The 72,089-nt window shown below is 44.2% G+C and overlaps 3 protein-coding genes across 5 annotated transcripts in view; all 3 read right to left on the bottom strand.

The window, feature by feature from the left end:
- The window catches only part of LOC136699280 (asparagine synthetase [glutamine-hydrolyzing]-like), a 15,839-nt gene extending 13,953 nt beyond the window's left edge, over positions 1-1,886 (bottom strand). Inside the window, exon 1 of one of the 2 annotated variants that reach the window (XM_066673863.1) lies at positions 1,542-1,886. In XM_066673863.1, the coding sequence (XP_066529960.1) occupies positions 1,542-1,645 (104 nt within the window). In that variant the 5' untranslated portion in view covers positions 1,646-1,886. The remainder of the gene's footprint in view (positions 1-1,541) is intronic. The other variant, XM_066673865.1, reaches the window with a different exon arrangement.
- Positions 1,887-3,704: 1,818 nt separating this feature from the next.
- bloc1s4 (biogenesis of lysosomal organelles complex-1, subunit 4, cappuccino) lies at positions 3,705-8,461 on the bottom strand. Its single transcript, XM_066675163.1, has 5 exons — positions 7,889-8,461; positions 6,842-6,913; positions 5,747-5,848; positions 5,480-5,608; positions 3,705-4,516 (listed from the first exon to the last, which is right to left on the bottom strand). The coding sequence occupies exons 1-5, from the start codon at positions 8,333-8,335 to the stop codon at positions 4,421-4,423; spliced, it is 846 nt and encodes a 281-aa protein (XP_066531260.1). The 5' UTR covers positions 8,336-8,461; the 3' UTR covers positions 3,705-4,420.
- Positions 8,462-11,811: 3,350 nt separating this feature from the next.
- pard6gb (par-6 family cell polarity regulator gamma b) lies at positions 11,812-62,594 on the bottom strand. 2 transcript variants are annotated; one of them, XM_066675240.1, is made up of 3 exons: positions 62,273-62,594; positions 48,668-48,890; positions 11,812-16,160 (listed from the first exon to the last, which is right to left on the bottom strand). In XM_066675240.1, exons 1-3 carry the CDS (start codon positions 62,342-62,344, stop codon positions 15,175-15,177), a joined length of 1,281 nt encoding a protein of 426 aa, XP_066531337.1. In that variant the 5' UTR covers positions 62,345-62,594; the 3' UTR covers positions 11,812-15,174. The 2 variants fall into 2 exon arrangements, with proteins under 2 accessions (XP_066531337.1, XP_066531338.1); XM_066675241.1 differs by having other exon boundaries at positions 11,812-16,157.
- Between the last annotated feature and the right edge of the window lie 9,495 nt (positions 62,595-72,089).

Below are 72,089 nucleotides of genomic sequence, written 5' to 3'. Positions count from 1 at the left end.
AATGTTTCCAGAGTCTGAAAAAGCTGAACCTGATATGGCGCTTCTTCTAAATAGCAAAGAAATATGAAACTGCCCTAACACTTGCACAACACACACTCTTCTCTTATTCAATGACTCTTTTCACTTTTTCTCTTTGATTTCGTATATGAAATAGAATCTATACTGTGGCTTTTAGTTTTGAATTCAAAGATCTCTCTCCATTCAACAGGTCTGGACTTGCCCTTTCCCAGAAGGGCTACCAAGAATGTGAGCCAGGAGACCTGGTTACAAAATGGAAAAAATGCTCCTAAGGCAGGTTAACACATTTTGAATGGTTTAAACGCATGGCGTCTTAACCGAAATAATAATATTAAAACATTAAGTTAAACTTGCTATTATTATCATTATTATCTTTTAGCTGCAAAGTTGTATCATTTGATATAACTTTCACACAAAATCCACAATTCCATTCTAGTGGCCATTTTTAACCGTTAGCTCTTTCAGTGCCGTTTCCCTGGCAACAGTACACATAGGCGCTAAAGAAAAATCGAGAATTTCGACGGTTTAACAGACATTTTTTGCCGGGGTTTTTTTTTTTTTTTTGTATCTGTAATGTCGAAAAAGTTTGTTTAACGTTATAAACGTGTATTTTAAAAGTTATTTACGCTAATCCACAAACATTTAGCTGCAAACTTGTTAGGCGGTAACACTACTGAAACTCATGTTTGATTTCCATAAAATATTCCCACATAATGCTTTAATAAACCGAGTACCGTTAGCCTTTATCATCTAAACAGGTCACTTAGTGTCACTCCCTAGATTCTAGTGCACTACTATGTCGGTTTGGAACGCGACCACTCTCTCCTGCTGCGCGAGTAATGACGCAACCCAACGGAAACACTGGACATAATGATTAGTGCACATATGGTACACAGTGGACATATAAACACACACTAAATGCATTAAATATATCTATATATACACCAAATTGAAACAGGACACATGCAGACTCCCTGGCACTGAATATGAAAAAAAGAAATATATCACGGAAATACACTAGAAATCATATATTTTAATCTAAGGTTAATTTAATACAAAACCCAAGTCTTCAGAAATGTAAACACTCCAGTAAGAGTTTAAGAAGAGGCCGTAGTTGTGGTGGTATTTAAAGCCTGTTCCAGTAAGGAGCATATGGCCTAACCACATTCTGGGTTCATGAGGACAGCAGTCAGGAATTTAACTGTTAATTTAAGAGTAAACCCTCCTCACAGCCGAAGAGAGAAAAAAAACAAAAACAAAGGACGGGTCTGTGGTGTAATCCCGGCCCAAAGGATGTGCATTTATTGTGTTATTAGAGGTAAATAAAATAAGCAAGCAAGCAATTCGATACAAGTTTAAGCATTAAGCTCTAGTCTGACATTAAATTAAACATTGCCCCATGTCTCAGCTCCAGCAGAACAGTGCGCTAAAGAACAGAGAGCGACAGACAGGTCTAACACATCACAACAGCACAAGCTCAGTCACCGCTGGAAAACCGCAGTGCAAAGGAAGTCCAGTTTTACCTACAGTTTCGGAGGAAACCCGAGTTTGAGCTGATTTTTGAGCTGGGAGGAACTGAAACTGCGGCTCTCCGATTTGCGCGACGAGCCCGATGTGGACTGCGCATGCGCAAACCTTCGCTTACAGTAGCAGAGACTTTTCCAAATCAGAAGAGCTTTATCTCCCAAGAGTGAGCAACTTTAAACACAGATAAACGTGATTTAGCCTTTCCTCATTGTCTACTGCAGATTTACACAACCTGCAATGTGTGTTTAGTTACCAATCAAAATGTCCGTACAGATATTCTGAGGTATACAAAAAAGGCTTTGTCTATTTGCTATTATTCTGGATGAAGAAATTAATAAAATGTCAGCTATCAGCAGCGTACACAAGCATGATGTTCTGCGCAAGCGCAGTCCTAATCGGGCAGCAGTATAAATGCTGATGAAATAATCACACACATTTCCACACTGTCCTACAGCCGCTATCAAAAATAAAAGTCCCCCAATGTATAAACCATTGTATCAAATATAAAACAGTGGGTCCCAAATTGGGGGGCGCGCCCCCTGTGGTGTGGGGAGTCGTAGCAAGGCAAATGACTGAGATGCAGTACAAGATGCATCTCACTTGTAATAATTTCACTTCTAAGGGAAGTTTAATTACACTCAATATGAATTAGCAGTTTTATATGAATCACAATGTTTAGAACAGATGTTGTGGAGTTTGGAAGTAAAACGTGCACTTCAGAAAACATGTGTCCTTTGTCCATCTTATCAGCTCCACTGACCATGCAGGAGCACGTATGCTTTTATACCTCTGTAATTTCAAACTGTAGTCCATCTGTTCTCTGCATAACCTATTATCCCAATTTCACCCTTACGTTCCTTACACAGGGGCAACTAAATTCAGTCTCAGGGATAAAATCACATCTCACCTTTAATTAGTTTCCCATACACCTTGAAGATTACATACTGATTCATTCTGAGTCACCAATCCACCTACCAACCTGTGTTTTTGGACCGTGGGAGGAAATTGGAGCACTCGGAGGAAACCCACGCAGACACAGGGAGAACACACCACACTCCTCACAGACAGTCACCCGGAGGAAACCCACACAAACACAGGGAGAACACACCACACTCCTCACAGACAGTCACCCGGAGGAAACCCACACAGACACAGGGAGAACACACCACACTCCACACAGACAGTCACCCGGAGGAAACCCACACAGACACAGGGAGAACACACCACACTCCTCACAGACAGTCACCCGGAGGAAACCCACGCAGACACAGGGAGAACACACCATACTCCTCACAGACAGTCACCCGGAGGAAACCCACACAGACACAGGGAGAACACACCACACTCCTCACAGACAGTCACCCGGAGGAAACCCACACAGACACAGGGAGAACACACCACACTCCTCACAGACAGTCACCCGGAGGAAACCCACGCAGACACAGGGAGAACACACCACACTGCTCAGTCACCCGGAGGAAACCCACACAGACACAAAGAGAACACACCACACTCCTCACAGACAGTCACCCGGAGGAAACCCACAAAGACACAGGGAGAACACACCACACTCCTCACAGACAGTCACCCGGAGGAAACCCACGCAGACACAGGGAGAACACACCACACTCCTCACAGACAGTCACCTGGAGGAAACCCACGCAGACACAGGGAGAACACACCACACTCCTCACAGACAGTCACCTGGAGGAAACCCACAAAGACACAGGGAGAACACTCCACACTCCTCACAGACAGTCACCCGGAGGAAACCCACACAGACACAGGGAGAACACTCCACACTCCTCACAGACAGTCACCCGGAGGAAACCCACACAGACACAGGGAGAACACTCCACACTCCTCACAGACAGTCACCCGGAGGAAACCCACACAGACACAGGGAGAACACTCCACACTCCTCACAGACAGTCACCCGGAGGAAACCTACACAGACACAGGGAGAACACTCCACACTCCTCACAGACAGTCATCCGGAGCGGGACTCGACCCCTCCCACCCACCTCCAGGTCCCTGGAGCCGTGTGACAGCATCACAACCTACTGCGCCATCGTGAGACATAGTTCTCCACTGTAATTATTTCAACAATGATTCAGTAACTGAAAACAAACTGAGCTTCTTTCTTCTTACAGATAAATTTCTATTTTATTATAAATAAATGAACATGAGTCTCAAATCACATTAATTAAATACAGTTCCGTTAACTGATTAGTGACACTGACATATAAAAGGAGATCAGTTCTGTGGCTTGGAGAGCATAAAAGTGTACATTTACATCATGATGAAGAACCAGAATCAACAGTGGCTCCACATCGAATTACAGCATGTGACAAAGTGTTAAATCAGAAGAGAAAGAGAAAACATCATTAAGGATGTTAATCGTGCAAAAAACATCTTCAGTGCAGAGAAAAGAAGGGCCGAGTTCGTAATACGATGACACTATAAAACTATGTACAATAAGCCTAGGTGTAAAAAAAAAAAAAAAAAAAATTTTAAAAACTCCAGAAACTCCACTCATATTCTGAAGACTGCTGCGTGATTTCAGGTGGAGGACCAACAGAACGAACAGTTTCTGAGTTTCCAGGAGAGGCACTTTAAACAAAAAGTCCTTTAAAATAAAAGCATATTTTTTTTGGTTATAAAACTAGCTGCCGTCAAACAGGCTACTAAAATAGCACTTGGCTGTGATCTGATGCCGTAAGATTAAGCTCTGTGTTAAGCTCAGAGTACCGAGGGTATATTGCTGTTGAAGGTGAGTGTGCGTCTGACAGAGCTCCAACTGTGACTGGTTCTAATCTGCAGCAGTTCTGACGCCTGGCTGAACCTCCCGTGGTCAAAGCTACGGTGCTTCCCGTCACTGCTCTGGGTGAGACGTGAAGTAATCATCAGTCCTGAATACAGCGGGTATCTCCTGGTGCGGCTGTGCTCTTCTTTTGGGACTGGCAGGTTTCTGAAAAGACAGAAGCATGAAGACATTAATAGCCATCAAATCTCCAATCTGTTAATAGATCAACTAATCAAAGCCATAATCAGCCTCACACGCTACTTTTCCACCAAAAAAGTGCTGGGGCTCATGTTGGAGCTGGTTACAGTGAACCTTTTAAGAATGGACTCATGTTTCTAGAGGTTTGAGAGCTCAGTGATTACACACATCATCCAGAAGCTCTCATGAGGACCATATCACACTCCTCAGTGGACCACAGACTCCACCTCTTGTGTTTAGCTGTAATTATCATTAAGGCAGGTAAATAAATACACAAGCACAAGTGGATGCCAGGACCCCACCCTTTGGCCTGTTGCATCACAGGTTTGTTGGTTCCAGACCAGTGAGTTTATAGTACTTCCCCAGCACCAATTTTTCTGGCCTTGGAGCCGTGACGCTACCTTCGCAGTGGTTTGAACAGAAGCTTCACATGTCTTTAACCTCCAAGTCCAGGAGATGGAACTGGCCTCAAACAAATACTAATCTAGCTTTAATATGTCATCAGTCTGACAGGATTCACCCCCTTTTTTTAATTGAATCTACATCTTTTTCAGCAGAAAAAACACAATGAGGGTGGGGCTAGATATGTTAAGCACAATTAGGTCAAAAACTGAATATCGCTTCAAGGAAACCCTTGCTCCTTAGAGACAATCCTGAATTTCCAGTTCTCAAATAGCCTTCACGATTGAAAGAGTCCCAGCTCACAGCAGATACATGAACCTGAACAGATGGGGGTAATGTATTAACTAAGCACTTTCTGTGAAATGAAAGAAAACATTACATATTGAGGATTACACTGCCATGTAGCAGCTGTGTGAGGACAAAATAATATTAACCAGTACCATCTCCCCACAGCACCATCCTCTTTCATCAGTGTGAGAGAACGTGTGATTTCCAAAAGTGGTTTCATGGTGGTATGATGTTACATACGTTCAAAAACCCAGGGACACTCCTGAAAATCTTCTTGAAAGCTCCTGGCAGGGTCTTGACTTCTCCTTCTGCCAGAGTCACCTGCTCCTCCATGGCACTCACATTGGCTGCTACCATCTTCACAAACGCCTTGAGACGTCGAGGCACACAGATATGACAATGTAGTTATACCATCAGTACAGGACAACGCGGGAATACAATGATGTAACGCCAACAATATTCCTTTTACAAGCTGATCATGCGGCACATTTTTACATTTTGTAATACCTCCAGCTTATCGATTTTTCTGTAAAGCTCCCTCATGTCCTCAGACTTCTGGTGAATCTGTGGCAGGCTGACGTTCACTATCTGAGAGGTGTCATTTCGAATCTGTGGAGAGAAGAAGAAATACAGTATCAGTCAAAAGATTGGACACATCTTCTCGAGTCCCTGTACAGAACTGTGTACCAGCCCCTACCTCTGCACAACCCCAGGGTTGGTCTCACACACATTAAGAAGGGAGCGGTTCTACAGATTAACTCTCGACGAGGCCACAGCAGTTCACTGAAAACCGTTCCAGGTGATGACCTCATGAAGCCGACTGAGAGAACAGTGAGTGTGTGTAAAGGGGGGCTATACTTTGGAGAATCTAATGTATAAAACATTCTGCTTTGTTTTTGTTTACTACATAATTCCACATGTGTTCCTTCATGGTTTTAATGTCTTCCACATTCATTTACAGTGTAGAAAATAATAAAAAACAAAGACAAATCATGGAATGAGAAGATGTGGCCAACTTTTGACTGGTACTGGACATTCACACGATGTGGAAAATGGCCCGAAACAAAGGAAGCCCTCCCTGAGGGGGCGTGTCCAAACATTTGACTGGTAGTGTATGTTTTTGCATGAACCTGAGCCCCCTCATGGTCAGGAGAGCATCTGAAGAAGGAAATATTTCACAACTAATCAGCCACAACCTGCTGATGAACTGTCCCATAACACACAGTGGTAGAGATAGATGCACACAAACCCTTCTGTGTACAGAATGTGTGCAGCAGCTCCCCCCACAGTTTAGTTCCACTGTGTTCTGTCTCTCGTTGCTATAGAAATGTGTGGGGCATCAAACACCAAGTCCATCTGCCATGGCTCTGGGAACTTTGTGCATGTTTTTGGATCAGTATATACATTTCTTGTAGAACCACCCCCGTCCTGAGACCATTTCAGGACCCCAGTGTAAGACCTCTTAATTTAGATCATCGTGGACTGGTAGAAGCTACATCGTATGTAATAACAATTGCTTTAACTACTACAGGTGCCTTTGAGAAGCCCAGCCCTGAAAGTGTTTATCAGTAAACAACATCCGAGTGCATCCAACTTGTTTACCATGTCCAGCATCCCCACAAACTCGTCCACTCGGGTCAGCATCTCTTCTAGGCTCTTCTCCAGGCACAGGATCTGCAGGGTTAAAGACATCATTAGAGACAAGGGTGATGGACAGAGATAAACGGTCTCATCCGAACAAGGACCATATAAAGCAGTGACAGGACTTTGGGAGCTTTCTTTTGTTCCCCTCTCTTCTTAACTGGCTTCTCATTCCAATTGTCCATTCCACCTTAAAGGGTACAGCAATTACATTATGGTGGCTCAGAAAATTTGCTGCATACAGAAAAGGGAAGTTTTCCTAATATCGACTGTGAGAATTCAACTGAAGCTTTGTCTTTACTGTACATTACATTACTCAAGTTTTTCATTTCCCTCTTAATAAGAAGATGACGACGAATATGAAACCAGATGCAGCTTTGTCTTTATTGTCTGAACACTCCTGGAATCTTTCATTCCACCTTAAATGAACTGAGGATTAGGAAGCTAAATTCAGCTCTGGATTTACTGTCTGATATACAATAATAATACATACGTTACACTTTTGTCTGAATCATTATTGAAATCTTCCGTTCCACCTTAAATAAGTAGTTAATGAATAGGAATTTAATTTCAACTTTGTCTGAATCATTATTGAAATCTTCCATTCCACCTTAAATAAGAAGCTGACGAATAGAGAAACAACTTTAGCTTCGCCTCAGATATACTACTGGAATTTGTCATTCCACCTTAAATAAGAAGCCGACGAATAGGATGCCGGCATTCAATAAATACGAGGCTGCATAATGCATAATTTAAGGTGGAATGGGACACCCAAATCATACCCTGACAAAAACAGCCGAGCTAACTGTGTATTGTAGAGAAAGTTACTGCTGCACCTTTAAGGTGGAATAGTCAATACGGCAAAACAATATACTAGAAAATAGTGAGCTAAAATCAATTTCAGCAACTGGTAGCTACGTAACTTCTGAATGTTTAAGGTGGAACGGGGAGTTACACTAAGTTAACTTCTCTTAACACAAGAGCCTTGCCAGCAGTTAAGTTCCTCACCTCTTCACCAACATTTGCGCGGATGTAAGAGGAATAGATCGTCGCTGTGTGCCTCAGTATCTCCTCCGTCTGATCCTCCGACTTTAGGGCCTCGCTACTGCGGCTCTGCGGGACATTCTCCCCGCTCAAGCTACGGCTGAGGGAAGGGGCTCCTCCACTCAGGGCTCCGAGGCTTGGGCTGAGGGACGGCGCTCCCCCGCTCAGGGCCCCGAGGCTGGGGCTGAGGGACGGTGCTCCTCCGCTCAGGGCCCCGAGGCTGGGGCTGAGGGACGGTGCTCCTCCGCTCAGGGCCCCGAGGCTGGGGCTGAGGGACGGCGCTTCGCTGCTGAGAGCTCCGCTGCTGGAGCTCCGCGACTCGACGCCGCTGTCCCGACTGACCTCGGCGCTGTGTTCCTGCAGAGGGGACAGCGCCGCTCCCACCGCCGCCCTCCCGAACTGCGCCTCCATGGATGACTGGATGAAATGTACGAGTTATTTATCCGAGTTTAACGCCGTAATTCCTCACAGACCCGCAGCCACAGATATTTACCCCCTTCATCATATGACTCTCTACGGGTCTCCACGAGGCTCAAGCTCAGAGAAGCGCGTTTTGTCCTCAGTCACCTTTTCATCAGATAATTTCCTGCAACCGCTTCGTTCAGGGGTCGAACACGTTATTACCAAACATCTTTTTTTAAAATGAAAAATTCACACAGCCCTGCTGTTTAATCATTTGTAGGAGCAACTTAATAATAAGTTGGAAATATACAGCTCGTTTTAATACGTGGGATTAAAGTGTGAGAACAAGATAATATGGCCTATCTAATTCCCATGACTTACTGAGTCTTTGCCGTGCATTGTTGACACCACACATGGTTAAGTCTTTCGAGGAAACTTTTATAGTGTTCTCGCAAGTTGCTAAGTTGTTCCCACAAATTCAGACAAATGAGGTTTGCTCATTTGCATATTTTTTTCACTATTAATTTTACTGATTTTCTGTATTGTGCTTACATTGTTATTATATCGTGTTTCTTAAAAGCATAACTGTATTTCATCACTGTCCATTTAAAACCATGTATCTCCATTTTTGTCGAACTGTATCAAACACAACAGCTGTCCTTCACCCTGTGTGAACATGTCATGGTGAATGGGCCAATAAAAATGCTGAAAAGTTACTTGCATTAAAGTATTTTTTTCATTTACTTCTGTTGAAAGTTTAGAAGGTTTTTCTTTCTCTGTAAAGTTAGTATTTTGGGAGATACATGTTTTTAATTGGACAGCTACAATTTGCCAGTACACAGTTTACTTTTTTAAAGCACTTTGATTTAGCATCCTGTAATAATAATGTGATGGTGCTGCAGCTAGTGTCACTGTCTCACAGCTCCAGGATTCTGGGGTCGTGGGTGTAATCCATGCCTCCAGTCACTGTGTGTGTGTGTGGGTTTCCTCCAGGTGCAGGGCTTTCCTCCCACAGTCCAAACACACATTAAAGGAGGTGGATTCGCTGTGTGAAATGGTCCACAGATTTGTGTGAGAGAGTGAATGTGTGAAATGGTCCACAGATTTGTGTGAGAGGGTGAGTGTGTGAAATTGTACACAGGTGAGTGTGCAAGAGAGTGTGTGAAATGGTCCACAGGTGAGAGAGTGAGTGTGTGAACTTGTCCACAAATGTGAGAGTGAGTGTGTGAACTTGTCCACAAGTGAATGTGAGAGAGAGTGAGTGTGTGAACTTGTCCACAGGGGTGAGTGAGAGGGTGAGTGTGTGAAATTGTCCACAGATGTGATTGAGAGGGTGAGTGTGTGAACTTTTCAACAAGTGTGAGAGGGTGAGTGTGTGAATTTGTCCACAGGTGAGTGGGTGAGAGAGTGAGTGTGTGCAATTGTCCACAGGTGTGTGTGTGAGAGAGTGAGTGTGTGAACTTGTCCACAGGTGAGTGGGTGAGAGTGTGAGTGTGTGAAATTGTCCACAGGTGAGTGGGTGAGAGTGTGAGTGTGTGAAATTGTCCACAGATGTGAGTGAGAGGTTGAGAGTGTGAAATGGTCCACAGGTGTGCGTGTGTGTGAATGTGTGAAATGGTCCACAGGTGTGCGTGTGTGTGAATGTGTGAAATTGTCCACAGGTGAGTGTGCGACAGAAATGGTCCACAGATGAGAGAGTGAGTGTTTGAACTTGTCCACAAGTGTGAGTGAGTGTGTGAAATTGTCCACAAGTGTGAGTGAGAGAGTGAGTGTGTGAAATTGTCCACAGATGTGAGAGGGTGAGTGTGTGAAAATGGTCCACAGGTGTGTGTGTGAATGTGTGAAATTGTCCACAGGTGAGAGAGTGAGTGTTTGAACTTGTCCACAGGTGAGTGGGTGAGTGTGTGAAATTGTCCACAGGTGAGTGGGTGAGTGTGTGAAATTGTCCACAGGTGTGAGAGTGAGTGTGTGAAATTGTCCACAGGTGTGAGTGTGTGAAATTGTCCACAGGTGAGAGAGTGAGTGTGTGAAATTGTCCACAGGTGAGAGAGTGAGTGTGTGAAATTGTCCACAGGTGAGTGGGTGAGTGTGTGAAATTGTCCACAGGTGAGTGGGTGAGAAAGTGAGTGTGTGAACTTGTCCACAGGTGTGAGTGAGAGGGTGAGTGTGTGAAATTGTCCACAGGTGTGTGTGTGAACTTGTCTACAGGTGAGTCGGTGAGAGAGTGAGTGTGTGAACTTGTCCACAGGTGAGTGGGTGAGAGTGTGAGTGTGTGAAATTGTCCACAGATGTGAGTGAGAGGGTGAGAGTGTGAAATGGTCCACAGGTGTGCGTGTGTGTGAATGTGTGAAATTGTCCACAGGTGTGAATGTGTGAAATTGTTCACATGTGTGAGTGAGAGGGTGAGTGTGTGAACTTGTCCACAGGTGAGTGTGCGAGAGAAATGGTCCACAGATGAGAGAGTGAGTGTTTGAACTTGTCCACAAGTGTGAGTGAGAGGGTGAATGTGTGAAATTTTCCACAGGCGAGTGGGTGAGAGTGAGTGTGTGAAATTGTCCACAAGTGTGAGTGAGAGGGTGAGTGTGTGAAATTGTCCACAGGTGAGTGGGTGAGTGAGTGTGTGAAATTGTCCACAGATGTGAGAGGGTGAGTGTGTGAAAATGGTCCACAGGTGTGCGTGTGTGTGTGTGAATGTGTGAAATTGTCCACATACGTGAGTGAGAGGGTGAGTGTGTGAAATTGTCCACAGGTGAGAGAGTGAGTGTTTGAACTTGTCCACAGGTGAGTGGGTGGGTGTGTGAAATTGTCCACAGGTGAGTGGGTGAGTGTGTGAAATTGTCCACAGGTGAGTGGGTGAGTGTGTGAAATTGTCCACAGGTGAGTGGGTGAGTGTGTGAAATTGTCCACAGGTGAGTGGGTGAGAAAGTGAGTGTGTGAAATTGTCCACAGGTGTGAGTGTGTGAATTTGTCCACAGGTGAGTGAGAGAGTGAGTGTGTGAAATTGTCCAAAGGCGTGAGAGAATGTGAGTGTGTGAAATTGTCCACAGATGTGAGTGAGAGGGTGAGTGTGTGAACTTTTCAACAAGTGTGTGAATTTGTCCACAGGTGGGTGAGAGAGTGAGTGTGTGAAATTGTCCAAAGGCGTGAGAGGGTGAGAGAGTGAATGTGTGAAATTGTCCACAGGATTGTGTGTGTGTGCGTGCCTTTGATCAGACCAATCATAGCCCTGAACAGGATGAAGCAGTTACACTAACGAATGAATGAATGAATGTCATATAATAAATCACTGCTTTATAATAGAAATAAAGACGCCAGAGTTCTGAGGATTTTAAAATGAATCAGTAAGTAAACAGACATTATAAAGTTTAGAAAGTCTCAGTGTGTTAAAGTGGATCTGTGAAATATATTGAAATGGCTGGTGCTTGTCAAATCAATCGTCTGTCATACGTCATGAGGAGAACCCATTCCTGTTTTCTTAAAATCTCCTTATTTATTCAGATTTAAAACTGGTGTACAGAGAAACTGAACAGAGCAGTGGAAACAAACCGAGACAAAGTTAAAAATTCTGAACAATAAATATAAACACATTGGCTTGGCTCTGAGGAGAACCCCAGTAAAACTTGTTGGTTCCAGAGTGGACCAGCAGAGGGCGACTCTCAGACACTAATCTGTCCTGAAGCCCACAGTGAGGCCTCAGTGATTTGACTGTAGCTAGAGCTAAAACATGGGGTGAATATGGCTGATTGATGCATTTGTGCATGTACGCTGTCCGTCCTGTGGCCAGAAAATAAGGGCCTGACCTTTTGGGTGAAGGGAGGAAGGGCTATAAGGCACAAGAGAATCGAGGCTGGACAGAAACAACATGCAGGTACGAATAGCGCTCTCCAAACCAATAGTAATCCACTAAAAAGGCTTAACGGGAGGATGATGACCCACAGTGCACAGATCTGAGCAGATCTTTCTCTCTCTCTCTCGTTCACACACACACACACACACACACTTAAGGTCAACCAAACACGGATCTTGTGCTCCCAAAACACAATTTGTTCCCAGTTGTGAAACACCAACCCAAGGCCCAGTGAAGAAAGTGACCATTAAATGCTCTAAAGTGGAACTCCAGCCATATTTTTAAAATTCTACTGACTATTTTTGACGTAAACAAAGCCATTCAGAGTGTTTAAATATTGAACTGTCAATTGGAGAACAACATATAAACCAGGGGTCATGATGTCTACACCCAAGACCACCAGTGAACTCTTCTGAGGAACCCTGCTAACACCCGTCTGCAACTGAAGCTTTACAACCTTTATGTAAAACCCAAAGTATGTCCAGCATTACTTTTAGAAGCAGAGAATGTTCTGGACATCTGTAGTGACTTGAATAAAACATCTTAAATGAGTCGTGTGTCTGTGGGGGTCAGTGAGCAGCAGAAGGCTCTTCAGGGAAAGTTTAACATGGAAAAGGAACAAAATCCATATTCACACTTCAGAATTAAACGATTCAACCCATCGACACTTCAGTGATTGACAGGTATCTGGCTGAAATTTAAACTAATGCTTTTAAATAGACGTTTAATGCCCCAACCTGTGGTTAGTACTCAGTGTTTCATGAAAGCAGTCTCTGGTTCCTTTGAGGAACTCTGTAAAGAAAGCTGCAGGTTTATGATGCTCTACAATCAGACATTACAAATCAATCCACTCTGAAAGACTGTATTCACGCCGGACCCATGGAAACACACAGAGATGTAGAGCAACGGGAATCGTGTAGAGATCCTGTTTAAATAATGGGGGATACTTCACTGTAGGGCATCATTAACGAGGCTATGTGACACCTAAATAAAACTACATCAACATCTACAAAGGTTTATTCCTTCTTCAGCAGCTTTTGTAATACTGATAATCATTGGAATAAATCTGTGTAGATGTTGATGTATGTTTTGTGTCTGTTTTCATGAGAGGTTTTTAGACTTATGTAGTCTTATGGACAATAACCTACTGCAAAAGTGTGATTAACCTTGAGGGAGTGTTAGCACCAGCATGTAAAAGATAAATTAGCTTAGCATAGTCCTCAGTGAGCTAACGGCTATTAGCCGAATGCTAAGTAAGTGTCTGTGCGCAGCTGTGTGGGCCAGAGTCGCTAGGTCATTAGCAGTTAACTGACAGAATGTGTGTGTGTGTGTGTGTGTGTGTGTGTACACTGAAAACAAAGCTATTGGTTGTGTGTTGGAAAATCTCAAGCAAATCATGTGCTGCACTGCCATTTTAAAAAGTACCTGATGTAAGCCTCAAAATAAGAGGAGGAAAACGTTCTTAAGACTACATCATTGTTTTAAAGAAAAAAAAAAATCACCTTAAAAAAACTAATATATCTTTGATCCTCGGAATTACAGTGTAATCTCCTCCATGTCCTGAAACACTCAAAAACGTCCTGTGAATAACAGATTTGGTTGTGGAATGAGATAAAGCCTTGACACACATACAGCAGACATTTCTGTCATTTCAAATCAATTATAACAAACACTGAAACAGCCCGAGCCTTTGGCGAAGTCCACGTTAGACTGTACACAATAAAAAGCTTACAGAAGAACATCAGCCTTTAATTTCAATTCCCCAAGAATTCCAGTGATCACTAAGAAAGGTTCATGATAGTGGCAGATATTTCAGTTATATACTGTATTTATGAATCGTAAAAAAACAAAAAACAAAAAGGACAATGACACAGGCCTAAACCACATCGCTGGTCCAAAGAGACATTTAGAAAACATGATTAAAAGTGATCTCTAAATGGGAAACTTGATTTAAAAAAAAAGAAAAACACATTCATGTTAAATTAGTGGCTCTGCCTAAAGGAAACAAAAACATGTACCACACTATTCCCCATGCATCCCCAACAGATTAGACAGATATAAAGACATGGCCGCAACGTAAAGCACAACATTATCTTAAGGACGAGTAAAAGACGAGAATGTTAAATTAGTCTTTGTACAAAAAAAATAAAACAAAACAAAACAAAAAAAAAAAAGACAAAAAAAAAAATCTTTGTTAAGAAAGAATGAGGTTCAGCGTTGAGTCCGTCGTCCCGGGCTGTGCAGGGAGTCTCTGGGTGGTCAGATCACATGACCCGAATGTGTCTGTGTGTACGAAAGATACACTTAAAGGGAAAGTTAGGCCAAAACTAAGCTAATTTCCATCATTTTTGCCCCTCGTCCCAAATCAGCGGAGGCATGTACGGTGTCTGTAGTTTACAGCAGGAGGAGAAATGATGACTATGACTATGCTGTGTTTACATTAGACTATAGACGATTAGAGACATTCATACGAAGCCACAGTGGTGAAAGGTTCAATCCTGTAGAGTTACGTTTCTCTAACCTGTGCCATTGAGAGCGGCAGTGGAATAAACAGGCTGTTAAGTTTTAGGGGGTACGCGTGGACGCTGGAACCCGTGCAGACCCAGAGAGAACACGCCACACTCCTCACAGACAGTGGTCTGAGGAGTGAACCCAGGATGCCACGTCTAAGTGCACCCAGTTATTCACCAACACTTTACAAGAGTACAGAGAGCCCTCCTCTTTTACCCTCTAAATACATACGTTTCTTTGAGGCACAGGACGCTTTATTTTTAATAGCGACATTTAAACGTAGTGTTCACATTCATCCAGGTTTAGTTTGGTACACATCGTCAGAATCAGTCTGAGGTTATTTAACTCGGTCTGTGGCTGGTGATGATCCTGTACAATACTAACTGTGCCCTCCAGTGCAAAACTACAGAAGCCTTGGCTGACACTCCCAGACCCGGGTTTTGGCCCAACCATCGCTTTAAGAGTGAGTCTTATAAGTTGAGATTGTGTATTATAAAGTGATGACCATGCCATCCTCCTCCACTCCTCCAGGGGGCAGCGCCAGGCTGTTTCGTGGGTCCGTCCTCAGGCTGCTGAGGATTTTGTGGAGGCTGCCGTTGCTCTCTCTGGTGCTGGAGCTGTTGTAGAGCGGCTGCTGGATGTTCAGGTCTCTGTGGAGCCTGTAGCTCAGGCTGTTGTGAGCTGTGCCGTTGAGGCTGGGCTGGGAGTGGAAGGAGGCTGTGGATATGACTGAAGGTGGTCTGCTCTGGGGTCTTGTGGGGGGGCTGGGAGGGGACGGCGCGTTTGAGGAGGTCTGCTGGGTTTGGGAGACGTTTGAACGGCGCGAGGGGCGGCTGACGCTGCTCTCGATGACGATGTCGGAGTCTTCGTCGCTGTCCAGGTCGTCGTGACCGTAACCGGCGACGGTAGCGTTGGATGGGGAATGCGTGATGACCGGGAAGCTCCCTGAGCCGCTGCTGTCGGATGACTGGCCGGAGCTGCCAGAAATCCGGCTGCTCCGGACCACGTTGTTGCGCTGGTTCACCGGCTTCACCGTCACGATCAGGTTGTGGCTGTTGGCGATCATCATGTCCGTCACCTGGTCCAGGGTTTTGCCTGAAACCTCGATGCCGTTGACCTCCAGCACCTCGTCGTTGACGGCCAGGAGCCCGGTGCTCTCGGCCAGTCCTCCTGGCACCATGCGGGAGATGAAGATCCCGGGAACCTTCTCCAGGCCTTGAGGCGTGACCCGGACGCTGGTGCCATCGCGGATGTAGAAGCCCAGTGGTTTATCCGAGCCGTGGCGGTACAGTCGGACTCTGCGGTGAGACTCTGGCAGAATGTCCACGTCGATGATGGACGACACCGGACGGAAGTCCTGAGGCATGCCGATGCGAATGTGTGGCCGCTTCCTGTTCAGGTCGTTACGGAGCGTGACGACGGCCTTCTTCTTTCGGGTGAGAGTGTTGGAGCCGAAGCTGCTGTAGTCAACCTCTTCTGAAACAGAGAAAACAAAGAGATGAAACATGAGGCCACACGCTCAATAGAAAACCTAATACTACTACTTCACCAAAGTGTGCACTACATAGGGTGGAGCCCTTGTGGTGCGACGGTGTAATTGCAGCGCGAGACAGACACCAAAGCACAAGAAGGAACGCTCACAACGGCGTAGGGCTCTTGTCAACTCAGACTCATAAATCAGCCTTTATCCCCCTCCCACAGCGAGGGTGTGAAGGTGTGATGTCACAGCTCCGTGGCATTTCAAAACACGAGATTAACTAGAATTTCAATACAAACAAGTTCAGCTGAGGTTACAGTTCGCTGCTATGAGACAGAGAGAGAGAGACAGAGACACAGAGACTTAGAGAGAGAGAGGGAGAGAAAGAGACAGAGAGAGAGAGACAGAGTCACTAACCAAACTTTCCTCTGAAATGTAGGGTATTAAAAGGTAATTTGTTTCTGATTACTTTAGTAAACACTGAAGTCTTTCCACTGGATGTTGGAACATTTCTGTGTTGATCTGATGGCATTCGGCCACAAAAATATTAGTGAGGTTAGATACTGATGTTAAATGATTAGTTTTGGCTCCCAATTCAATCCCCACCGCTCAACAGTCTAAGGACGGTGGGCTTTATATCCCTCGTTAAAAGGGGGCACTGAGCACGGTGACACAGGATCATGAGCAGCTGTGGATTGACTTGTTTAATAAGAAACCTTAGTGCTATGGTTCTTTGCAGCTCACCAGGCCCTGATCTACTGTAAACCACAGTGTGTGTGTGTGTGTGTGCTTATTGTCTCCGGTCATCATCCTCCCTCAGTGAAATCCTCTCTGTCAGCGGAGGAGAGAAGCCTCGCTGTGTGAAGTGTGGGAGCGGAATGAAGTAAATGATAAACAGTTTACTGCTCTAACAACCTGCTGACGGACAGCATTCTGCTAATGATGGAGGCTCACTGGAGGAGCGCACAGGCTTTTAATGAGACTCCACACAGAGAGTAGGAGGAATACTGCAGCAGAGAGCTGTTTTAATACCACTTTTATAGAACTGCTTTCGGTTTAGTGACACTGCTAGAAATAAACATTTGCATGTTACTTACAGGGTTCAGACTGTTTGGAAAGAGCAGCTTAATGAGCGCACGTTAAACGCTGGTTAATATCTGCAATAGTATGGAGGCTTCATTTTCACGTTATAAAATAGTCACTTTTCCACTGCGTGTGCAATTTCCCTTAGGACCTGAAGCCCACCAAAGCACACACTGTGAAACAAGATCACCCCCTGCTGCATCTGACGTCAACTGCTGAGGCTTTTCCAATTGCCCCGCCCCCTCGACTGAGTCTCTCCAGTGACCTGTGTTTATGAGAGAGCACAAAGGCGGGGTTAAACTGACACAACAAGAGTGAACACACATGAGGAACAAGCTAAAACCGAGCCTCAGTGCCGGCTCATTCTCATTTAAAGGAACAGGAGCTGCAACCCGTCGTTCTGGGGTTTGATCCTTGTGGGATTTTGACCAGAGCAGGTCACAAATGCTTTTCCCAGACTGTGTTCACTTGTGGAGAAAATGTCCCCTGTAAAAAGTGGTCTCTAATTAAGAGAAGTACTCAGTATTAAGTATTTCAGTGTAGAGGAGCAGCCTTCAAGGGGCATGGGTTGATTAACTATTATTAACGCTGTATTCATTACCTTCTGATGCAGCTGCATATTTGGAAATGACTGCGATCCTGAAAGACCGGCACTACTGTAAAAGCAGCAGCCGCAGCAGCAGTTCTAACCTGCCAAATACTGCCACAGCTATTGACGGTACAGTTCCTCGAGCCCCGGCCGGCCCCAGACTGCTCAGTTTGCCAGAGCGCTTCTAAAGCAGTGCCCAGCGAGATCTTTCAGGGGAAAAGCAGTTCTGGACTTTAGCCGCCATCCTCCTCAAACACTCCTGGAAATATAAGTGAACAATGCTTGTATGCAGCCTCTGAATCTCATCAAAGTGCTGCGCTGCAGTTATTCTTAGTCTGGGGCCATGGCGGCATGCTTATTTTGATTGAGTCCAGACAGGCTTTTATTATGCACTGGAATTTCAGCCGCAAGTGCAAGTCTCTCCTGATAGGAAACACATTGGAGTCTCTCTCTCTCTGGCCTTCATTAGGAGTGTACAGCACTCGCCCAGCCTCCACCCTGAGTCTGGTGCACCTCAGCAGGACCCCGTCAAAGGGTGGAAACTCCAGGGTCTTCATTTTTAACAGATCTGATCTTACAAGAATCATAAGTGAAAATGATGTATAAAATTCCCATTCAGAACTTTAACACAAGAGAGGGAGCGAGTCATTAGTCAGCACCCCCTGACCGTCCCACAGTGTTGTTAAAGTCTCAGCCTCCGCAGTCACCCGACTCTCGGCCAGTGGAGGGGCTGGGGTCAAAGGTCACGGATCGCTGGGGTGAGAGCACAAAGCAGGGAGGACCCAGGCCCTGCATTCCAACGTGCTGAGGCTTAAATATTCAGCACAGAGCCACTGAAACACTGCAGGAATGTGGCACAGAGAGGAATGTAGTGAATATCAAACACTGTGGTCTTTGACTTAAATAGCACCCATCAGGGAAAGCAAATATCATACGTACTGTTCGTGTATGGAAACTTAGACTGAGGTCATTTACATGTATTACAGTCTTAAAGGGCACTGTAACAGAAACACCTGGCTTTGAAGAGATGATAGAGGTTAAGAAAATTAATACTGTAGAAGGGCAGTGTATAAATGTTATAAAACAAGCACATTGTTCTGATTTGGTCCGTTTTATCGCGAAGAGCCAGTGGGTCAGTGTTGTAGCCCTCTCTGAATCTGTGTTAACGGGGCTGCACTGTGGGAACCGGGGAGGGGGGGAGTGAAGACTGGCTTTTGTTGCGGCCCTCCCACCTCTCCTTAACTTTCATGGTGGAGAGAAGAAAAAAAAAAGAAAGAAAAAAAAAAAAACAGCCCCTTTTAAGTTATGCACAATTTTGACTGAGGCTAATAAAAGCAGGGAAAATCAAAAGCCCTCAACAGCCTGTCATTAGGGCTCCTAATGCAGTTTACTTCGCCATTTTCCCTGCGTTTTCCCTCAGTGTGTGATGAAAAGTTCAAAAGCAGATAGGGAATCAATTAGTCCACACCACCATCTCACTGCCTTTCCACCTCACTGTGGCCAAAGCCTTCTCTGAGGGATATTAGAGTTAATTAGTAAAGCTGGTGTGCAGTTTTAAAACCTGGCAAACTCTCAGCTGAATATCTGCCGGAAGAGTTGCAGTAAATGAGCAGAAACAGCACCGAGAACCAGACGGGTGCCAGGATTTGTTTGGACCCCAATAGCAACTGTCCCGGCAGCAAAATATCACCAGTGAATAATTCTGTGGAGCGTCTCCTCCCACCGACCTGACAAGCCAAATGTTAGACTGGCCTCGTATAACTTCACTGAGCAATATTACAGGCCTGGCAGGAGAAGAGAGATACTGCATTCCTCTATGTCTCACCATTTATTACAAACCACTGAGCATGACCGAGCTGCGGAAGGCTGGAGACAACGAAACGGGGCGAATCGACACAGGACAGGGGTGAAGATATCGGCTCTATCAACACTGCCTCTTCATATGCTACAAGAGCCAAACGATTTAGAGTCGTGATATAAACAACTCCATGATTCAGTCTAGTGACAGAACAATTCACAACAGTTAATAATAAAACACTGAAGACGGATGAAAAGAAAAATTACAGCTTCAGAATCATTGTGATGCTTCACTGATTGCAAAAGGGGGAAAAATAAATAAATAAATCAAGCCTCTGTCGTTGCGATTCCGGGTTCAGCACAACAGAAACTGCACTATGTACTTCTGGAGGCAATGACCGGTGTAATGACTCCATCAGTTGAACTGATTAGCATTGGGATATGGATGAAGAGTGACACTGTTTTTCTCATCACACTACAGTCCCCATTTTCAGCTAATTCAGCTGGACTTCAACAGAAATCCTCCCCTCCCCCAGCGTGGAGCACAGCTTGGAGCTTTTCAGCCCTGTGTGCCATCTCCTCTCCACACGCCGTCCAATTTAAAGGTGAGGTGATCAGACTGGAGCTAAATCCCAAATGCTACAACAAACGCTGCAGTGGATTGTCTTCTTAATTCTGTCCAGAAATCAGCCAGGTCTCATGATGGAAGGGCATTATGCAAAGGAACCTTTGACTAGAAATATTATTGTCTCCTAAATGTAGTTAATTTTCAAGTCCTGAACCGCTGCTATGAAGCTAAAGTAGCTAACAAGTAACGTAAGGTTATTCTCCAGCAGGTTCCACTGGGCTGAACGCCATAGTTCTGTCCATGTTTGTAGATACACAGTCAAACAGTGTCAGAAAACACAGAATCAAATCTATAACTACCTCTGTTTTTCCCAGTTTTTAAAAGAAATGTCCCAGAATCACAGCATAATTAAAAAGCTATGGTGTGGAAAATAGAGACTGGGAGTGGTCTGATGTGAAATGCTCCGTTCTAGATTGTTCAAAGTGGTGAAACTATGGATGGTTATGAGTAATCTGCCTGATGCATGAGACATTGTTTTATGATAGAATTGTGCAATACGTTTGAATGTTTTTGTGTAAGTTGTTATTGTAATTAAAAACTCAAACAGTCTTGTGTTTATTTGTTATTTAATGGTACCTTCTGTAGTATTAAAAATACCAGCAACAAAACCTAACCTAAAAATGATGTATTAATACGCTACTCTCACAATCACCAACATTGAAACCTCCATCTTTAAAATCGTCTAAACCAAAACTCACACGCACTTTTGGTAGTTTCCTCTACAACAAACCACACGTCAAACCTGAAGGAATTCTGCCCTGAATAATCTCAGAGAGGTTTGATTTTATCTGACAGTGTGAGACACTGTTCTCTGAAGGACAGAACTATTCTGAGACAGAATCGAGATTTCCACACTGCACTCTTCTCTTCTCATAGACCACTGTAGAAAAGGGAAATGTGTAATGGCTTTAATAGCAGTTTGAGACCTAAGGGACCACAGAAGTTGCTGACAGCTGAAGTGAGCAAAGGGAGAGTGGTGTTACGTCATGTCCCACCCGTGCTTCTCACGGACAAATAAAGGGAAAAAAATCCCACTAATGAAAACAAACAGAGTGGCTTGACCTCTGACCCCGTCCATTTAAATGTGACTGCTCTCAAGATGATGGAGTGACGTCTTCTTACTCGTCTCTCTCTGAAGCCTGGAGTAAAGCAAGAAGAGTGAGACCCTCTCGGTTATAAAGTTAGTGCACACTCAGCACCACACACACACACTTTCCCTCTTTAACTTGCCTTAGCAGCAGAAATCTCTCACACATCTGGGATAAGTTAAGAGTGGCAGTAGAGGGCGGAGAATCCAGTGCTGGATTAGCCTCCCTTTCCATCTCCTTTCTACTTTACACTTCACTTTCTGGCCATGGGTCAACGTATCTGTGTGCGTGTGTGTGTGTGTGTGTGGCGGCGGCAAGGCTTTGAACATCCCTCCACAGGGACAGCAGGGAAGTCCATAAAGCCTGTAGAGTCTGGAAATAAAAGCTAACAGGTAACCCATAAGCCAGGTCCCAAATGGAGCCCTAAGCCCTGAAGTTCTCAAAGTCTCCACGTCACCAACACGCAGACCTACAGGGCAAAAGACGATGAGGGTGCTTGGTTCAGAGCTTTGCATTTGGGACAGACCTGCGTGATCTGTTTATGAATGAGCTCATCTGGAAATCTGCAGCGGCTCAGCTCAGACTGCGAGCAGAACACGTCTCAGTGACAGGTTCTGTTAATAAACACTGTCATTCATATTCACACAGTAATACCCAACCCTCTTGCTCTGACCGCAGTAAACACAACCATGCATTCTGACGGGTCTGAAACTATAAAGGAGATTTGGGTAATATGGCTCTTATAAGGACTGACTGGAGGCCACTTTTCCATCGTATTGTATGTACGCTACTCTACTTTTTTACTTTCCCATTACGTAAACCCCGTCTCTGGAACCAAGCACTTGTACTGCCTCATAGACCCAAGTGAGCCAATCAGGGACAAAACGTGATGTGTAAACTTTGCAGGGCGCTGACTGGTCAGAGAGACTTGTCAATCTCAATGAAATGCAGACGTCCAGCACCAACTCTCCAGCGGCAGCAGAGATCAAATTTGTTTTTATCGTAAAATGATGCCGTGGTCTTTTGAAGAGGTTCAAACGCTCCTTGGATCAGTGGCCGACGAAAGAATCCAGCGAGAGCTGGACGCTGCGACAAGGAAGGAACACACTCTACTGATCTGTCTGAACTGATGACGGAGCTGTCCCAAACAACAACAACAACAACCGTATCTGTTAGAGCCAGTGTTCGACATCACTGGCTACATTTCAAATGTAGGTGGATGACCAGTTGTGAACTGCTGGACCATGATGGCACCATGAGAATGAAAAGGAAAAAAATGTACTATTATAAATCTTAGATAAGAGTTTACTGCTAAAACCATTACAAAAGGACAAAAGATTACAGTCTTCTTAGTGTAATGGTCAAGGTGAAACTAGTCTATCAAATCAATTAAAGTGGATTAGATTAAATGGCATGTGTAAAGATCAACAGACAGAGAGTGAGAGAGCGAGAGAGAGAGAAATATAAAGGGCAGTGATGCAGATACAGTAGCATGCTGGGAGCCATGACCAGTGCCACCTGTCACTCTGACTTTCTGCCAGCAACAAAACCACAACAAAACCCACTGAACAACTTCTTCATGGTATCACAGTCCTCTGTTCACACTGCGACCATCGTCAGTGTTGTTTCCTTTCTACAAATCAACTCTCACTAAAATGCACTGAGCACATTTTTTAAAATTCTAATTTCATTTGTTTAATGTTCTTTAGTTTTTTTCATGGTTTGTTTCTTTATGCTTTAAAACTATTTTAGCTTACACTGTGACTTTTGGTTGAGCTTTAACTGCCCAAAATTGCATTTAAATATGATTTAAATCACCCGGAGGAAACCCACGCAGACACAGGGAGAACACACCACACTCCTCACAGACAGTCACCCGGAGGAAACCCACACAGACACAGGGAGAACACACCACAGTCCTCAGACAGTCACCCGGAGGAAGCCCACACAGACACAGGGAGAACACATCACAGTCCTCAGACAGTCACCCGGAGGAAACCCACACAGACACAGGGAGAACACACCACACTCCTCACAGACAGTCACCCGGAGGAAACCCACACAGACACAGGGAGAACACACCACACTCCTCACAGACAGTCACCTGGAGCGGGACTCCTGCTGCACCACCATGCCAACCCCCAATCAATTAAGACAGTTAAAAAATAAATAAATAAATATATGAGCAATTCAGCACAATAATGATAAATTTTACTGCCCAGCACTACTTAGAACTTACCGAACACTTCATATATTACTGATGAATAGAGGTGAAAAAGGTGCCCTAATCTCCTCTCTGCCCACAGTCTGACCTCCCACAAGCGGCTCAGTGATCTGATCCAGACCTGCTGTCTAATCTCCCTGCGTCAAGGGAGACGCCAAACAGCACAGGTCCGGGGGTGAGGGAGGGATTAAAGCGTTAATGAGGTGATCAATCTGTCCCTAAAAAGGTGTTTGTGGAAGCAACAGAACCTGATAAAACTGAGCTTTCTCTTCTAATTAGCTTAACAGCACTCAACAAGCTTTATTCCACCAGTCCACACTCTCAGAACTAAGTCCACGTAAGTCAGATTTCAAAACCACAGATTTAAACCTAGGGCTGCAGTGTAGGGTGGATTATGACTGACACTTAGGAGACAAAACTACATGGTTTCATCCTTCAGAAAGCACAAAAAGCACTTACCCTTCCCTTAAAACCGCAGCAAGAACTGCTTTCACTGCAACTTCCCCCTCTTCCTAACGACTCAGACATGGATTACACTGTGGTTCGAGGATAGGAAACTAGTCTTGTACATAAATAATGAGAAATTACAGGTTTGCGGTGAATCAGACTTCTCGGGGTGAATCACCAGCCTCTCGGAGAGAGTTTCAGCAAAAGGATTAAGATGCGTGATACGTTTGGGAAAACTAAACTTGCGCTTTATTTAAAACATCAATCCTGTTTAGAAGCTGAGGCCGAAAGCAACAGCGCACAACTCTGCGACATGTTCCTAAGCTTCACTGGCGTGGATACGTGATTCTAGGAGAACGTCTCCATCTCATTGGCTTTAAAGTAACAATACTTCCACAAAGAAAAGCTAGTTTAATCAAGGATGTTTAGACTTGTAGCTCGCTTCCCTTGATCCTGTCAAAACAGGACAACGTTACTTTGCTATATTTTAGTCCAGGTTGTGTGTGTTTACTTGGCGGTAGATTTACCAACTGGAAACACAATGAAAGGTGATAAAAAGCGTTCACACTTGCTCTAATAAACAGAGCAATCACACCAGGGTTTGTTTCAAACAAGAGCAAGTATAAATACACCCTAAGAGTTCCGAATGAAACAGATTGGCTGTCCTGTACTGTTCCTCCTTCTCAAAGCAGGCTGGGGTGAAACACTCCTTATCACTTCAGAGTGAATGGGTTTGCCTAAAGAGCTGAAGCCTCAGAGCGGCTCATTTTTGCAGCTTAGCTTGTTTTCTTCGAGATAAACTTTAATAAGAAAAACTGTCCTTTAAGAATCAATAAAAATGGCTCTGTGGGGAACCATATGTTTATATTGTTTTGCTTTTAACAAAGCACAAAGTAGACTAATGTGTGAGTGTGTGTCGCCCTGTGAAGGACTGGCGCCCCCTCCAGGGGGTGATCCCGCCTTGCGCCCAGTGATTCCAGACCCTGAATTGTAAAAGCGGTTACAGACAATGAATGAATGAATGAATGTAGTAGACGTAGTAAATGACCACCACATAAGACAGGTTTGTTACAGTGGCCTCAGTGAGAATGCCTCTGATTAGAAAAGACAAAATCATGTAAAAACGTGTGGTGACCACACGAGGCACTCATGCCCCATCTCCTCTCCGCTCTTTAACAACAACTGTGTGCTAGTGCTGCTTGGGAAAGTACCCTGTGGGCTTCAGCAAGTCCAGACTGGCTCTCCACACCTGGACTACACATACACAAAGACACACACACACACCTCTTTACAGAATCACACAGCCTGACTATGTGGTGACATATATGTGTTAAGGTTCCTTTCTTCTGACTCTCTACCGCTACTGTTTACCACAATCTCTCTCTCTCTCTCTCTCTCTCTCTCTCTCTCTCTCTCACACACACACACACACACACACATTCACATTTGTGGTATCCAGACTGATCTCTAAATGTAATCACGTCATATATTTAGACTAACAGTGTTACGAGACCTGCTCAAGCACTCTTCTACACTCTGGTACAGTGGGGTGTTCCTACCCAAGCAGGGAATCAAACCCTAGTCTTCCATGTGGAGGACAGCAGGGTAATCGTCATGGTAATGCTCTACTCACCACTGTTGACATGTTAATTTTAAGGTAATTATATATTTATATATTATTGGTTACGAAAGTACTATGTATTATCTCAGCTCTACTGTGAATGAGAGAAATAAATAAATAAAAAGATCAAACTCCAAGATAACCTCCGGATTTCAAGATAGACTCCACACCTCTGGTTCTGAATGGAAGAGACTGACTGGTGAAAAGCTGAAGTTTGGTTGAGTCTCGTCTGTCAGCGTCTGTTGTTTGTGAGCCTTCAAACTGCTTTGGGTTCGACTCCCTTCTCCTGAACTTGTGAACTCTGGAGCTCTGCTGATTGGCAGGTGGCCACATGCCTGTGGAGAAAGGCCTGTCTCTGCTCCCTCTCTGTCTCCATGCCATTTGGGCTAAAAGCATACAGTTGACATATTTAAAGGCAGAAAATAAACCCAGGTAAATCTGCTTCGCCCGCTTTCAACAGGAGTGGACCTGGTCATCTCTCACATTTTTATTAATACTTTAAAGAAATCATGTCTTTGGGCATGTTCATTAGTGCCGGGGGGGGGGCTTTTAGGTGTGGGAACATTCTTATATTTTTAACTAACGATGCACCAGAGTTTACATTTTCAGCTATTATTAACTTCTTAAAATCCTGTTGTTATTACATTCATTTTAATTTCTATTCACTCCTCATATAATAAAGTACAGAGGCTGAAATCTGTAAGATTTAGGTTGTAGAAAGACCTAGAAATATTTGGACATATTGAAAGTCCTAAAATGTAAGAGGATAAAGGGATAATGAAGTACTGTGATTCCACACGAACTGACCAAATTACCCAAAAAACTCAGGGGAATAAGTGCAGAAGCTGCAAACCCTTTGCCGACAGCTAACTTAAAATGGCCCCTGTCCATAGTCTCTGGCACTCAGCTGAACCATAAAGACAAAGAAAGATGTGGGTATTCTGTTCTCTGTCGAGCTTTCAGTGACTGGGCATGAATGGTGATGACAGAAGCTTTTAAACTAGCATCTCTCTCTCTCTCCGTCTCTCATTGTCAGCAGATCTGGCTCAGCCAATCCCAAACTCAAACCCCTGCAAGTGGCAGCTCAACCATCTCCCTGACGCCAATAGGACTCTGGTGAAATTAGGTGAATCCAGAGTATTTGTCAAGCTCCATCACAGTGAGGGGCATCTTGTTTTTTTTATTTTTTTAAAAAAGCTCCCTGACCTATATCCACCCGCCATTCAAGAGCAGTCTTTCACTCAGGGCAATTGTTCTTGGAAACGGTTTTCTATAACTAGCCCCTCCCTGAATAGCCTATTTGCCAAGACTTTAAATACAACTTGCACAAAAAAAGAAAAACTAACATAGGCTAAGCAAACAGTTATTTGAACCATGTGGTGTCTATACACATATGGACATAGTTAACAGATACAATATAATGTGACCAAGTATTCATGTGAACAGTATGAGTTTATGTTTTAAAGGCTAAGCACCAGCGATATGAAAGTGTCAAACAAATAAATACAGTGGAGTTTGAGTTCCTAACTTGTGTTTATTGATAGTCAGAAAACATGTTATTTCTTACTAATTGAAGGAATAAGGTTTAAAAGACCATTGGTCCCCCCCCCCCCAACGGTGTTGGGAAACTCTAATAGGCGTCTTGCCTGTGACGTAGATGGTGGACAACAACTCTAGAAGCTGCACTTAATTTAATGCAAAATGACGAAAAGGTGTGTTGTTTTTGGCTGCAATCATTCAATGTACAGTGGGACATCTGTGCACAAATGGCCCAAAGATACCAAAATATCCAGAAAATGGACTAAATTTGTCAACTTTAAACGGGCACTTTGGAAAGGACCATCCGCTCACTCCGTTATCTGTAGCTCATTTCACTGGCGCTTTTCCAACAATATGGACATGTAAGGACACCAACGAAAGGTGTTCAAGAGCCTCTGTAACATGGAGGTAAACAGGGTAAGGACACTCACTTCGCCTGTTTTAGTTGGTGTTAGTTAACGTTAGCTTGACTCGCTAAACTCGGTGGCTCAGATTATACTCGGCTACGTAGCTGCATTACGGAGGTTTATAGTGTCGGATGAATTCGAGTTCGACTTCGATCACATTTACAAGAATAACGGTACCTCTACATTTGAGTTTAGCTTATTGCTAGGCTATTGTCATGAATAATGTTGGTTATTTAGCTAGATACTGTCATAACAGTCAGTCATAACGGTGTTTTACCGCGGCGTTGTTCAGCTGTTGTCCAGCAGTGACGTCACGGTTGCGTTCAAGAATTTCCGTAGCGAGCTCGGGTTTTTTCCGTCAATTTAATAAAGTTGTCAGTTTTAAAGCAAATTAAGCTGCTATTTTCATTTTAATTCATACTTATATCTGTCAGTAACTACAATAATGTCGAATATTCATGGAGGTCCATTAAGTGGTGCTTAGCCTTTAAAAATCTAAAAGTAAACTAGTGTATTTAAATACGAATTAACTCCTATTTAACATTATACATTCTCAAATATAAGAACCACGATGTGTCGGAATTCTATACTGTATTTGAAGACTCTAACAAAAAAGATTTTGTTAAAGTTGACCTTTTGTTAAAGATTAAGTCTTAAAAAGGAACCACGGAAAGACACCTGCAGTCATCTAAAGGCTATACCACACATTAAATATTCAAATAAAGTAAGTGGATGGAAATTCCAATCCCTAGTAAACCATTGTGTTTTCTTTTTCTGCATTTAATCCCCAAGAGGAAATTGACCAAACAAATGTATTTCATGTCTGAACAACAGTTTAATCCCTGTAGACAGTTTCTACTAATTAGTCTCTCTCTCTCTCTCTCTCTCTCTCTCTCTCTCTCTCTCTCTCTCTCTCTCTCTCTCTCTCTCTCTCTCTCTCTCTCTCTCTCTCTCTCTCTCTCTCTCTCTCTCTCTCTCTCTCTCTCTCTCTCTCTCTCTCTCTCTCTCTCTCTCTCTCTCTCTCTCTCTCTCCTCTCTCTCCTCTCTCTCTCTCTCTCTCTCTCTCTCTCTCCACAAGGCACAAGGTGTGCAAGCACTCAAGCAGCACAAATGACTGCACACAACAAGCTGTGTCACAGTCAAAGAATGAATGGATCTGAGGTGCCAGGAGAAATCTCTTTATGCCTCTCGTGTTACTCTCAATCTAAAACCTCAGCGGCCACAGCAGGCAAACACCAGAACATGCAAATCACCTGAAGCTAATCAGGGCAGGGCCTGGCCTTGGATGAAGACCACTAAGGAAATCTTGGGTGAAGCTGGAGGTGGTCTTGGGGGAACCAAAAGGAGGCGCTGGTCTGTTTGGATCCCAATGCCTGAGCGCATTGACAGGGACACTGTACTGAACAAACGTCGCTGTCCTACAGATGTGTCCTGCTAAATCTGCCACTGTTCACACTTCAGCCCTCCTAATCATCCCCTTCTCCATGAGCCAAAGAACACAGCGAGTCCCAGCGTTGTCTGCACAGAGGCATCCAAATTAGACCGCTGAGGAGTGGAAAAGACAGAAGAGAGTATGGAGTACGGAGAGTGGTTCCAGTGAAATCGTGTGGGGAATGCTTTCCTGGCACACATTAAGGTTGCAGAAATCCATTCAAAAACATCTGAACGGCACTGACGATCTGAACATCACAGCTGACCAAGATCATCCCCTCACGGTTACAGTATTTTCCACTTGGACAGATGTTCCCAGTTATTAATTCACCATGTCACAGGACACATATTGCTACCAAATGGCGTCCGCAGAACGTGCAGACCCAGGATCTCCATCCTTTACTTTGTCTTTTTTGATGTAGTGGATTGTGGAGCCGTCCATCCCGGCCTGGTATTTACAGAACATTCCCACACAGTGGGCCCAATGCAGTGCTGTTTGTGATCCAAAACTAACCATCCACCATCACCCTCAGTCCCCACTATTGATCTTTTGGCTGAATGTAATGAAGTCCCCACAGCAACTATTTCTAAGTCTATTTTATTTCATTCCTAATAATTAATTACTTATTCATGTCCATTATTTAAGATGAAACTTTGGATAAGCAGGTACCAAACACATTTTAGACCATGCAATAGAGCCACCTTATTCCACCACACCCCCTTTAAGTTTGTTTTTTTTCCACAGTTGTGTTAGAATTTCCAGTAAATTGGTCAAGTACAGATGGATAAAGGGCTGGGTAAGAATTAAATATCAATATATATTGCAGTATATTGAACATTAAATATATTTAAATATACATTTACAGCATCTGTTACCGACAGACAGTCATTACAAGACGCTGTCATCAGTTGGGATTATATCGTATCGACCGAAATGAAGAAATATATTGTGATATCAATTTTTTGCCGTATCGTCCAGCTCTAGACGGATATATGAGAATTAAATGTGTAAAGTCTGCGTTTTGTACCAAAATGAGACATTTTTAAATGTCAATTTTGTCTTTCACAGTCACATTCAAACAAGAAACTGACGAATAACAGCCCCATGATCTGGAATGGTGGAAATAAAATTGAACAAAAACAGAATAGGAAGCAAACATCTGCCTCGTGAAATTACATTTAAGGTGAGGGGGGGGCGACTCAACCTCGACTAGTCACGCTTTTAACACTAGAAGCGCTGAGACCTGGTCTTTTATTTGTTAAAATGACCTCTCCGCATGAGCGCTAGGGGTCAGTCACAGCGGTCAAACGAGTGGCTCCCTTGTGTTTCCAGGCCTCAGTGAGTCAAACAAGCGAGATTTTTCTAGCGTTAAGGTGGAAATGAAAATTCAAATATGAAGCTTGTAAATAAGCTGACTTCTGCTCTACCTCCAGTGGTAAAATGGTGGGGTCTCTTTTGCTTATGCCTCACCGTCTCCTCCCTATCCTTCTGTGTTTTCTCTCTCCATCTGAAGCAGAAACATCTACTCCTCCACCACGTCACAGCAGCACTCTGTCAGCTTTACCACTCACTGAATTCAGAGCCCAGAAATAGTTCCTATGTCTGTGTGTTTATTATCTCTGTGGTTGTAATCTATATCAAGGGATCTGCTCTCTCATCGAACGTTCTAACACAAAGTAAACAAAGATGTCTTTGCTGTTGCTGTCATGGAAAACGGAGTGAATATGCTGAGGCAAATTCGTTGCTTCTCTGAACTCCCAAGGAAATGGAACACGGTATTGGATAAGTGTACTTAAAAAAAAACAACTAGCAAGTAAGGGCAAATATTTAACATTCCTCCTGAGAACACCGCTAAAAGACAAACTGCCTGAAGCGAGGTGCTGCTAATCATTTTGAAAATTTTAAAAGGCCCATACTTCATTATTCCTAAAACCTCATACCTCCACAGCGCGGAGAGAGACGGAGAGGAACTGAATCCTATCCATCCCCATCTCTCCCTCTCCTGCCTAGACTCTCAGGCTTTTCTGGAATGGACATAGAGACAGCTGCTGAGTGCGAGACGTGGAGCCAGACGTTTCAGTCAGCAAATAACACATTTGACTATTGGCTTCGAAAACCCACAGGAGAAGACTTTAGCCCGAGCATTCCTCCCTAGTGTCACTGCTCAGCTCCCCCTCTCTCTACTTGGGAGTGACTGTAACTGCTGGTTTAGAAAGCGGCTCTGGAGCCTCTGAGTCTTGGAGAGGCTTTGTTTGTTTGTCAGTGGGTTGAGTTTTGCTGGTTTTGCTTCGGCGTGAGCCAGGCTTTGGAGCACTGGGAGGATGAAGAGGAAAACCTCCATTATAATTAAAGTCTCCTAAAATAGGCAAGCGGGTGTGCGCGCATAACAGGCTGCCCCATGTGCGCACAGCCGATTAGGTACATCTTGACCACGTTTCACAGGTCCCCGAATTCAGTTTGAATTCTCACGTCATAAACATGGTTTACTACAAAAACATAATAATAATAAATTGCAAAACAATAACTTCCAAATTTGACATCAAGTGCAGAGGGTTTAGAATTGTCCCGCCCCTTCGTCTAAGGCTCTCCAATCACAGCGCTGGACCTGTGTTTATGAAAAAACTTGGGGTCGAGGTGAACAGCGAGTGGCTCATTAACACTTAACACTTAGAACACTGCTGTGGGGTTTGATCCTTGTGGTGTTTTGACCAAAGCAGGTCAGAGATGTTTCATTAAGACCCAGAACCATCAGTTTATTAAATTACTACTAGGTCAATCTGAAACCAAACTACACCTGATGGTTCCATGATGCAAGAAGGCTGAAAAGTCTGGTGAGCTTAGTTTTATTTTATTTATTTTTAGCTTTTTAAAGCTGCGACTAGAAGTCACAGGTGAATGTAAAAGCAGCAACTGAATGAACTATTTTCAGAGTATGAGAGGCACAGGTCTTTAAGAGCTATCAGATCAACAACAAATAGCTGAGATTAAAAAAGAAAAATCACTCATCTTGCAAACTTAAACACCCTTACTGAAACCATACGGCCGACAGATGAAGAGAAACATCTCTATTTATCTCCATCTTTCTCCACACTCTCAGGCTTGTTGCGCACCAAGATCAGAAGAGTGGGAGCCTGAGGAGGAGCGCCCTTATAATTAAGGTCCCTTAAAATAGGCCGGTGGCAAGGGCAAGGCTTTTCTGAGCCACTCTGTGCTCCTGAGGTTCTGCAGACACTGTGGCTGGGTCTCATGGGTGGCAGAAAACATTCATGCCATTCGTGGAAAGGAAACAGAGCTGATGATGGCTGCTAAAAAGAAACCCAGTTTGGGAGCTACAGTAAACATAGCAAGGCCTCAGCAGCCTTAGACGGGGCCAAGAATGCAGACTGTCCAGAACTTTCCAGAACATTCCTGGACATGCTAAAGGAGAAACAAGGATCGGTGAAAACCACTCATGGGACATTCTTTTTCACATTCCCCAGCATGGGAAAAGCCACCAGTTGCAGGTTCATGTAAAACGTTATTGTGTAAATACAGTATAGGGATGTAAAGAAAGTGAGGAACTCTCCTGTATATCACAATAATACAAAGAATGCACAGAAAACCCCACAGAGAACACAAGATGGTCTCACCATACTCACCATAAATCATACTCCCCTGACCCCAGAGGCCCAGGAGCAGCCCAAACTCTCTCAATGGACATTAGAAGACTGGGCGGTGCATGTTGTGGGTGGGGGTAGTAGGGGGGTGAGAGAGGAACACATTCCGTATATAGTCATGTGACTGTCACATAGGGCACTTGTGCACAACACAGTCAGACTCTGGGCAACAGTAGCAGTCTAAATCTCTGGCCTCATAAGCTTCAACTATGATTCCTTAGTGAAGAATTCAGTACATCCTGAAATATCGACTGTAGTGGGTAACACTGCTGCCTTTCAGACTGGGGTTTGATTCCCAGCTTGGGCAAAAATACCACACTACACAAACAAGAAACCTTGTCTGGCTGGTGTTGGTCTTGGATTTATAACTTGTTAACGTTGGCAGAGTCAGGTCAAACTTGGTGAAATCCAATGTCTTATTTTTGGAGTGTCACGGTGCCACTGGGAGCTGAGCTACAAGGTGTAGTGGTTAAAATCTTCCCCTAAGAAAAGGGACAAGCCTTAGAGAGACAGCTGTACCAGTCTGCAGTGATATCAGAGGTATCACTGCTGGACTTGAGCTACGTTTATGGCAACATGCGCTTTCAGAAGCAATTGATGATGGTTTGAAGGGCCACGTCACCCCAACACCCTACCCCTCCATCCCAAAAATTGAGACACCCCTATCCCTAGGCAATATAGAGGGATAGGGCTAAGTTGTAGGAGCAAGGGGTAAAACGGGATTTACGATTGGAGAGAAGATTCCGAGGCTGGAGGTTTGCACCAAAATTGGAGGCATGACTTAAGCTACAACTAAGATTGGGAACAACTGGGGCATATTTTATAAAGCGATGCAGGCTAACATAAGGAGGCATAAGTCTAAATTGTAGTGATTATCTTGGTCTTCCACTAAATATTATACAGAAAGCCTTTTCTGGAAGCCTGGAAACAGTGAGAGAATTGGAGACAGAGAAAGTGTTTAGCCGCCAAAAAAACCAAGGAAGGCTCCAGATGTCCTGTCTGCAACAAGGAATTCTAAGCATCAACGCCAGGCTTAAGACGTTCATGAAACTTGGTTGTACGTATGAGATAAAATGCCAAGAATGGCAATAAGGCTTGCAGTCAGATGAGAGTATGCCAACAACAAACGTGGCACAAATAAAACAATAGGAGCTTTGTGAAGAATAGACAAGATGACCGTGTAAAATGACGGCCTCCCTCAGTTAAAATCTCGACTTAAACCACATCCATCATCAAATTACAGCATCGATTTAAGAAACATCTGAGAAATTCCTGCTGTTTTCCAATGGGCACCAAAAAGCTGACACTACTACTTCTAAAATGGCAGCTATAATCCCACATAAACAAGCTCACGCTTGTCTTCACAGTTCTGAATCAAAGGCAGGTGATCCAGTGCTAAGCCTGGCAGGGTTAAAGGCAGACACATGCCTGGCCTTGTCTTCTTGTGACGCCGTAATTACAACGGAGTGAGCAGCTAGCATGCCAGACCCGCTCCACCAGCTTAGCAAGACTCCTACAGCCTCTCTGCAGCACGGAGGCAAAACCACCAGCACCCACAATGCACCTCTGCCGGTCCACACCCTGCCAGGGGCCTCGGATCTGCGCGCCTGCCTAAACCACGCTGGACTGCTCCTGATCCAGAGCCCGCAAAGCGCAGCCTGCAGCTATAAACAACTACAGCCTCCAGATTCTGGGTTAAGGCCACTTCCTCTACCTCCCGACCCTAGAAAACAAGGCCAGAGGAACAGAGAGATTAGACAGAGCTCGAATTTATTGGTCATTTTCAAGATCCTGGCAGCGTACGAATGAATCTCTGGGCTGCCCAGCTGACCTCAGACTTGTTTGTCTCTGTGGTCAGGAATTATGGTATATCCATGTGAAATCACATGGTAGAACAGAGGCCCAGGATGGGACGCTGCAGCAAGAGAGAGGAGACATCTCTACGTTTCACTGTAGCTCCCATTAGTGAACGGAGAAGAAATGAGTCACGTAACGATCCCTTTGACCTGACCCAACTGAACTGGAGCCAAGCACAACAGTGTCATTAAAGAAGATAAATTTGGCCACGCTGGAGCTGTAGGTGGGTGGGGTAAGTGTGTGTGGTAAAGGTGAGTAAGGGGGAGAAGTGTGATGTGTGGAGAGGGAATGCATTAGACAGCAAACCACAAGACTGAAATCATCCGGGGAGGAGTTCTAATGAAAATGAAGCATGTTTAAAAAAAGAGCGCGTCAGACCCATTGTAACAGACAGCACCAGAAACACGACCATGACGCAATTCAAGACCAGCAGAAGCCTTGATAGTGAAGACTGAAAATCAGTTTTCAATTTAATTTAATTTGCATTCAGCAAAGTTTAAGTTTGAGACAATAAAGCTACATTCTCTTTTTTTAAACTTTGAATGACAGATCTAAAGGGTTTATTGAGGCTTCTAGAGAAACTCCGGAGTATCAGGCCTGGAGATGTCCCGACGTGGTCGTTCACATATGCAGTGCACAGCAGGAGCTGTTCTACGCCAGGTGCGCTCTCGCAGAGGGAAACGAAACACATGCTTTAGGCGAGGAGGATAAAGTCCGGGTAAGACACGGACAAATGATACAGATGGTTGCGTTCTCAAACACAAACACCTCCTCCGGGTAAACTCTGGAACGTTTCTGGATTACCATGCATCAGTTTGAGCCTCTTGTGAGGCTTGGAATGACCGTGAGCTCTGGCCTTTACTTGGTTCTAGCTTTATATGAACACTGGAGCAACCGATGGTTTTACTCACTGTGAGCGAGAGAGAGAGAGAAAGAAATGAATTCAAAGAAAAAAAATGTTTGAATAATCAACAAAAAAAGCAAAGACTTATCATGTTACATGTCGGAAGAACTAAATATCCCACAAAGTACTGTGAATGGTTTCAACCAATCACTTTCGCCAAATTTCCCAAAGAGTTTTCAGACAACTATTTCAATTCTGGTTTCTAGCTCTTGCCTTACTGGTGCCAGACCACGTAGTTTAAATCTCCATGGTACTGCTTTACGAGTATTTGGGTTGATTTTTCAAAAACAAATTTGAAATCGGACTGATTCATGGCTTTAACCAGAGCACCACCTCTATCTGTTAGCTCATGGTAAGTCTATATAACCAGGATATAAAATATATATATACACACATACACAAGGGGTCCTCGACTTACAAAGTTTATCTGTTCCTACGTCGCGTCGTAAACCGATTTTCGGTGTAAGTTGGAACATACGTACAAACTGTACGTAAAGAACATACTGTAAGCACTTATCCTATCCTAACACCTATCCTCCTCGGTCCCGAGCCGCGTAACCGTGTATTCTTCCGCCGCGCACACCACACACGAAGTTCGCGTTACGACGTTTACGACGCAAAACCACTTACGTCGAAACAAGGCTTTATACAGTAAATGGGAGATGTGTCGTAACCACAAAACATCGTAACTCGTGACTGACGTAACCCGAGGACCTCCTGTATATGTAAATATCTAAATACTTACAGTGTTTATGAATGGGATTTTGGATTTTTACACATGGAACCAGACGGTTCAGCTCTATTACTGCCAGCTGAAGAGAATTAGGAGCCGTGTTAGCTTTGTGATTGGTCAGGGTAAAGCTGACGTGAGCTTTACCCATTTTACGACCCCACATTCTACACTGGTAGGACAGCAATGTTGGTATAATGCAGAAGGTAATAAATAGATTAACTGAATCAAAAAGAAAACTTAGTTTCCCCAGTGGCACCAAACATTATTTACACAACTTTGAAACTGCATGATGACTAAAGCATGCGGTTTGCACAATGCTAATAATGGGATATGAGCTTTCTTTACTTGTTGGCTACATTAGCTTTGAAGCTAAAATGCTAAATTAAAGTAGTAAACTTCAGACAGCAAGTATGTCTTGGCTGGTGGACTAGATTAGAGATGGAGAAATGGAAATCCAGTGTGTCGGTTCCTACCCAAATACACCTGTGGGACATGTGGCCTCCATACTGGACTCAGCCTCTCCATTACCTCTCTCTGTCTCTCTTTCTCTCTGCAAAATCACCCACTCTTTTACAGCGACTTTTTAGTGAGGTGGACCACACACGTGCCGAGGCGTTTTACAGCTCAAGTGAGGAAGCTCTAGCGCCAGCATGGCACAGGAACAAAGACAGGAGCTTCCTGTGGATTAGCAACCGAACAACACCACAGGCAGCGCCACGCTCGGTCGAGCCTCTAGGTAAGCAGAGCTGTGCTCCGTATCCAGCAGAGACCAGGGCAAACACTCAAAACCTCACTCACCAAATGGTGCAATTCCTAGAATTAAAGTGAAAAACAGAACCCTCAGAAGCCTTGGCAACTAGAAATCCTCTGGAGTATTTTTCCACATCTTCAAGATTCAGTCTCAGAAACTGGTTGCATTTTCTGTCCCTCACCATCCAATCGATCCAAAACACCTTCAGTGAAGATGAGGTCTTGGCTCTGGGGCGGCCAGTCCACTGCTCTGAGAACAGCTGCAGGTTCTTTGTCTGATTTGCAAATGTTCTTCTAGTGCATCAGTTTCCTAGTTCTCAGTAAGGGCTTACTGACAGCTCCAAATATTCATCCATCTCCCTTTTGCAACCACTTCTTCCTGATTCAAGGTCGGATTAAGGCAGACCTCGACCTTCTGAATACAGCACATAATAAACACTTTTTTTAATCAATTCAGAAAATGTTTCTCTTTTTGTGCTGGAAAAGGTCATGTGTTTATATGCAGCCCTAGCTCTCTAAATAGGGAAAGAACCAAGGATCTCATTCTGAAGTGACTCTGAAGGAGCCATGACCAAGAAACAACATCTGGAGGTGTTTGGACTGTGGAGAGGCTTCAGAACGATGAAAAGCATTAAGAGAGATGAGGATGTTGCTCTATTCCTGCTCCACGGGTGAGTAATATTGACTTTTTGTTTTGCTGTTTTAAATGTTGTTACATCAGGAGAACAGACTCCAAATTTGGGATTCGTGAAAACAATCACAGAGAAAGTGAAACAAAACTCAACAACTTCAGTTACAAATGAGCTTCTGTGGCAGTTCAAACAGTGGATAAAACCGTAGAGAACACACACAAACAACAGTTGGTGTCTCACTCAAACTATACTGCTACTCAGCATGGCACAAGGTTTATGACTCGTGACTTGTTTTTAGATCTATAAAATTCTGAAAGTTTTATTCCATATTCTTTTTCCCAGACAGTCTTCTATTAGCATACAAACAAAACAATGCTCTTTTTGCGCAGGACAGAATCGAGCTCAGATAACTTATTTTTATCACGGGAACTTAACCAATACTTGTAAAGCTACTTTTCTTCTTCTAACTGAAGCATTAAATAACGCAACAACATGGCTCCTATATGGCTCCTACTCAAACACACCCTTCCACCTTAAAAGATGTGTTGCTCCTGAATGAACACAAACAGCAGAGGGGTGGGAGTGGTGCTCCAGAATCTGCGCTGCCTTTGAACAACTGCCTTTCACAAAGCACTGCAAGACTCCACAATGAGTGTTAATGTTTTCAACTCTGCATCTGCCCATGTCCAATAAAGACGTGCTGCTTTAACCCATCTCTAGTTCTTGCGGCTAGGCGTGCAGTCTCAAGGCAGAGTGAAGGCCTGGCACAGCATCTGAATATTTGTGGAAGCGCTGCTAATCCAGAAGAATGTAGGAGCAACAGAAAACATCAGCCTTCACTGGAAAAGAAGAGGACTATTTCTCTGCACAAATCAGCACTTTTTAGCCAAGTGAGAAAGTGAGAGAGGAAAAGAAAAGAACAAGGAAAAACGGGTACGCCAGCTGTTTTTTTAAACTTCACTTCAAAAAAAGGCCATTATGAATAACATGTGGTGGTGTTCCTCCCTCTCACTCTCTGTCCTTTAACCCTGCAGCCGTCTCTCTGTCCCTGCAGACAAAGGAGGGACAACTTCCTCAGGGCCGGCGACCAACGGAAAGATGAGGAGCTGCTGCTCTTGCATGAGTGGCTCTCAAAGCCCTGCACAAATAAATAACATTAATAACTAAGAACGTTATTAACCCTTCGCTGCATAAGAGAAAAAAGAAGTATTACATAAAAATAGATAACGTCAAAGCTTTTTGAGATCTCCACAAAATTAAAATAACATCGTAAACTAGAGACGCACAATGTTCTGTACCTCCCTGCCATGTTTATTGATCGGTTTGCATTGTTCAATCTGTACAGATCCGATTTTAGCACCGTTTTAGCCGGTCAAACCATAAGATACACCATCCAGCACACTGTAGAGGCTATTCTACACTCTGTGTTTCCCAATGTGAACGTTAAAACAAGCACTGACAACATATACATGCTTTTTAAGGACAGCGATGTTGGAGCGGCACTCAGTTAATAATCATTAGCCGTGTGACATGGTTCTGTATAACCCTGGTACCCACTGTACTCTGCTCTATTTGCTGTTGGGAACCTGGTACCTGCTTGGTTTTCCACAGCCACAACTCCCCCTTGAAATGCAGCTGGTGACATTGTGAAATAATAAAAAAAATATCTTTAAAAAGGGAACAAAGGGCTTTGAAAACCACAACCACAACAACAACAGTGGCGGTAATGTTAGGTGCTGTTTACTCAGCGTGTATTCGCCTGTTGTTCTTGTTTGGGACTGAACCCAGCTCCATCCAAGGAGCGTTTGAACTTCTTTAAAAGACCACATGGTAGTTTTCCGAGTTGCCGTTTTTAGTCGGATAAATCAAACGTGATCTATGCCGTGCTGGATGTCTGTATTTAGCTGTGTCTGGCCAATCAGCGCTTTGCAAGAGCTTTGAAGGGAAGAAAAAAAATGACCAAATCCCCATTAATATACACAGTACTTACACCGAGACTTAACATAACGTTTATTAATTCAAAAACAGCTTCACGATTCAGATTATTCACCAATATTCAGTACGCATTCCTGAAACTATGTGTTTGTGCTCAATCTGACGACATGAAACACCTATAGATACTTTATTGGATCTCTACACTTTAAAGATATAAATTACACAGTGTCCACAGAGCCAGTCCCTGAAGGGTTAAATCAGGGGAAATGAGTCATTATTGCTTTTCTGATTATTGTTATTGATCAAATCTGCTGGTAGTTTTCTCTATGAGTGTCAGGCTTGAATTTAAAGATGTGTTATTAATATTATTATTGCTACTCCCACCGCCAAAAGAAGATTATGGATCTGCTGGTATTCTCCACAGTCCAAAAATAACCAGAGTCCGAGAGGACTGGACGCACGTGAGCTGTATAATCCTCTGATGTACTTACATAAGCGGGGGGAGGAGGACTTAGTGCATCAGCAAATATTATATGGAGCCAATGAGCTCTAATTAAGTGTTGGGTGTTTGCTTGGTGTGTGGTGGTTTATTTTCCTAATTTAAGGACATTTTAATGATCCAGGAGCAGACGGGGAGCTCCCAGCTGTCACACTGCTGTTGTTAACGATTACCCAGAAGCCCTTGGGGCATGTAGCTTCCACCAGCCAGATGTGCGGAGGTTCTCTAGAGCTGGCTGATGCAGCGCACGAAAAGCACAGAGACTTAGAAAAGCTTTTATTATGCTATTATTCCGGATATCTCTGGTTCTAAAAGCTGATTGGCTGCTGGAAAATGCATTAAACAGCCATACGTTTGACCTCCAACATCTCTTCTGAAATCATGTGCAGCTGCTCCAGGGCATCCTGTTTTGTCTGAAGCTTCGCTGTGGTGAGGTTTCACGAGACAGATTGAGATAATTCAGTCTATTATATAGAGTGAAATGTTCTTCAGGTTGTATTCAGTGAGGTGAAGCTGCAGACGTGTGAAAACAAAAGCAGAGCGGTGGAAGGGACTCGGGCAGGTTTATAGCGGGTCACTGCCTGCTTTTGTTTCCCAAAAATAACAGGCAGAATGAGAGGAGCGAAGAGAAGGCCCTGTGAAAACTCCTGTCAAACAGGATTTACTCACACTGAGGAGAGAGCAGCTCAGCTGCAGAGGAGACAGTCCCTCGTTACAGACTGCACACAGTCATCGCATTACAACAGTCAGGACTGAGAGCGCGTAGCTGTCTAACTGTATGCCCACAGTACGCAGATTTTATGAGCCCTGCATTGAAAAATAAAAACGTATATCGCCGCCATTCAATGAAAAACATAGTAACTTTTATTAAGAGAAGAACGAAAAAAAACACTTCTTAATATTTCAATGGAAATCACTGGAGCATTTCTATTGGTTCATTCATCGTGACATGTTCACACAGTGTGAAGGACCCCTGCTGTGTTCAAATGATGATGTCAACTAAACAGATGCCTGCTTTTCTTTGGAGAGTGAGGATATATTTTTAAAAATCTAATAATTCATTATTTTTAAATTATTAATTAATTTAACAACAGCCAAGAGCCTTCATTGTTTCTATATTCACTCCCCATACAGAATCCTTCTACAGATACACACTGTAGTCCATCAGTAGCTGCGTACACCGTTAGCCCTGGACGATTTGGGTTGTGGATCATTCCCAGTGCTGACGTGGTGGTGGTGTGTTAGTGTGAGTGGATCAGACACAGCAGTGCTGCTGGAGTTTTTATAGACCTCAGTGTCACTGATGAACTGAGAGTAGTCCACCAGCCGACAGCGTCCTGTGTCACTGATGAAGGACTAGAGGACGAGCGACACACACTGTGCAGCTACAGGTCAGAGCTACTGTCTCTGGCTTTACATCTACGAAGTGGAGCAACGAGGGAGGAGTGTCTCACAGAGTGGACTCCAGGAGCCCTGCTGTGTCTGATCCACTCGCACCAGTGCAAGACAGCATCACCACCACGTCAGATAATACCTGTCCAGGGAAGAGCAGGGTAGAGCAGATAAAGAGATGGAATACACTCTATTTGAAGATCTCCTGAGTGATCAGTGGAGCTAACTATATTTATTTATTGACAATATAATATGTCCCCTTTATATTTCTGTAATGGATGTGCTGCTGTTATTTAGACTGCATGGCCGCTCATACCCTTTATTGAGTTTATATTTATATATTACTTCACAAAGCTAAGAGCCTGTAGAGTACTTTAAGATTGGATGTTTTTTGGAAGTGTAGACGAACCAAAGAAAGAACAAGTCTCAAAAGAGACCCTCCAACCCCCTCCTCCTCCTCTTCAGCTGGGCCACAGCGGATACTGCCGATGCAGATAAAGTGGAATTATCCTTGGGTCAGCAGTGGAAGCAGAAGGGACTTCAAATAGTCATGGATCAGAGAGCGGTGGAGTCAGAGAGGACAGAGAGAGAGAGACACTCCCACACTCTCATTTCACTCCTACACTCCCATCCCCCATTTCCCTCTTAAACAGAAACAGCCCAGGGAAAACGCTGCTTAAATGAGCTAATAAAAAGTGCCAAATGCACCAAGCAGCATCTTGAAAAGCAATTTCCTGAAATTCACCAGTCTGAGCTTGAGCTGCTGATTAAAAAGTCAAATTTAGAAAAAAAAAAAAAACATCAAACCCTTTCTCCACCCCGCCTCCAGCCATGAGTCAGTCAAACTGTCTTCTGGAGAACGACAGGAGTTACAGAGGAGAGAGGCACGGCTGCTCACTTCACTGACCAAGGCAGCGTTCCCAGACTCAAAGCGGCTTTAACTCCTTACAGTGAATGATCCGGCTCTATTTAAGCCATGCCAAGCTTTGTTCTCCCGACAACAGATTTAGGATTTCCACTCTGAACTCCGGGCCAAAACACTGGATTAAAACAATCAAAAGGCTAAGATGTAGTGACTTACGCTCTCTCTGTGACAGGAAAGTGTTTTCACACTTTTTCACACCCCTTCGCGCTGGATCTAACCCTGAACCGACAGGAGGGGAACTCCACTTTACCCTCAGCTGGAGTGGAGCTAAAAACGGCAGGCGCTAAATTGCCTGCATTGTTCTTAAACACTACTCAGAGATCTGAAATCACAGGCTGGGGTGTTTTGTGTGTAATCGGAGATCCCCGTTTTCCCAGGCATGACCGCAGACCAAACAACACACACGTACCTAAATGACCCCGGCCCACGCGGGCCCTCGGACTTCGTTTAGCTTCGGTTCTGCACACGGTTCTTGTGTTTTAAACCTTTCCTGTGCAAGTGACAGCACTGACATCTTCCAGGGATGAACCCACACCCCACTGTGTATGATCAGCCTCATAGGCCCTGACTGACCTCCCCTTTTTACTGTTTAAAAGGGTGCAGCAGTCACATTTCTCAAAGTGATTTGTTTACAATTAAATCAGCTTGAAACGAAAGTGAAGTCATTCTAAATTTGGTCCAAATATTATGTCATTTTGGAGAAACTATTTAACAAAGAACAGAAAGAGAAGTTAAACAATAGATGGAAATAAATGAATAAAGACAGACAATTGCAGAATGGATTGACATGTATCTTCCTAATGCATAAGCAACAACGTCAAATTAAAATAGAAAAGAATGCACGATTAAATCAGAATCACATTGGTATCAGTATATAACCGATATTCCTGGGTTGATATCTGATGATAATAGATTTATTGTATAGTCACCTCATTCATTCATTCATTCATTCATTATCTGTAACCCTTGTCCAGGGTCACGGTGGGTCCAGAGCCTACCTGGAATCGTTGGGCACAAGGCGGGAATACACCCTGGAGGGGGCACCGGTCCTGCACAGGACAACACACACATTCACTCACACACTCACACCTATGGACACTTTTGAGTCGCCAATCCACTTACTAACGTGTGTTTATGGACTGTGGGAGGAAACCGGAGCACTCGGAGGAAACCCATGCAGACACAGAGAGAACACACCACACTCCTCACAGACAGTCACCCAGAGCGGGAATCGAACCCACAACCTCCAGGTCCCTGGAGCTGTGTGACTGCGACACTACCTGCTGCGCCACTGTGCCGCCCCAATTATTCATTACTTTTAAATTGGTTTTTTTTGCCTATTATTTTATTGCCTATTGGAAAAAAAAAAAAAAAAAAAAAAAAAACAACAACACACACATCACAGTAACTAACACCAACAGTAAGATGAGAATGACCTCTGCCACTTTACTATTATTTCTTATGGGAAATCCACTACACAGCACTTTCTAGAACATAACCCTCAAATAAAAAGAGAAGTGACTGTAGTCTGTTAGGGCAGAAGGTGATGCTGGACCCCCTGCACATTTGTTACACTACTGTATTTCTCACTAACGCAAATCTGCATAGATCTAAAGTCTTCCCCTCCGGCCAGACCGACTGCCACTGCTCAAACCGTACAAAGACACGAGACACATGTTCTCCATCAACTCAGACTCTAATTTAAACTCCAATGAGTAGCACATGTCCATTTTTCCAGCAGAACCGACGACAACTAAAATCAGAAGCATATTCCACATTCAAACCCATTTAGAAAAATCAAAGAAGAACATAAATACAGCACAAATAAAGAGCAGTTTTAAGAGAAAACCCACTGTTTTAAAATGAACTCTGCATTAGTCAAAAAACAAACAGCTCAAACAAGCTGCATACTGTAAACAGGAAAATATTCTTTGAGTCTGTTTTTCAAATGATTAAAATCATATGATTTCCATGTTAAATCCATTCTCAAGAAAGTATCTGCACAGATTATAAAATATTACAATGCGTCATAATTGATTATAATCAGATTCCATAAAACATGCTGGTCTCAGACCAGTAAGATCATGCACCATTTTTTAGCCATGGATTTTAGCCATTTTGGCTTGGTTCTCTTACTTCACCGTTCTCGTTTTCTCAGTGCTTTAACTAATCCATGCATGTTGTGCTTTTGTTTAACCCTGTTTTTGCCCTCACACATAAATATGGGCCCGTCACTGTAATTGGAGAGACTCGGACAAGAGCGTGGGACAATTCCGAAGTCTCGGCACTCTACATAAGACGCAGCACAAGATCAAAACGACTTCTTTTAGCCCATGTTTTCAGACCTTGGCACATCACAGAAAGCTGACTCTGTGGTTTTATTTCACAGTGTGTGGGTTGATGAGCTCCAGAGACAAAAATGAATGTGTGAAGGCACTGAACAAGTGATTTTCTCATAATACAGCCCCTTCAAATAATCAGTTTACTTTCTTAACATTGTACCAAATTATCTAGTAGTTTAGAATAATGAATCTCTCCCAGCAGAAGTGAACCATTCTGAGAAGAGTGATTCACACCCTCAACATCAACCACCACCACCACCTCACACACGGTTGACCTGTCTTTCCCTTATCCTTTCAGGAACCATGATGGAAAATTAGCCTCTTCAGGCCTCCCCGACCCAGATGAATCATTACCAAAAATCCTGAGGCACTCGTCCCATCAAAGCCCCATACAGGTGCACTTCAGCGGGATTTCACCCACCCCCCCCATTACAGTGCTCTGCAGTGGAAGTCCCCGGGGAGAGGGGCTCTGCAGGGGCATGTCTGAGTCTGAGCCAGAGTCTAATCTTAAACCTGCTGCGTATCCCCACGATTAGACTACCGTGACTCAGAGTCTGCTGGAGACTCTCAGAGGAAATTGGGCCAGACTGCTTCAAGGGCTGGTGTTTTTTTGTCTTCTTTAGGGTAAATAAAGGAAGCCTTTGCTACCGAGGCAAAGAATGAAGACAGGAAGACAGAAGAGGTCACTGAGAACTGACCTAGAAATGATCGAGTCTCTGCCTACAGATACAGTCTCTCATAGCAACCGTTGCTAGGTTGGACAAACTAACACGGTTTTGACAAAAGCATTCAGCCAAACTGAGAACTGAAGGCTGCAGTGGCAAATTCTTTATTATTTCTTGCAGAAACACATCAAAATAGATGGAGCACTTCATTTTATACGCCATTTATTTTGCTGAACATTGTGTAGTTTTTTTTTATTTATATAATGAAGACAACATAAGCATGGGGGTGATTTTGGGGTGGTCATAGCCAACAAGCTGAAGCTGACCACAGTGTCACAGTCCACATCAGTAGCACCGTACCAAAGAAACCGTTTAAAATAAAGCTTGTCCAACCCAGGAACAGCAGCTCCAGAAGGTTTCTAATCCCTAAGAGCACTACACCCAAGGGCACCTGAGTCGAGATAAGAGTGGCTCATCGTTCTGAGACAGTAGCCACATTCTGTTAGATATGACACAGCGCATTACGGGCGTTGTGTGTCTGACAGGGTACATAGCTTTTATTCCACCTCGAGCAGGGCACTATGGGAATGCACAGAGACGGTTAGAGAGAGCCCAGGTTTTGTGAGCTGTCGTGTCTTTGTTCGTACAGACAGTGAAAGGCCTGTAAAGCCTTTTACATCGTCTGAATGTCCAGACCACACTTGCATTAGAATGGCACTGACACCACACTGACTCACTTTCACTTGCTGAGGTACACCATCTTATCATCAGTGTCTAAAACGGCATACTAACACGGTAAGTAAATGGTTAAACGTATTAACAAATACGTGCTGCTGACAGAGTCAATGTCGACTGATGGAGGTCAGTCAAGATCATTTACAGTGTAGATGGCTGTGGGTGCAAAAATAGGTCACTGTTACCCTTTCTATCCATGTGTTATAAATGATTATTCATGATTTTTTTAATGTATTCACAACCTAATTAATAACCATTAATAAACAGACTGTAAACTATTTATAAACCTTTATAAGTGTAGTCTCATTCGAAAGTGCTACTCTTATTTGTACACCTAATATAAGCATGAACATAATTTCTATATTGATCTGTCCTTGATGTTTCCCATGTCCCAGCTTTGTGTGAAATGCATCTGTGTGTGGGAGTGTGTATGTGGGTGGGTGAGTGAGTGAGTGAGTGTGTCGGGAAGGCTGAGTATCTGGAATGTGGGTCCTTTCTGGCTCCGTGTATCTCCCTCACTCTGGTTCAGAGGTGGATGAAGCATGAGAACGCTGCCCATTGTACTGCATTCACAATGGAGACCGCCGGAGCTGAATGGCAACCCGAGCGATGAGAAACGTCCCTCTTTAGCACAACAATACCAACCCTCTGACCACCAAGACCTCCAGCTTGTGCTGTCGCGGGAAAACATGCTTTACGTAACTCTGTCCTGGGGGAGACGAGGGTCCGGCGTGACTGGCATTCCATCATCCTGCGTCACACTGATTCAAAGCTTGCTGTTTATATTTGCTCAGGGTAGAAATACACATGCACTATAAGACTTCACATGATCTTGTTAGCACAGTTTTGAGCACCCTGCTTATTAGCCTTATTTGGCCTGAATGTTATTCACAGATTAGTTATCATTATCTCATTACATTTCCTACAGATATCCTCAGTGCTAATCAATTAAAAAATGATTAGTTGGTTGGAATTGAATGAACTTTTATAGGTTGAATTGTTATGATGATATATGTATTAAAGTGAAAGTATACATTTATTTGAGAAAACTGTTCAGTTGAGTGGAGGCTCTCGTCCCCTTTTGGCCTGCCTCTAGCCTGGATACAAGATGAGATACGATTGGTTATAGGCTCTTACATGTTTCGTATGGCACGCTGCAACACATTTGCCCACAGCTGGGACTGTAGATCCTGCACACTCTTAGGTTGCAGAAGCTGGTGTCCCCACTAATCCCATAAATGCTCTATTGGAAATAAATCTGACCAGGCAGGCCCAAAAAAAAAAAGTGTTGCCATCTGTCTGAGACATTCCCAGGAAACCCTCGCAGCGTGATGAGTATTATCCTGCTGAAAAATGCCAGTTGGAAACCCTGTCACGGGAGGCAACACGTGTGGCCACAGGACGTCCTGCACATACAGCTGAGCTGTTAGTGTCCCTTATCTCACTACTAGGGGCGACAAACTGTCGCATGCCATGGCTCAAAGCAGGACCTGGGGCAGTGTGGCGGGACTGAAGCGCTCACTAAGAGGCCTTCATGCTCTAACCCGACCCAAGTCAGGTCCCAAAACCTGGATTCATCGCAAAGATGATGAGGTTCCAGTCCGTAGCAGTCCAGTTTTCTCATTTTAATAGCTCCGACCCTTCACAAAGTCTGTCACCTGGGCAAAATGTCTTTGAGTGCATCGTAGAGGCACTTATCAACAAGAGGTACACTACCCAAAAGTAGCCACCGAGAGCTTCTAATTGGACTGAGAGTGTCTAATTGGACCACACCTGTAATCATTTATATATCTTCCTGAGCATGCAGCAAATGTGGATGCATTATTTTTTGGTCAAAGAGTGTATACAACATCCACAAAAACCTCTGGGTAAAAGGATAGATAGAGTTCTCCTTGTAAAGATACGTGAAATCATGAGATAGAGTTTATCTTTGGAGGAACAGCAGAGTCTCTCCACAGGAAACACAGTCAACACACCAGCTTTTCCTGAAGGAAGTCACCTCCAGCCCTCACTGGCTCTCCCTCCTAACTCTCTCTCTCTCTCTCTCCCTCTCTCTCTCTCTCTCCCTCTAATGCTGTGTCAGGCCAACAGCTGGCCCACTGCAGGGAAAATGTGACAATGGCAGAAAAACATAATATCTGCACACAGGGGCCACAGTGGGGACTGCGTAGACGAACCGCAGCTCCAAACCCTAAAGGCCCAGTCACATGACCACGTTTACTCTGCCTTTATTCTGACCACAGGATGAGAGAGTGAACTGGAGATGGGCTGATTCTGAAAGGATTTAGCCACGCTCTCACTGTTACCAATTACCGGGATTCTGCCAAGATGTAAACACACTGAATAAACTGAATTAATATTCCCTCGAGTCTGGAGCTTGATTCGTTAAAGAAACACTATGGAATATTTTTAAAACTTAAAATTACAGCTTCAAAATCTCTGTGGTGAGTTCAGGGCCAAAGATGTCTTCACACCTGTGTATTTCATGCAGCAATTTGATGAAGAGAATCTTCCCTAACTTTCTTAATATCTACATTAGCCTTTGATTCAAGATCATCGTTCCGTACCAGGTTCTTATCAGTGTATGTGAATGCACCGGAGAGTTGAGGAGAGAGAGAGAGAGTACCTTGTCTCTGGATGAAGATTCGGAGCAGTGGGTGAGCAGTGGACACGGCTTTGCTGAAGTTCTCGTCGTTGTTGATGGGCAGCAGGTCTCCGTGAACGTCGGCGTATCCAATCATCACCTCCATGTTTGCGATGCTGTGGATGTGCATGATGAGCTTGAAGAACTCCTCAAACTTCCCTGGCTTTGCTCGGTTCACTGAGAACCTGCGGAACTCTGCCCCATACTGAGAGAGAGAGAGAGAGAGAGAGAGAGAGAGAGAGAGAGAGAGAGACAGAGAGAGAGAGAGAGAGAGAGACAGAGAGAGAGAGAGAGACAGAGAGAGAGACAGAGAGAGAGAGAGAGAAAGAAAGAGAGAGAAAGAGAGAGAGAAAGAGAGAGAGAAAAAGGGAGAGAGAAAAAGGGAGAGAATTTAGAACTCATTAATTAAATAACATGAGGCACCTGGTTCATCTTAAAAATGATCACACATTTGGGGGGTGAAATAAAATTAATTAATAAATAAATACAAATAAATAAAACGCTTGTTCAGTGCATGTGCATGTGTGTGCATCAGGAGTCTGCCGACCCACACACTGTCAACCAAGACCACCCAGTCTGTTTTTGGAGGTCAGTTTAAGTCAGAAAACAAAATAAAAACAAAGATGAGGTTAAACTGAGCACAGAGAGATAAAAGCACAGAGAAAACGAGAATGAAGTAGAAAGAGAACCGAGCGAAAATGGCTCATTATCATTTAAAGGAACAGGCGCTGACAGGGGGAGAATGCTGCTGTGGGGTTTGATCCTTGTGGGATTTTGACTAAATCTGGTCACAAATGTATAAGATTCCACTTGTGGAAATGGGAGAGTATATACCCCCTTTAAATCTGAACAGCCCAAAATCACCAGGCAGATTTTGCAAAGCCTGCTGGCAATGCATGTCGCATACTGGTCACTTAATTAGGACGGAGTATGAAGTGTAACAAAACATTAGCTTAAAACTCTTGCATTTAAGGTGCTAAAAAAAATTGTTGTCTCAAATGTAGCCTTTTTTTTGTTGTTATTAAACGACTTGGAGATCAAACCAGAAGGTTTCCTTAGCTGCAGACAGCCCTAAATTATTCTAATTAGCATGGACTTGTCAGCTGTAATTTTCACTTAGTTAGCTCTGACAATTTTACTGAACGTCCTCTCCTCCTGCACAATGAACCCATTCAAGCTTTAGAGAACATACTGAGGCTGTTATTACCGCAGAGTGGAGACAGAGAAAAAGGTCTCATTCCATTTAATGGAAGAGGGAAATATTGTTTTAAGTCTTCACCGATGGAAAAGTCAGGGTGAGTTCAGATCCATCCCAACAGCTGCAAACTAGACACAATATTTCTGTGGCTACGTGGACAAACCGATCCCAGTCTGTCTGCCCCCAAACAATAACAAACAAAAACCAGTGGGTCTGCACCTGATCTGTTTAGTCTTTAAACACTTCGAGAATCTAAAAGCACTGAAGGTGAGTGTCACAGCCTCGATACCAACCGGTATCTGCTCTTATAAAAACACAACAGAGTGCTGCTTTGCTAGGCTGTGATAGACCGTGATGGCCCCGCTGTTTGAAATAAGGAAACGGAGGAAAAGGAGGACAGGACACAATGAACAATGAAGGTCTATCTGCAGACGCAGCAAAAACGTCTCCGAATGACAATAACCACACTGCAGTGGGACATCAGGCTCAGAGTTTCTGTTCCATACAAGACAAGAGGTTCAGGAGGACGGGACAGGACAGGAAGCCTGGGGTCAGTCTCACAAAACAAGCTTAGTTTAATCACAGTTTCTGACCATGCTTCAGCTTCACAAACCTGAACAGTGGAACTGTGGTTAACTCGCCTCACAGTTAATACGTCCTTCTATATCTTAGACAAATCTAAATATTAAAGACAGTGATCGCTACATAATAGACACATTTGTGGTGGAGGCGGCATGGTGGTGCAGCAGGTAGTGTCACACAGCTCCAGGGGCCTGGAGGTTGTGGGTTCGATTCCCGCTCCGGGTGACTGTCTGTGAGGAGTGTGGTGTGTTCTCCCTGTGTCTGCGTGGGTTTCCTCCGGGTGACTGTCTGTGAGGAGTGTGGTGTGTTCTCCCTGTGTCTGCGTGGGTTTCCTCCGGGTGACTGTCTGTGAGGAGTGTGGTGTGTTCTCCTTGTGTCTGCGTTGGTTTCCTCCGGGTGACTGTCTGTGAGGAGTGTGGTGTGTTCTCCTTGTGTCTGCGTTGGTTTCCTCCGGGTGACTGTCTGTGAGGAGTGTGGTGTGTTCTCCCCGTGTCTGCGTGGGTTTCCTCCGGGTGACTGTCTGTGAGGAGTGTGGTGTGTTCTCCCCGTGTCTGCGTGGGTTTCCTCCGGGTGACTGTCTGTGAGGAGTGTGGTGTGTTCTCCCCGTGTCTGCGTGGGTTTCCTCCGGGTGACTGTCTGTGAGGAGTGTGGTGTGTTCTCCTTGTGTCTGCGTGGGTTTCCTCCGGGTGACTGTCTGTGAGGAGTGTGGTGTGTTCTCCCTGTGTCTGCGTTGGTTTCCTCCGGGTGACTGTCTGTGAGGAGTGTGGTGTGTTCTCCCTGTGTCTGCGTTGGTTTCCTCCGGGTGACTGTCTGTGAGGAGTGTGGTGTGTTCTCCCTGTGTCTGCGTTGGTTTCCTCCGGGTGACTGTCTGTGAGGAGTGTGGTGTGTTCTCCCTGTGTCTGCGTGGGTTTCCTCCGGGTGACTGTCCGTGAGGAGTGTGGTGTGTTCTCCCTGTGTCTGCGTGGGTTTCCTCCGGGTGACTGTCTATGAGGAGTGTGGTGTGTTCTCACAGTCCAAAAACACATCTTGGTAGGTGGATCGGTGACTCAAAAGTGTCCATAAGTGTGAATGTGTGTGTGTCTGTGTTGCCCTGTGAAGGACTGGCGCCCCCTCCAGGGTGTGTTCCCGCCTTGCGCCCAATGATTCCAGGTAGGCTCTGGTCCCACTGCGACCCTGAACTGGATAAGGGTTACAGATAATGGATGAATGAATGAATTTGTGGTGGACGATTCAAACTGTGCATTTCTCAGCTGCACAAATATGTAAGCTCTTGTACCCTGATTAAAACTGCACATCACTACATTTCCTACCACCTACAGTGAAAAAACAGTGCTTAAATGTACATGTGTTTTTTTTAAATGCTAGAAGACATATTATTAGGGAAATAAAACAGTCCCAAACAACCCCAGCACATGTAGTGGGCGGAGCCATGCAAATATAGGGACATCCCCGAGTCCCAGTTGGCCCCCCAAAGCTCATGCTGCAGTATTGATTTGTTTATATTTGGGAATTATATATTTTGACATGGTCCATTCCACATTGAAACTCCATATCTGTGAGGATGATTTACAGAAGATATTTCTTTTTACCCTTTTAGCCGGTGTCGATAAAGGACTCCACGCTCCACACAGACAGAGCTCTCTGAGACTCCAGAGTGACGGTGCTGTAACGGTTGTATTCACACGGTTCATGTGAAACACAGCTGCTGGGTCTGTATATGTTTTCACTGCAGCTCCGTGTGGCGCTAAAACTGATCAAACTTATGGATTATCCGTGATCCCCAACATAAGCACTAACAGCATATTCATAGATCCGTGTTTAATGAACATTAGGCATAGAGTTACGTCTAAAGCTCTTTTAAGGTTATTTTCTTGGAAAAAACATTATGAAACTAGCTTTTAATGGATTTCCTCGTTCATGGATAGCCTTTGTTGCAAAGCAAGATAGCACAGTTCCTAAATGTGAGCGAGTATGTGATAAACAGCAGTATGTGTTGTGAGTGAGTTAAAGGCTAAGCCCCAGCGATATGAAAGTGTCAAACAAATAAATACAGTGGAGTTTGAGTTCCTAACTTGTGTTTATTGATCGTCAGAAAACATGTTATTTCTTACTAATTGAAGGAATAAGGTTTAAAAGACCGTTGCCCCCCCCCCCCCCCAACGGTGTTGGGAAACTCTAATAGGCGTCTTGCCTGTGACGTAGATGGTGGACAACACTCTAGAAGCGGCACTTAATTTAATGCAAAATGACGAAAAGGTGTGTTGTTTTTGGCTGCAATCATTCAATGTACAGTGGGACATCTGTGAACAAATGGCCCAAAGATCCCAAAATATCCAGAAAACGGACTAAATTTGTCCACTTTAAACGGACACTTTGGAAAGGACCATCCGCTCACTCCGTTATCTGTAGCTCATTTCACTGGCGCTTTTCCAACAATATGGGCATGTAAGGACACCAACGAAAGGTGTTCAAGAGCCTCTGTAACATGGAGGTAAACAGGGTAAGGACACTCACTTCGCCTGTTTTAGTTGGTGTTAGTTAACGTTAGCTTGACTCGCTAAACTCGGTGTCTCAGATTATACTCGGCTACGTAGCTGCATTACGGAGGTTTATAGTGTCGGATGAATTCGAGTTCGACTTCGATCACATTTACAAGAATAACGGTACCTCTACATTTGAGTTTAGCTTATTGCTAGGCTATTGTCATGAATAATGTTGGTTATTTAGCTAGATACTGTCATAACAGTCGGTCATAACGGTGTTTTACCACGGCGTTGTTCAGCTGTTGTCCACCAGTGACGTCACGGTCGCGTTCAAGAATTTCCGTAGCGAGCTCGGGTTTTTCCGTCAATTTAATAAAATTGTCAGTTTTAAAGCAAATTAAGCTGCTATTTTCATTTTAATTCTTACTTATATATGTCAGTAATGTGAAATATTGATGGAGGTCCATCAAGTGGTGCTTAGCCTTTAAAGTGTTTAGCACATAAGCAAGTCTATTAGGAGGTGACTTAACAATTCAACACAGCAAAGCTGCCATCACGTGTTCACTGGGTTCCAATGTGAAACTAAAGAAAAGTACTTCAGACTCTGGACATGTCTCTGCTGACCGTCTACGTTCAGGGTGAGGGTTGGTAGCGTTTGCCAAACAACTCCTTTAAGTTGAGGCCTTACATGCTTTCTGCCCACATTCAAAAACAAACAAACCAAACATCACCACCAGCTAAATCCTCCAACTCTGCCAATGTTAGTAAACACAACTGTCCCGTCTGCTCGGATGATTTTCATGACCATGGAAAACCATCAGCGGCTGAGGTCAAGCTGAGGACATGGACGCGGTCACGTGACGGCTCTGCTGAAGCTGGCTGTGGAGCGGGGCGTGTGGGCAGCCCAGGAAAAACACAGGCCTCGCTTTGTCTCAATAAGACAGCTCTCTGATGGCCCCCAGTTCAGTGCTCCGCTGTAATTACGTTCACAGCAGGAGAAGCTACAGCAGCCAGCAGCAGCCTGTGATTATTACTGTATGAAATATGAACACATGGCCTGGGGGGGTGGAGCCCAGGAGAGCTGCGGCAGGTGTGTGATCCCACACTGGAACACACAGTTCTCCACTGATCGGTTTCTCAGTAAGAAGTTGAGGTGGTTGCCGTTCAGAGAAATACCCACAGGTTTGCTAGAAGATTGATCCACACGATACATCACTCGTTACAGTGTTAGTCTGCATTTTTCCATCACAGGAGTCATTTTCTGGTTTCAGAGCGCAGCACTAATGTAAACAAAGGGTAAGATGGACACATTTCTCTCATACACAGCTCCTCACTGCGCTGGAGAGAGTCTCACAGCACTCAGAAGCACAGAGGCCCACCACCTCTTTGCATCGTGGGGTTTGGAGAGAGGGGGGAGAGAAAATAAATAAAATAAAATAAAACATCACGCAGTAGAAAAGACAAAAGCATTTTTATCACAAGATCTAATGGAAAACTGTGAGCTCGTCAAACACCCGTGCGTTTCCCTGCTCTAAATCAGTGTGATTCATACCCAGATCATAAACAAGCTTCAGTGATTATGTTATTTCACTCGTCTTTTGTTTCCCTGTGTAAGAGGCTACAGTCATTTTCCCCATTTACAGGTGGAAATAATCTGACCCCGCGGTCACGGTGCTCTGAGAGCGGAACAGGTTCTTGGAGGATAATGTTGTGTCACGACTGTCTGCTTAAATTATTTCTCTGCTTTGGCTTAACTATTAAAAAAGGTAGTTCTCCTTGTCACTAGTGTTCCTTCAGAGTGCATGAGAGAATATGTGCAGGACGAATACTACGCCATACTATAAGCTCCTGGAACCAGTCTTTTTGGGCTTATTGTACATTATACGGGTTCCAGGATATAGTTCACACATCCTGAGTTTTAATTTGCGTGGCTGTATTTATTCAATTATGTAAACATATGTGGTCCAACAAAATCTGTCTCTCCTGGTTTCTTAAATAAATAAAAACACATGGGAACCAAAACAACAACAACAACAACAAAAGTAGAAATTCAGACTGCAGTATGGACTGGTCTGTATTTGTAGCACAAATATAACAGGTCAGGGGTTCATCTCAGCTGGGTGCAGAACAGTGCTGGAGGTTTCGGTACGCTGCCGTGAGTAAACTCTGACAGTACTACAGGGTGTGTTTGCACAACCTGTGACCACCCCTACACACGCACGCACGTACACACACACACAGCAGTTCACAGTACACATCCTAACTGAACAAACCAGGGGGAATTCCAACAAATAAGTCTAACCTCTCCTTTACCATTTTCACCAGTAGGAAAAAATAAAGCCCAAAACTAAACCAAATAAACCACGTACAATCAAATATTCCCTTATTTTCAAAAGCGTAAACAATAAGGGCATATTACAAAAAGACAAAGTAGTTGTGAAGTTTAAACTTTGAGAGAAACTCGAACTCAAATTTCTCTTCAGAATTAAAAACAATCCACAGTTGTCTGCGTCCATCCTCCCACCGCTTGAAGACGTCTCAACACCATGGGTCTGAAAGGACGTGGAGCTGGAGACACAACATGGCCATGTGAGATAGATACACGGTAAGGTTTTATGGACTGAGGAGTCTAAATATGTAGCTGGATTAAGACTTTGGGAAGAGGTACAGAACAAAATCCCCATAAACGTCTTTGGGGAAAGTGAACACAAGTCTCCTGAAAAGAATGAAGGCTGTAATAAAGAACAGAGTAAATGCTGAAAATCCGATTTCATATTTAGATGTCCTGATCTGATCTAAAGAACCTGTATCAGAGCTGATCGAGACATTTTAAACGGATCTTTATCTGAGCACAAAGCCCAGTTCTCTGTTTGACGTCAGCGGTCGTACGGGTGGCGTCAAGTGTACTACTGTAATGCTGCATGAAGTTCCATCAGCTTCTGTGTCTTACTGAGAGAGCAGTAGGACACACTGTAACCTGTCGTCCTCAGTACCTCACCACCTTTTACTATTATTCACAATAATTCCAAAGTCGCAAAGTCATTCAACTCTAATGAGAAATAGCAGACATTCCAGCTACTTATCAGGCTACATCTGACTTAAGTCATCCATCTAAACTGAGATATGTCCCTTGCTTAACCTTCTCAGAACATGTCCAACACACTGGGGGGTTTAAGGACAGTCCGGTTACTCATCGTGTCTGTTTTAAACTCTCGATCTAAACTGAGAAACCCTGCTTTAGGAAACACCCTCACGTCTTCATCAACACTAGAGTAAAACTGCACTGTTTACATCAGCCCAGATCCTTCGCAAGTCCAGGCAGGTTGAGGTCTGACGTTAGAGATGTTCTTGCCTGGGCTGTTGTCATTGGGAAACCTTCTCCTTCCTGATGTAGAACAGCCTGCGGTTTCAGTCTGATCGGGTTTCAACGTTAACTTTTTATCGGCGAGGGTATCTCGTGGGACAGCAGATAAAGGTCTGGTGATAACAGCAGGGGGGGGGGGGGGCATATCTGGTAAAAGCTAGAAGGACATCACTGTTTTCTATTGATAGTAAGCGGCGGAAACCCCTACAATGAACTCATAATGAGCTTGATTATCTCAGAAGGTTCCTACGTTGCTGTATGAATAAGTGCGTATTTGCAAATATGGATATAACCAAGTCCAAACAAAAGTTATCAGATACTGAATACTGTTTGAATTTATTAAACTCATAGATGGTATATTAGCATCAAAGTACATTCAAATTGATATCAGCAGATAATTCAATATAAAAGCCATATATCCACATCAACCCATTCCTGAAACAGCACAGAGGTGTTCTCCTGCTGAGGGAGGTCATGCTGTTAACATGTGGAAGTCATGGGCAGGTCTGTTCACACTGGACTGACTGTATCCTGATTAACATTATGGAGAAATATATCAGTAACTGTTAAATACATTAAAAGCAGATATTGTAGCACAGTAACCCAACGTCGACTAAACCACCCGCTCTTCTGGAATATGGAAACTGTACTGTATTCCTCTTCATCAAACATTGGTTTCAAAGCCATAGTCTGACAGCAACATTTTATTTAATAAATTACTATTTATAATACAAGAGTTTTCTGTCTAATGAATTCAATCTGGCTTCTCAGGGCCCACAGTGTAAGTGTAGAAATGGTTTCTTTAATGAATAACTTCCCCAAGTCTAATAAAGGTCTGCTGTTTTTGACCAATCACAGAGTCTGAGCAATCTCTCACTCATTCTGAACCTCATAGGATTAAACCCAGAGCTCCTTCTAAAAGGGCTGATAAATCAAATACAGGAATCAAAACCTCAGTAACACAAAGATCTGTGAAATCACTGCCAAAATTCAGAGTAAAACGTTAAAAAACAACGCAACCTCTCTGTCTCAAGGCTGTTGGCGTTTCCATATTAATGTAAACAAGGCTGTGTTCACCGGTAACAGAGGGCTGTTCTCAGGGAGGTCTGATAAGAGAGTTTCGTTGTTTTATCACATTTCTGTGTTGTGTTTTCTATTTAAACCTTGCTGAACCCTTCAGATAACACCCGAGTTCAGTATCACACAAAATAAATCAAAATCGACAAGTGTTCCCAATGTTTTAACGCAAATATCTGCCAAATAATGGCATCACATCTTCTGTTGTTAGACGTATACTTCTTCCAGTGTGGTAATTAAATTCATTCATTCATTGTCTGTAACCCTTATCCAGTTCAGGGTCGCGGTGGGTCCAGAGTCTACCTGGAATCATTGGGCGCAAGGCGGGAATACACCCTGGAGGGGGCGCCAGTCCTTCACAGGGCGGTAATTCAATTTAATTCAATTCAATTAATTTAATTCAAGTTTAATTTAAAGAAATGATCACAATCACATCATAAACCAATACTTAATTTTTAATCGGGAATGAACAGATTCTACTGGGTCTTACGTAATTGCGACTGATTATAATATTGTAAAACTAATGCAGTTAAAATCCTGATCCCCATTTAATACTGAAGAAAAATACAAAGTAAAACGGGACTATACTAAATAAGCCATGCACGTCAGCTTCACTGCACACTGTGCCACAATTTCACAACAAGCGTTTTATATTAAAGAAACTCTCAACACAATAATTGCATTCAAATTTAAGAATGTGTTTGCCTTCTTCCTTAAAGCTACCATTATAGAGATGTACAGTTATTTAGACGACAGCCAAAACAAAGCAGTTCCACATCTCCTGGCCTGCAGTTTCCAGCTTATCTGGACACCAGTGCCTCAAAAAAAACAAGAGCCTTCCTGGAGACAGAGAACAGGAACCCTGTGACGACGTCCTGTGATATTACAGAAGGAGCTGAGAGTGATATGCAGAGATTAGTGATGTCACAGCGGCGGATCTGAATGTGCGCTGAGTAACACATCCTCCCCGATCTTACTGCAATGTTCCAGAAACAACCCCGCCCCCCATCCCCTCGGGCCGACCTGTGACCAAAACGAAACTGCTGATGGAGAGATCTGGAGCTGGGTGTGGCTAGGAGAGAGCACACACTCTTGGTAATTCCACAGAGAAGGTACAATTAGTGAGTTCTTCTGCTTTCATTCTCTGTGGATACAGATGTTCAACTGTGCATACACATCTGGTATAATCTCTACAGAAGTGGGAAGCTCCGCAGCAGTGCCCAAAGCCAAGTGTCTGCTCCGGGGCTGCAGAGTAGTGGAAAAATACAATACCTTTGGAGACAGTTGGAGTGGTGCCTGCGATCCAGAACAATTTATCCAACTCCAGCACCTGACATTGCTAATGCTTTTGCTGCAGCCATCAAATTCTCACAGCAATGTTTCACTTCGTCTAGTCTAAACCCCCCCAGAGGAGTAGAAACTGTTACCGCAGCAAACGTTCTGAAAAATATCACTTGTTCAGTGCATGTGCACGTATTAATTTGGGTCTCTGGAGTCCACCAACCCACACACTATGAAACAAGACCACCCAGTCAGTTTCCTGTGGGCTGCCCATGTTCCAAACAAATAGGACAAAAAAAAAAAACGAGTTGTTCTGAGTTTGTGCTGCATTTTATGTTGAGTGCAGACACTTTAGATAAGGCCCGCCCCCTCGTATGAGTCTGTCCAATCACAGCAAAACAGGCCGGGTTAAACCAAGCGGCTGTGGGATTTGATCCTTGTGATATTTTGGCCAAAGCAGACCACAGATGTTTCGTTAAGACCCAGAACGACATGTAAAACTGAATTGAAAAGGCCCTGGTAAACCTTTTTGTGCTTTTCATTGTATTCCTAATGCTTTGAAACATGTGCTCATTGCGATATTCAAAGACAATTTGCTTAAAAAAGTGACTATTTAAAAATGCAAAAATGCATTCAATGCCTGCAGTTCAGCCCTCCATCAATGAGAAAAGGCCGTTCTCGCTTCACAAGTCGAGTCAGTTTCACACAGAATAACTACAGGGTCGTTCACACTTCTGTAAGCGCTGCCTTACTTTGAGTTTCTGTGAGAGAACTGGTTAATCCACAGCTCTCCATCATTCAGACGGCACTGTCTGTGTGGTGGTAAGGGACGGGAAGCTTAATGGGGGCCTCTTGTTTTCTGAGAGCCAGACAGTGGCTCCTTTCATTGCCACCAGCAGCAGGAATTCCAGTCTCTGTTATGAATTGGAGCACGGCTCAACACCACGGCACCCATCAGACAATGGCCCTGGCACTGTGCCCACGCATTCCTCCAATTAGGACCTTCACATCGCAGCCACATCATCACAGGCTCCGTCCAGGGAGAGCGACGGGTGTCTGACACCACACAGCTCAGTTTCTCCTACAAACACTGTGTAGTTTATAGACACCTGCTCATCCAGGTACTCTTCTAGGGCTCCAGTAACACACAAGAGCATTAGTGACCTCAAGAACTGATGCTGGACTCTGAAGCAGCTGTACATGAGCCTAATGTAATGTACAATGTATACATATATATATATATATATATATAAATAAATAATGTAGCAGTTGTGCTGAGAAAATACATTGCCTGGTGTTGTGGAGCACCTTCTTATACCTTGGGGATAAACTGTGTGCAATCAAACGTTCACAGCAATGTTCTAGCACGCAGCAGGAAAACGAGACGCAAGCTTCCAATGCATACCTTTCCTTTCAGAATTAACGCAGTCTTTGTAATTTTGGTCACAGACTTCAGCTTCTGAATACATCCACTCTTTACATTCATTCATTCATCCATTCATTCATCTACCTTCTGCAACCACTTCTTCCTGATTCAAGGTCAGATTAAGGCACGCCTCGACCTTCTGAACACAGCACATAATAAACACTTTTTAAATCAATTCAGAAAATGTTTCTCTTTTTGTGCTGGAAAAAGCTCCTGTGTTTATATACAGCCCTAGCTCTCTAAATAGGGAAAGAACCAAGGATCTCACTCTGAAGTGACTCAGGCAATATTTCTCTCTCTGAGCCATGCCCAAGAAAATATTCAGCACTTTTATTTCTGTAACAGCATTTTACTTCTATTTCTTTTCTTTTATCATTTTAAATTGTTTTTAAATTTGACTCCTTTTATGTAACTGTTTTATTGGACTTTTATTTATTTTATTTAACTTTGCTCTGTAAAACACTTGGAATTACTTCTGTATGAAAGGTGCTCTGTAAATAAACTTGCCTTTGGACTGTGGAGAGGCTTCAGAACGATGAAAAGCATGAAGAGAGATGAGGAAGTTGCTCTATTCCTGCTCCGCGGGCGAGTAATATCGACTTATCTCTGCTGTTACAGTTACATTACTTAATGTTGAATTGACTCCAAATTCATGCCAGAGCTAGGGTTAGGGTTAGTGTATGGACACAAACATCAGCAGGAGTTCTGTGAGGATGTCTGTGAGAACAGTGGTTCCCAGGAACTGTCTTTAACTATATTTAGAAAAGAAATGGAAAACTACTGCCTCTGACCACAGATATTGCGGACACCAATGGAGAGTTGCTTCAAGTATTCAGGTATTAGACACTGGAGCACCATCGTCTGCCGTGACTGATTATGCTCTGTTTGCTACAAACACCACAGACGGGCATTGGATTTCAGAAATTATTTCGTACAGTAATGGGATTTCTAAAGCTGTCCTCAGAACAAACACCAGGCGTACATGGATGTCACTGGCTTTACCAACACACTGAGCTACTCTGACCCACGCACTAAAAATATTATTAAAGAGTTTGGTTCTTTAGAAAACCACGAATCCCCAAAGAACAACTTAGCTGTCTAAAATGATTCTTGGCCTGAGTAAACTGTAATATCCTAAGATGGAAAATCCTCAGAGGAAACAGGGAGAAAAAAAAACAGCAGCCTATTTAAAGCTACAAAAAAAAAACATTTCCCCAAATGCTACATGTCAAACAACTCCTTTTTAAATCCGCACAGACCTCCTATTTTGCTCAGAAAGTGTGTAGTCCGTGGGGCCGCTTGCGAAAAGGCCCTTAACACCAGTGTCCAGTTCTAGGGACCATCATGGCTTGTGATTCCTCTGCTTAAACAAACCTGATTCAACTCAGATGCTGGTGCAGTCAAAATAAATAAAATAATAATAAAAAAAAACACAGTGCTGGATTCCAGACTTCCAGGAGCTTCAGTCAGGTGTACATGTTTAAAGGAGGTTTTAAACGTCCTGTGAATGTCCTGTGATGAGATGTAAACATGGTCATGAAGCAGGAATTGTGAAAAAGTGCGGCGGTGGAGGTAGGAACCAGAGGACAGGCGTTTTGGGTGTTTTTTTTTTAAAGGAGTGCACTCCTCAGACGTCTGGTTCCATTCACCACCGCTCTAAACTACTCTGCAGAACTTAGTCGTTCACACCAGCCCGCTCTCTGTAACTTGTGTTTACGTGTTTTCCATTACATTATAGCTACATTGAGCTTGAACAGTCAGGGTTACTTCACTTTTAAAAATGGAAATATATGGTAAACTGGGCACTCATTCTGCTCTGGAAGCCCCTGACGTGTTTACAACCCTTCGTTTATATATTTTTTTTAATTTTGGGCTGAAGACTGTTCTGGAAAGTCTTCAGACACTTTTAGACACAAAATCAAACAGAAGAGAGGAGAAGTCAGGGGAGAAAGAGTAAAACTGCCTAAAAACACAGAATATTGTAGTTAACAGGCAGCACTAAGTTTTCAGTGGACACGGACCTTCCCTCTGTAACGAGTTTCTGCAACGGATTCAAACGTCCCGCTCCACCTTAAATGGCATAGTAACTGCAGCCCATTTTAAGGTGGACGGGACAGTTGGAAAAAGAAGCTGCTCAGTGGCTGGATATTCGTACATTTTAAAGCTCTCCACTCACCTTGCTCTTCACCTCCACCGCGTCCAGCTCCAAGTGGCGCAAAGGCTGTGATTTGTTAAAACTGCGGTTCATTTTGTTGTTAAAGTTGAGGCTGAAAAAAAAAAAGTTCCCAAACGCAGCCTCGGTTTGGGGCTTTAAAGCGGATTAAATTCCCAAAACGTCCCTTCAGTCGTCGCCGTACAGAAACATTGAGTCCTCGCAGAGTCTCTTCCGCTGCAAAACGTAAACTTTATCCCGAAAATAAGCGCGTAGGGACCGCAAGAAATCAGCGCCGGGAACCTCCGGAGCCGCTCGTTTTAACGGTAACTTCGCTGAATGACATCACCGCTGTGACTCTCCGTCAACTCCGCTACGACTTGTTGTCCACCCGTTTTCGGAAATAAAATCCGCCCACCTGTGCTGTGACTGGCTCGTTCACAACCAGTGGCCGGCCCCCATGCTGTCATTGGCTCTGTGATTGTTAAGTGTTCAGCCTTCCTACGCTGTTATTGGTCAGTTATTTTATACTTCTTCAAGCAGACTATTCCGCTTAAAAGAATAACCGTTATTTTTTATTTTATTTTGTTGTTATAAAAGGATTTTTGAAGTCATTTTCATTTTTGCCTGATGTTATTAGCCATAGTCCAAACTTCATACAGCATAGACAAGTGTTTCACACACTCACCCAGTCACTCACACACTCACACCTGTGTACAGTTTCACACACTCACCTAGTCACTCACACACTCACACCTGTGTACAGTTTCACACACTCACCTAGTCACTCACACACTCACCCAGTCACTCACACACTCACACCTGTGGACAGTTTCACACACTCACCTAGTCACTCACACACTCACACCTGTGTACAGTTTCACACACTCACCCAGTCACTCACACACTCACACCTGTGTACAGTTTCACACACTCACCTAGTCACTCACACACTCACCCAGTCACTCACACACTCACACCTGTGGACAGTTTCACACACTCACCTAGTCACTCACACACTCACACCTGTGTACAGTTTCACACACTCACCCAGTCACTCACACACTCACACTTGTGTACAGTTTCACACACTCACCCAGTCACTCACACACTCACCCAGTCACTCAAACACTCACACCTGTGGACAGTTTCACACACTCACCTAGTCACTCACACACTCACACCTGTGTACAGTTTCACACACTCACCCAGTCACTCACACACTCACACCTGTGTACAGTTTCACACACTCACCCAGTCACTCACACACTCACACCTGTGTACAGTTTCACACACTCACCCAGTCACTCACACACTCACACCTGTGGAGAGTTTCACACACTCACCTAGTCACTCACACACTCACCCAGTCACTCACACACTCACACCTGTGTACAGTTTCACACACTCACCCAGTCACTCACACACTCACACCTGTGGAGAGTTTCACACACTCACCTAGTCACTCACACACTCACCCAGTCACTCACACACTCACACCTGTGGACAGTTTCACACACTCACCCAGTCACTCACACACTCACACCTGTGGACAGTTTCACACACTCACCCAGTCACTCACACACTCACACCTGTGGACAGTTTCACACACTCACCCAGTCACTCACACACTCACAGCTGTGGACAGTTTCACACACTCACCCAGTCACTCACACACTCACACCTGTGGACAGTTTCACACACTCACCCAGTCACTCACACACTAACACCTGTGGACAGTTTCACACACTCACCCAGTCACTCACACACTCACCCAGTCACTCACACCTGTGGATAGTTTCACACACTCACCCTGTCACTCACCCAGTCACTCACATCTGTGGAGAGTTTTACACACTCACCCAGTCACACACTCACACCTGTGGATAGTTTCACACACTCACCCAGTCACTCACACACTTACACCTGTGTACAGTTTCACACACTCACCCAGTCAGTCACACACTCACCCAGTCACTCACACCTGTGGACAGTTTCACACACTCACCCAGTCACTCACACACTCACACCTGTGGAGAGTTTCACACACTCACCCAGTCACTCACACACTCACACCTGTGGAGAGTTTCTCACACTCACCCAGTCACTCACACACTCACACCTGTGGATAGTTTCACACACTCACCCAGTCACTCACACACTCACACCTGTGGATAGTTTCACACACTCACCCAGTCACTCACACACTCACACCTGTGGATAGTTTCACACACTCACCCAGTCACTCACACCTGTGGAGAGTTTCTCACACTCACCCAGTCACTCACACACTCACACCTGTGGATAGTTTCACACACTCACCCAGTCACTCACACACTCACACCTGTGGATAGTTTCACACACTCAGCCAGTCACTCACACACTCACACCTGTGGATAGTTTCACACACTCACCCAGTCACTCACACATGTGGACAGAGTTTCACACACTCACCCAGTCACTCACACACTCACACCTGTGGAGAGTTTCTCACACTCACCCAGTCACTCACACACTCACACCTGTGGATAGTTTCACACTCACCCAGTCATTCACACACTCACACCTGTGGATAGTTTCACACACTCACCCAGTCACTCACACCTGTGGAGAGTTTCACACACTCACCCAGTCACTCACACACTCACACCTGTGGACAGTTTCACACACTCACCCAGTCACTCACACACTCACACCTGTGGATAGTTTCACACACTCACCCAGTCACTCACACACTCACCCAGTCACTCACACACTCACACCTGTGGACAGTTTCACAAACTCACCCAATCACACACACACACACACACACACACACACACACACACACACCTGTGGACAGTTTTGCTTTAGAGGAAATAAATCCACCCTAAATACACCAGGAGTGAATTCTCAAATTTAATGTTCAGTGTACTTTATTTCAGGACGCCTCTCTACAGACACTCTAAAGATTTTAAATATAAAACTGGTCGATTCTAATCTGAATTATTTGTTGTTTTCAGTGAAGTATTAGATTTAATCTCTATTATATTTATCTAGGGATTGGTAGACAAGATGATTTTGAACTAAGTGGCCAATGAGAGACAAGGGGGCGTGGTCTGCGTGAAAACGGGTGGGAAAATATTAACATTCCTTTACAGCCACGCTCACCTTCTGCCCCCTACCGACAACAAGCCGCCACTGCACATGATCCACGTGAATTTACAGCTGTGGGAAATGCAAATACTGTACTGTTAGTTGCAAAAGCTCCGGTCAAATGTTTTAATGACTTTCAGTGTGAAAACTAGAGAAAGCCTCATTCACAGAGAACACACCTCTGTAATTTGCGGTAAACTGTAGCAGTCTATTCACTGAAGTTAACATACTGGGGGAAAGTACACAGGTGATAGGAACAAACCCCTTACAGCCCCACTGTCCTGCATCATCATCATCATCATCATCATCGTCATATTTTTTCCGTTTAATGTATTTCAGGGTCTCGGTGGCAAAAGGGCAGGCAAACTCTGGCCCCCATAATTTCCAATTCCCAGGGATCTGTAGGCATTCCCAGGCCAGCTGGGACATATAATCCCTTCAGTTTGTCCGGGGTCTATCCTGGGGCCTCCAGTGTTTGCGGTGCCTGGTACACCTCCAGTGGGAGGCATACGGGGGGCTTCCTTATCAGACGCCCCAACCACCTCAACCACCTCCTCTCAACATCAAGGAGCAGCAGCTCGACTCAGAGCTTCCCCTGGATCACTGAGCTCCTCTCCTCGTGTTGGCTGCTTGTGTCCATGATTTTTCATTATCCAAAGGTCACGACCATGGGTGAGATAAAGTTAAATGAAAAATGAAAACAAAGCACGAATTAGGGGTTTGTTGTCATTGATTTTTTGTCCCATCTGCTTTTCCAGTCTTTTGTTACATGTGGAACATCTCATGGAACTGGTTTGTATCTCATTTATTCACTCATTCACTTACAGCAATACCCATGTCCATACTATCACTCACTCATTCATTCACTCATTCATGTGCTCCTATCCATTCTCACTCACTCCCTCACACACTCATCCATTTACTCCTATCCATATTCACTTACTCACATCCATTCTCACTCACTCACTCATTCACTCACTCACTCACTCACTCACTTACTCATTCATTCATTACTCACTCCCTCACACACTCATCCATTTACTCTTATCCATATTCACTTACTCACATCCATTCTCACTCACTCACTCATTCACTCACTTACTCACTCACTCACTCACTCATTCATTACTCACTCCCTCACACACTCATCCATTTACTCTTATTCATATTCACTTACTCACATCCATTCTCACTCATTCACTCACTTACTCACTCACTCACTCACTCACTCAGTCATTCATTACTCACTCCCTCACACACTCATCCATTTACTCCTATCCATATTCACATACTCACATCCATTCTCACTCACTCACTCACTCACTCACTCACTCATTCATTACTCACTCCCTCACACACTCATCCATTTACTCCTATCCATATTCACTTACTCACATCCATTCTCACTCACTCACTCACTCACTCACTCACTCACTCACTCACTCATTCATTCATTACTCACTCCTTCACACACTCATTCATGTACTCGTATTCATTCTCACTCACTCACCTTGTTCATTGCTCACTCACTCACTCCCTCACACACTCATTCATTTACTCCGATCCATATTCACTTACTCACATCAATTCTCATTCACTCACTCACTCATTCATTGCTCACTCACTCCCTCACACACTCATTCATTTACTCCAATCCATATTCACTTACTCACTCACATCTATTCTCACTCACATCCATTCTCTCTCACTCACTCACTCACTCACTCACTCATTTATTTATGTGCTTCTATCCATTCTCATTCATTCACTTACTCACTACTCCCTCACTCACTCACTCACTCATTTATTACTCACTCCTTCACACACTCATTCATGTACTCCTATCCGTATTCACGTACTCATCAGTATAAGGTCAATTAAAATCACTCACTCACTCATTCATTAGTTCATTATTATCATTATTTCGTCTCCACTCTGTACTGCTCTATACACACAGTAAAACAGACAAAAACATCACGCCACTCTTGTGGTGTGCATCTCATGCAATGCTCTAGTGTCCACTGGAGGTCGCTAATATCGCTTCAGCGTTTCAAAGAGCACAGGTCCATGCCTCCTACAGTGGCCTGTAGATGTCAGTATGACATCAGTGAGGAGAGTTCATCTGGAGCTCCCCTCAGTCTGTGGTGCTGCAGGTTGAGTTCAGTTCAGGTTTTTATCTGCTCCGCTCTCGGGTTTCATACTCTCTGTGATTAACCCAGTATCAGTCCTGCGCTTTTTGCAACAAAAAATAACTGATGCTATGAACCCAAGTCATATACAGCATTGTTTCTGGAAAATTTGGGACAATGTGTAAAATGCCATAAAATAAGGTTCTGGGATGTTAATTCTCTTGACGTTTATTTAAATGACAAAAGCACAAGGAAAGATTTAGTGCTAATACTAAACAACACAACAGTAACTTAGTAGATTAAAAAACCCTTTTTATCTGGTGCCTAAACGAGCCTCCAATAATGTTGGGAAAGGAGCAAAATAAAAGTCAATATTTTGAAAACTTAAACCATAACCATGTGAATGTAAGCACTAGAAATGTCCTTGCAGCTAAATGTAATTTTGAAAGTTGCCCTTAGAGCCCTCAGCACTGGCACTGCACTGAATTCAAATGCATGTGAATGTACCATTGATGTGGAGGTTTTTGCTTAAATTTTAGAAAGACACATGCTGCCATCAACGAGATTTACCTTCCCAGGAAGTCCATGGTTATTTCAGCAAGAGAACACCAGGCCTCATTCTGCACATGCTGCAGTAGAATATTTCTTTGTGTTTTTCAGTTAAATAAAATCTCAGTAGAATTAAAAAATCACAGATTGTTGGTTATGTTTGACTTACAAAACATCCTGACATTTCTGCAGATTTTTGTCACGCAATCCACACTGAATTTAAAATTTTCAAATAATAGAAAATAAAGAAAATATGGACCGTCTGGGGCGGCACGGTGTCACAGCAGGTAGTGTCGCAGTCACACAGCTCCAGGGGCCTGGAGGTTGTGGGTTCGATTCCCGCTCCGGGTGACTGTCTGTGAGGAGTGTGGTGTGTTTTCTCTGTGTCTGCGTGGGTTTCCTCCGGGTGACTGTCTGTGAGGAGTGTGGTGTGTTCTCTTTGTGTCTGCGTGGGTTTCCCCCGGGTTACTGTCTGTGAGGAGTGTGATGTGTTCTCCCTGTGTCTGCGTGGGTTTCCTCCGGGTGACTGTCTGTGAGGAGTGTGGTGTGTTCTCTTTGTGTCTGCGTGGGTTTCCCCCGGGTTACTGTCTGTGTGGAGTGTGATGTGTTCTCTCTGTGTCTGCGTGGGTTTCCCCCGGGTTACTGTCTGTGAGGAGTGTGGTGTGTTCTCCCTGTGTCTGCGTGGGTTTCCTCCATGTGACTGTCTGTGAGGAGTGTGGTGTGTTCTCTCTGTGTCTGCGTGGGTTTCCCCCGGGTTACTGTCTGTGAGGAGTGTGGTATGTTCTCCCTGTGTCTGTGTGGGTTTCCTCCGTGTGACTGTCTGTGAGGAGTGTGGTGTGTTCTCTCTGTGTCTGTGTGGGTTTCCTCTGGGTGACTGTCTGTGAGGAGTGTGGTGTGTTCTCCCTGTGTCTGTGTGGGTTTCCTCCGGGTGCTCCGGTGTCCTCCAAAAACACATGTTTGTAGGTGGATTGGTGACTCAAATGTGTCTGTAGGTGTGAGTGCGTGTGTCTGTGTTGCCCAGTGAAGGACTGGCGCACCCTCCAGGGTGTGTTCCTGCCTTTCGCCCAATGATTCCAGGTAGGCTCCGGACCCACCGTGACCCTGAACTGGATAAGGGTTACAGATAATGAATGAATGAATGGAGAGTCTGACTGAGACAAACGATGGATTATAGTATTTATTCAAAAGTGTGTGAACACACTTCAGTTATTTTAAGGTGGCTCAAATAACGATACAGATGTTCACAGAGGCTGTAGGAACCTGAGTAAAGCACTGGCAAAAAGAATGAGACGCTGTGCAGCAGCTGCATGAGCCTAATTTCAGCATGCTCAATGCCAACTATAGTCTAGAGCTTTGAGCTCCAGAGAGTTTGGTCTTATCCAGTGCTTCTGAGAGGACATGGAGTGGTGCTCGTGAAGCAGAACTAATAAAGTAAACCCCAGGGCCTAATGCCAATGCTCTCGAGGGTAACATCAGATACACACAGCAGAGTTCATAAAGGTTTATCACTTTTACTGCCTTCCATTTCAGAAGAGCTGTTGGAAGAGCTGCAAACGTTTGACCATGGAGCATAGTTTAAATATAGTACGGTTCTGATGGTGACAAACAGTGCTCTGATGACCAGAGTCAGAGGTCAGTGGGTTCCCACAACTGGACCGGGAAGCACTGGCCCGTGGAGTGGAAGTCAGAGGTATTTGGACAGTGTCTGTGAACATTATGGTGGTGAGTAATGTGGACAAGTGAGTTCCAACTTGTGGTCAGAGCTTCAAAGAGCTTTTATTCTCCTGGTGCACCTTTAACAACAACAGCACTGGGTTTGTTTTGTGTCCGTGTTCACTTCGCTGGTTGATGGAGCATGGCCTGGGAGCAAGAGAGAGAACAAGAGAGAGAGAGAGAGTCCTCCTACTCGCTAGAGATATGGGATATGGGGGAGTAAGAGAGAATGAGAGAGAGACAGAGAGAGAGAGAGAGAGAGAGGGAGAGAGGGGATTATGGGGCCTGATGTGGGTGCAGCTGGGCCTCTCAGAGCCATTCAGTAAGTCACCCCCCCACCCCCACCACCCCTCTCCATTAAACCGCTGCTGTCCATTAAACCACCTCTCGCTGGTAAAGCCTACACACACTGACCTTCTCAGGCTGAACACTGACTCGCCCCTCGGCTATATAGCCCACTCCCGGTCTGAGGGCACGCACCAATGAGCTCCAGATGCTCTACAGGCCAGAGGAAAAAAACAACGGTAACAACACACCGAGTTCCAGTGTCGCTGTGGCTGAACACAGGGGTAAAGAGATAGTGTCAGGGTGTATTCATTGTTTACAGGGGGTTCAGATCAGAGTGAGATATGATAGACTTGTGTAAATGTTGCAGAGTTCTGAGCCCTTCTGCTGAGCTCATGAACAGAGGAGTAAAGTAGCTCTGAACACAAACGGAGCACTTTCCTGTTTCTATTTCCTTTTATTTACTCCTAGAACACTCTTTAAATGACCTTCCAGAAACACTGCACTGCAGTAGCACTTTATTTGAGGCTCTGAGCTCTTTCTGGAGCATCTTTATCATGATATGATCAGATCAGAGCACTGTGCAGTGTGGTGTTTCTCTTATAACAACATCATGGCTCTGACTGGGAAGGTATTCTGTGATGAGGAGGAGAATAATAATAGCCTCTTTTTGTTTTTCTGAAGGGTTGGATGTGTTTTCCTGAGTGTGTCCAGCTCTTCTGCTGCTGTTCTGTTGCTAGACCCTCCTGACCCCGGGGGTCCACTCTGCCTAAGCCCTGTCTGGGCCTCTGTTTGGGCCTCTTGAGTCGTAACTCGACACTGCTCGGTGATTGCCATTGTGAAGAGAGTCAGGCTGGAGCCCTGCAGCTCAGCTCCAACATCAGTCACGCCTGTCCACCTTAAAAATCACAATCAGGGATTTCAGGGAGCCACTCAGCAGCAGTCCCCCCCCCCCCCCCCCAACACACACACACACTCAAATGGGTTTGAAGCAAACTCATTCTAAAATTCATAAACAGACCTTGGACAGAAGGAAAGAGTCTGCAGTGCCTCATATTAAAACATAAATAAATAAACACATTGCATATTTAATATTGTCCATACTTGGATGTCCCTATCAGTTCCTTACTCTCTTAACTGCAAAACACACGAGGCACGAAACCCACAGCAGATACACTGTAGTGTGTAGTAGTTAATGTCTAATGTCTAATCTGTAAAGTTAATGATTTCACAATGTCCCTATTAAGGATTTAAACACCACAAGGATCAAACCCCACAGCAGCGTTCTCCCCCTGTGTAAACAGCCCTGTTCAGAACGCCCGCTTTCAGCGCCTGTTCCTTTAAATGATAACGAGCCGCTCGCTGTTCACCCCGACCCCGAGCACACAGCAGTGGTCTTCTCTGTTCTCGTTTTATCCGTTTTTACTCACTGCTCTTATTTCTCAGCACTCGTTGTGTCTGTTTTTCTGCATTTAACTTCGTCTTTGCACTCTCACAGAAACGGGGTTCCATCGCGCTATGATTGGACAGACTCAGACGAGTGGGCGGAGCAACTGTAAAGTGAGAAACAGCGAATCCAATAGAGTTGAGTAGAGCTGGTTTCATGTTGTAGAAAAGCACCATTTTGTTCGAGTGCCTTTTGGGTGCCAGGGTCCAGTCTTGATTTCTCTCTGTGGTTCCCCCTCCTGCTTTAGAGGACTCCTCCGTTTGAGACTTGGTTCCTCTCAGCTGTCCCTCTCCAGGTGTTTAAGGAGGTTCTACTAAGTGTTACTTCAATATTTACTTTTAAGTGACACCAATCCACCGCTCCAGAGAACACAGTTCCACTGCCCTACAGAACCAGTGCTGGGGGGGGCTTTACACCCCTCGTCAGTCTGATCAGGACCTGCTGGGCTGATTGGCATGTGAGAGTGTAATTAAAGAGTGTGTGTGTGGGTGTAGGGGGGCTTCTTCAGCCCCCCACAGTCACGCCTGCATGCAGCCGCTAACAGGCATTAACAGCACCGTGTGAGCAGCATCAAAATCCTGTC

Source organism: Hoplias malabaricus, chromosome 6, assembly GCF_029633855.1.
Source record: "Hoplias malabaricus isolate fHopMal1 chromosome 6, fHopMal1.hap1, whole genome shotgun sequence".
Taxonomy (NCBI): Eukaryota; Metazoa; Chordata; class Actinopteri; order Characiformes; family Erythrinidae; genus Hoplias; species Hoplias malabaricus.
The sequence above is the reverse complement of the archived record's forward strand: the minus strand, read 5'-3'. Positions and strand labels throughout refer to the sequence as shown.

Excerpts from the sequence above, each read along its gene's own strand:
- bloc1s4 (XM_066675163.1), bottom strand. The coding sequence starts at position 8,335 with ATGGAGGCGCAGTTCGGGAGGGCGGCGGTGGGAGCGGCGCTGTCCCCT. Across the intron at positions 5,609-5,746 it reads GAAAAATCGATAAGCTGGAG|GCGTTTGTGAAGATGGTAGC; the intron begins GTATTACAAAAT and ends CGACGTCTCAAG. Across the intron at positions 4,517-5,479 it reads GTGTCCCTGGGTTTTTGAAC|AAACCTGCCAGTCCCAAAAG; the intron begins GTATGTAACATC and ends CTGTCTTTTCAG.
- pard6gb (XM_066675240.1), bottom strand. The coding sequence starts at position 62,344 with ATGAACCGCAGTTTTAACAAATCACAGCCTTTGCGCCACTTGGAGCTG. Across the intron at positions 48,891-62,272 it reads CGGTGGAGGTGAAGAGCAAG|TATGGGGCAGAGTTCCGCAG; the intron begins GTGAGTGGAGAG and ends TCTCTCTCTCAG. Across the intron at positions 16,161-48,667 it reads AATCTTCATCCAGAGACAAG|AAGAGGTTGACTACAGCAGC; the intron begins GTACTCTCTCTC and ends TCTCTGTTTCAG.